General features: G+C 40.3%; 2 protein-coding genes across 10 annotated transcripts in view; both read left to right on the top strand.

The window, feature by feature from the left end:
- Positions 1 to 31,380: 31,380 nt before the first annotated feature.
- sh3bp2 (SH3-domain binding protein 2) lies at positions 31,381 to 59,881 on the top strand. Of its 6 annotated transcripts, none has more exons than XM_034210819.1 (13): positions 31,381 to 31,501; positions 46,909 to 47,048; positions 47,181 to 47,283; positions 47,799 to 47,916; positions 48,534 to 48,601; positions 48,723 to 48,808; positions 48,891 to 48,968; positions 49,586 to 50,297; positions 50,403 to 50,526; positions 51,470 to 51,525; positions 52,149 to 52,224; positions 52,531 to 52,590; positions 57,497 to 59,881. In XM_034210819.1, the coding sequence occupies exons 2-13, from the start codon at positions 46,913 to 46,915 to the stop codon at positions 57,623 to 57,625; spliced, it is 1,746 nt and encodes a 581-aa protein (XP_034066710.1). In that variant the 5' UTR covers positions 31,381 to 31,501; positions 46,909 to 46,912; the 3' UTR covers positions 57,626 to 59,881. The 6 variants fall into 6 exon arrangements, with proteins under 6 accessions (XP_034066710.1, XP_034066711.1, XP_034066709.1 ...); XM_034210820.1 differs by lacking the exon at positions 31,381 to 31,501 and adding an exon at positions 33,517 to 33,637; XM_034210818.1 differs by lacking the exon at positions 31,381 to 31,501 and adding an exon at positions 33,566 to 33,626.
- Positions 59,882 to 67,488: 7,607 nt separating this feature from the next.
- vldlr (very low density lipoprotein receptor) overlaps positions 67,489 to 72,089 on the top strand; it is a 42,599-nt gene continuing 37,998 nt past the window's right edge. For 2 of the 4 annotated variants that reach the window (XM_034210805.1, XM_034210801.1), the window contains exon 1: positions 67,490 to 67,903. In XM_034210805.1, the coding sequence (XP_034066696.1) occupies positions 67,837 to 67,903 (67 nt within the window). In that variant the 5' untranslated portion in view covers positions 67,490 to 67,836. Of the gene's footprint in view, positions 67,904 to 72,089 lie in introns of all 4 variants that reach the window. The other 2 variants (XM_034210802.1, XM_034210803.1) reach the window with 2 other exon arrangements.

Here is a 72,089-nt window from a genome sequence, read left to right as displayed (position 1 = left end):
AAAAGTCAGACATTTATTGCGTAGTGTAACAACCTGAAAAGGAAAAATCAACTTTAATCTGAGCATCAGTTTTAATTCATTGGCCATTCGTTGTAAGGGGGAACCCATGGTTCGGGTGCCACGGTAGAGACCCACGGGTCTGGAAGCTCGACGTCGTACATCATCACGGTGTCATCAAGGGTGTTGTACCCCACCAGTGTCTGTGGGGCCTGGAGGGCGGTTTTGACAACCTTTTGCATGACTAGCTTAACAACAGTGACTAGGCACACTATCAGGATTAGTACAGCTAAGATAAACAGTGAAATGGTAACGGCAAATTTACCCAATCCCGCTCCCCATGACCCAAATATTCCAGATAAATCCCCAAATGCAAACCCATGAGTTTCGTGCAATTCTTTTATTCCCCTAGCAGTATCATGAGCCATATCCATGACCTCAGGTGTAGCATCAGAGATGAAAGAACAACACTCAGATCCAATCACCTTGCACGTGCCCCCCTGTGCTGCTAGCAGAAGATCCAGTGCCATGCGATTCTGTAATGCCACTGTTCTAACTTCCTGCAGTTCTTTGTGTTCAGCCAACATGGCTGTGTTGGATACATTGAGGTGGTTTTCCACTATTTTGGAGAGAGCTATGATTTCCTGCTGGGAAACATAAATGCCGTACCAGGACAGGACAGCGCTAGCCAGCTGCTGACCTGTTGTGATGGTCCTACGATTTCTGTGTAGGGAGGGGAGTATTGCTGCAATCTCATCAGTAATCTATTACTCAAGAAGACTCAGTATCACCTGTGTGCAGCTTACAAAAAAACAATTGTGCTTTATGGTATTTAAATTGGACTCGAGTAGAACCCCTGGATTTGGCTTGCAACACAAAATGATACTGAGTTTCTGTAGGACTTGGAAATGTTATGATTCAAAGTGTGGGCCTGTGAAAGAGAGGCCCTTGGAAAACAACATCTATTTTTTAACTGTGATTACTTATTTTAAAGAAATTGCAACATTATACTTTTAAAGAATTGCTCAATTAATTTAACACATTTATTATGCACACAATAACAACTTCAACAAATATATTGATCCTGGCTTAACCAGCAACCTTTACTCTGTTGTTCATAAGCAGTTTAATAACGAATGTTAAATTATTTTTAAAACTGTAATTGAACTTCAACTTATATTAATTCTCTGATTCCAGTGGCCAGTTGGAACAGACAATCAACACAGTTTCCATTTTGCAACAACAGCGCAAAAGGTTTCAACAACAATTAGTATTATGTCTAAGTCTAGTTCTGTCTTATCTGCTTTGTTTCGGAATGTGTTCAATACATTACGTTTTTATTCATTATTACTATACAATACATAGATTAAGAATAAATGAAACAAATAATACAACATTGACCTAAAAAAACAGATTTTGCAACCCTGATCTCCTCAGGCAGGTCTCTGAGGGTCTCGGGGCGCAGGACGGGCATAGGGTTTATACAAGGTCACAAAGATATCTTAACATACCAGCAATACCATTTAAGAATGGATTCTTAAAGCAATATAATCTTATTTTCTTCTTACACCTAGCGCTCACCCTGAACAGTGGGCTTCTTGTTTACATGTTCCCCTGCACACTCAGAGGCAGGACATAAAAACACTCTTTTGCTATTTATTTTCATTTGGCAGCACATTTATACGACCAGAATTTTACTTTACATCTTTATATTATTTATTTTTCTCAGGTAATTTACTTTTGGTGAGATAACTAAAGTTTAGTTCATTTTACCCTGTCTATGGACTGATTCATTATTAGTTGTTACAATACATACACAAGACGGCGGGACAAACCAATATAGACCCCCCATACAAACAATCAGACAAACAAAACATGAACTCGTAATAAACACCAGCGCGACAGCAAAGCTCTTCAGCTCAATTTAGTCCGGATTTTAGAGATCTTAGAGGGGGTGGGGAATTATCTCCAGTGGGGCGTCTTCTCACGCCTCACCCTTGCATACAAGTGATTTATCGGTGCCTGAAAGCCGTCCAAGAGCGATAACTAGCTTATCCTCTTGCGACAACCACTAGGCTATTTGTTTCTAGTGGCGCTGTGCCCCCCCGATCGGAGCCCACAGACTTTTCCCTGCCCTTTCTCTCCAAACAACAGCTCAGTTGACTGTAGTCCGTACGACCAGCCTATATACACTTGCTATCGAGTTCACCTCAAGGTGAAACACAGCTTGCCTATGCTTGCTTGCCACTACACACCTCTGATCAATTAGCCTATAATTTTATGTATGCACCCCTGACCGCCACTTGCTCCTCAATGTCTAGGGAACTGTGGCGCATCTGGCGATGCACGCACCTCGTGGTGGCCCGTCTAACCGTGAGAAAGCAGTCCTAAACAACGGGTGCTTTTAGACCGTCCCGTTGCAATAGAGACGGCGGTGTTGTGAGTTAAAGCCTATAGGCAATAAGCTGTGACTTTCTCCCTCTCAGCCTGCACTGCTCCAGCCCCACACACGCGGTGAGGTTTTACACACACACACCCGCGGCTGCAGCTGGAGCCGTGTTTTTACAGAGAGGCGATAGCAGTAAATATCTCTGGCTGCTTATTTTCAACTGCTGTGTTTGGCCGCTAAAATCCTCAGAATCCGGCGATTTGTCCAATACAAATATTTTACATTGCTTTCAATTCACACAGAAGCTCCACTTCACTGATGCCTTTCTTTAAGGTATCTCTAAACATGAGCTGTGTATGCTTGTATGGCACTTCCGTCCCGAGCAGCACACACAGAGGAAATCAGCCAGGACTGAGTCCCCAGACACTCCTTCCCTGGGTTTATTATCCCCAAATGTTCATTAACCAAAAACGAAACACAGCTGCTCAGTTTCACAGGTAATTTTAGGATACCGTCAATCACAGATTCTGGTAAGGCAATGTCCAAATGTAGATTTGAAGATCACACTTACCAGAATCTGAAGATTTATTGGCATCCTGCCGACAACGCCAATTTGTAATGGAAACTTCTGTGTAGCTATGCAGTGGGAGTCACCGACTCAGGAAGGAGACACGGTAGGAGCAGTAGCTTTGATGTCAAACACTGATGGTTTATTTGGAGTTACGGCCGGAGGATTCACATCACAAGTCACGGCAGTCACGGTGAGACTGCACGGGTGGGTTGCCACGTCAATTCTGGAGAGCCTGTCTCTTGCTAGCCCATTTAACTGGTTCCACAGAGAGTCATCAACATGTTTTGATAAGATAGCTTTAGATAGTTTGGGCACACTAAGTTACCAGCTTCCGCCACTTATGGCCTTGCATATGTCATGCCCTGGAGTCCTCAGACACCAGAGAAGGAAGTGTCCCAGTGTACCCACAATACAGACCATCTGTGACCCAGTATTGACCGGTCACAGAATGGGAACAATAACATTATTGGCTGAAGCAGCCTGTGTCCTTAAAGGAGGTAAACAGACGTCAAGGTTTGTCCTGTATGTCACATCTTGGCGTCTATGATCATTATTTCCCTAACACCAAATACGCAAGGTTCTTCACAACTTCACAATTCTCCTGCAATAGATCAGTTTACTCAGCTCCAAGTTAAGATACATATTTTCAGTTTATTTTCAGTTTTTTGTTTGGGTTTCCATATATTAACATGTAGATCAGTTTCAGTTACTGTAACTACTGTATAATCACCTCATCTTTCTGTCTTAGAGTGTATTTCTTCCTCTCTTTTAGATCCACTCTGACATTACAGCAGGTCATCTGTGACTGATTACAGCAGTCTGGCACTGACACCAGGCAACTGAGTTTCCTGCCAAACCCAAATGTACAGTCTGTATATAGACCGGTACGGCTGTGTGCATGCAGCGATAACACTTTGCTACTGGCTCTGAGTAAGAGTTGTACAACAGAGCTTCTGGGGTTTTACAACTTTGTAAGGCAGGAATTCATTTAACAGTATAGTAGAGAGGGTTATCTGATGTCCAAGATTCAAAACGAGTATAGTGTAACGTAAGTGCAGAACAGAGGCTGGATTTAACCTGGAAATACCTGCAAACTCAAGAACAACAGGCATTAAGATCAGAATCAGAGGCAGAATAGTTTATCACCAGCTATAAATTGAATTAATGCAGAATATAGGGTGTAGGTGATGTGGAGAAGTTAGTAGTTTTAGAGCAGAGGATATTGACACTTCTCTTCACTCCATAAAACTACTCTCAGTTGTTAATTTAGGATTAAGACCATGTGTGTTATTTTGGCTGTTGGCTGATAGACTTAAGTCACCCATTAGCAAGCAGCATGACACTTTTTAATGCATATTGGTCATTTTCATGGTTTGTTTCTCACTCATTAGCGAGCGACACACACACACGCACACACACACACACACACACACACACACACACACACACACACACACACACACACACACACACACACACACACACACACACACACACACACACACACACACACACACACACACACACACACACACACACACACACACACACACACACACACACACACACACACACACACCATGTATGCATCACTTCAGGGGACATTACATTGACTTACATGCATTTCCTGGAGACTTATCCTAACCTTAACCATAACCAACACATGCCTAACCCTAACCCTTAACCTTAACCTAACCCTAACCCTAAACCTAACCTTCACCCTAAAATTAATGATTAATGATATGGGGACCTCCATTTGTCCCCGTCAGGGAGGCGAGTCCCCACACGTGACTGTGTAAACAGATTTAGGTCCCCACAAGTATAGTAATGCTAGGCCACACACACACACACACACACACACACACACACACACACACACACACACACACACACACACACAGTAACAACTTTTAGTTGTAGTTGCAAGTGATCTGGGGAACAATGCAAACGCTAAATTAGGAGGACCTCAGATCACAGAGAAATGTTGCTTGCACGTCCATTTCGTTAGATTTGTCCCTATAATTACTGTAGCACGTTGGATCCTTTAGGAGTGAATCTTTAGTGATTGTCGACATTTTCAAACATGCGTTGTGTTTATTGTTGGTGTGATTGCACACAATTGCTAGACTAAAATAAAGCGTTTGGTACATCTGCTTTTATGTTGTGAGAAACATCATGGTTTCCTATAATGACTGTTTATTAAGATGATAAGGTAATATTTCACAAGGACAATTTAGTTGGAGCTCAGATTGCACTGTCAGATTTTAGGGGAGAGTTAAAATGAGGTTCTGTGGTTAATGTAAATGTTCAGCAAATATCTAATAATTAGACACATGGAAGACATGCACGAAGCTCAAGAGCTTTCATTTAACCGAAGATAGTAACATTTTATTTTATTTGAATGAATCAAATCCTGTTTTAAATCTTTCAAAGCTCATATAAGCTCTCTCCTGCCGGTCCGCTACAACTCTGACTACTTTTAAGGCTGAAAACTTTTCTTTTTGTCGCTGCTTTTAATTGAACTATTCATATCTTAGACTGCACTGTAACTTTTATCACTGTAACTTTTATCCATGTATTTTTTCTTTTAATGTTTATTTTATTAGCTTTTCTTTTTAATGACTGATTTTAAATGCCATTTTCTTAATGTCTTTCATTTTTTGTAAAGCACTTTGAATTGCCTTGGGTTGAAAAGTTCCATATAAATAAACTTGCCTTGCCTTGTAACTAATTGTCTTTATTCCATGATCTTTCCCTGTTTTTTCATGAGCTTTACAACCTACATTTTCTGCAATTTACTTCCATTTATTTTACTTTTTGTCGCTGCTTTTAATTGAAACTGAGCCGTTGTGTTCATCAGTAAAGTGGAACTTCTGTGTGAACTATTCATATCTTAAACTGCACTGTAACTTTTTATTCATGTATTTGTTCTTTTAATGTTTCTTTAATTATCTTTTACTGTTTTTAAATGCCTTTGTCTGAATGTCTTTCATTTTTGTAAAGCACCTTGAATTGCCTTGTGTTGAAAGGTGCTATATAAATAAACTTGCCTTGCCAACCTAAGGTCTGTTCTGACTTTTGATAACAGTCACAAGTACTAGTGCCTGTTTGGACAGAGCTTCAGCTAAATGGAGCATACTATGTCTCCATCCCTGGTAGCTTTTGGCTTTAAGAAAGCTGACGCAATCAGGACTTTAAATTCAACGTATATATTTTCAGGTTTTTTACACTAGGGTCTGCGTCAGAGATGTGCAGCAGAGCAGCATCAGAATTACAGGTCTGAAATATACGTCGGGCTTCCTGTCTGTGTGAGGAACTCAGGCAGGGTGGTTCCTAACAACCTTCCACAGACATTCCTCTTCTAATTATGCCTGAGGAGAAAGAGTGTGTGTGTAAGTGTGTGTTTGATTGCCGGGGGACTAAAACATTAAAAAGTCTGCCCTCATTTAAAGCTCTATATTTCACTTGACGACTGACGCAGTACACTCTTGTGTCACCATGAAAATCTGTGCACAGAGCTGTGTTTGGTTTGGCCGACTTCTCAGACAAGATGTGATGTCTTCTGTTGATTCTGTAGTCTGAAGATATAATTCATGGGACTCTGGATATAGTGAGGGTGGAGCTGGATTAAGGTTAAATTCAATTATCCACGGACTAAGACGAACACTGGCGTCTTCTTGACCCAATGTTTTTTTATTTAGTTTTCGATTAAATAATAATGTAAAAGATTAATTTAACTTAGCTTACTGTTCATCCTTTCAGAATTAGCTCCTTTTAGCCTCGGATTGGACAAAACCAACACCAAAAGAAATATTTATTTTGACTTTTACTATTATTCAATAACCCCAAAAAGTCCCAAAAAGGCCCATTGGACTCTTGGGTTATTTAAAAAAATAAAACTATTATTTTTCCCAGCGGTAATTGTTCCTAAAACTACAGAATTATGTTTAAGACTGGTGGCAAAGACAACTGCTCATTGGCTTACCATAATAAACTAACCCTAACCAATAGCAATCCTCATTCCCAGAATCACAGTCAACAAATACCTGCCAAATGGGAGCCACAAAGTTAGCACTATACAGTCAATTAATTTGAGTTCAACTATTTTTCTTTTAAATACATTTGGCCTTTACATTTCTCAAATGTCATAGTTGTTCTTGCTTCCAGCACCACCTAACCCCAGCACTAATATGGGGTCGTTTTTGATCACAAACACTAACACTTGTTCTCTTAGCTCATAAAACTACTCTCAGTTGTTAACTGAGGATTAAGACCATGTGTGCTATTTTGGCTGTTGGCTGATAGACTTATGTCACCCACTTTTTAATGCATATTGGTCATTTTCATGGTTTGTTTCTCACTCATTAGTGAGCGCCACAGTCATTCTTTTTTAGACGTTTAGGTTCCGCGTGACAGTTCTGGTTTAATTGGCTGCCGAATTGCAGGGTTAGATCAAAATGGGATGATGCCCAGCAGCTAATCCTGGATATTCAATCAGAGATGCCGTCAAAACAAACGTATTAAACCAGATTACACTGAGGGTAAAAGCAATGATATCACTGGGTGGTTAGAGTGTGAATGCTATCTTATAACTGTTCGGCTTTAAGATGTTAATGCAGGAGCAGAGCAAGGGCTTTATTTAACAAGAAGATAATGTAGAATAATATATATAGACATTTGTATTCATTGGGATAAACCCCTTGAGATGCACCATCTCGTTTTCAAGGGGGTCCCGACAATAGCAACAACTTACAGACATACATAAACAAAAAGACAAAATGCAAAACATGACACACAAGACAAACCACTTACAGTCTGTTAAGTACAATTCAAGCAATGCACACAATCATTACAATTTGAGAGACAGTCGAGCAAATCAGTTTCATAAATATCAGTTAATAACAAGTACAGACCAGTTGAAAGTGAGATAACAATGCATGTTTAAACATACCCAATGATGCAAGAGATCTAATAGCAGCAGGTAAAGTATTCCAGTCTGTTGGGGCTTGGATAATGAACGCTCTTCTGCCAATAAATTTTTTTGCAGAGATGATGTCAGGAACACCTTTATAGTACAGAATTGATATTAAACATCCCCATAATGATTACTACCATTTGTAAATCTTTCATGTCCGTTGATTGAGGTGTTAATTCAACGTATTGGTATATTTTGAGTCGATGATTCATCCTTGTGTTTTTGGCCTGTGCTTTATTGTAAGGTACTCCTAGTATTGGCAGTTGTTAACGGCAAACCCGAAACACAAAGTCAAGAACTCTCAAACACATCCAATAAATATACAATCTAGTAAAAGTTAAGCCTGACAGTTTGTTTTGGTTTTGTGTACAATATATTGTGACATGTGTTGGTACTGTTATCTTGATTTAGCTTTCATTCTGATTATGTACAGCGGGAGTAGAGACCACAATTGAAGATAGAAGCAGAAGGAGTGCACCTCATAATTGGTCCGTTTTTCAATATGTTGTAAGAACCAGGAAAAGCAGATTTGGAAAGAAAATGTGTTTACAGAAGAAGAATCCTGTCAAAATGCCTCTGTAAAAAGTGATTTGTAGATTATCTGATGTTACAACCAAAGAGTTGCTGAGTGGGTGACTATTTTTGTTCTGTGCCCATTAAGAGAAATGACTTCAATTTGGGAGATTATTCAACACTAACTTTAAATCTGAGTTGCTGTTGTTTTAAAAGGTCATGGTGAGGAACAGAAAAGGACAGACGTACTAATGGTGCCTTCTTACTCCAGTGCAACCCAGTCATGTTTGTGTTCTATATTTTGACTTTAGCTAATGGCTACATTGAAGTGGACTAACCCTCTCATCATATAATATATACACATGGTTTTTAAAAAATGTGTTTCCCTTCATATCTTATATTTAGTTCACATTTCTGTTTGACTTATTAAAATATGCATTCCTCTCAGTCATTAGGAGTGTTTTTGTTTAGACCTAATTAGCACACATTAGCTAAGTAAACTATGTTGAACATTACACCTGCCTAGAATAAGCATGGTGGCCTTTTTGCAAAACGCTACTTTAGCTGACAGAGTTGCAGAAACGGCTATAAACTCATAGTCTATTTGACCATTCAAAATCTTTGTCTGGTCCATAAAATGAGTTTCGGATAATCTGATTGCAATATTGCTTGTACACCTGCACATGTATCTGTTCATTATGTAGATAAGATATCTAGAGAGAGATTACATGATGGTGTTGGTCTTGGTGCATTTCTTCTAATCACTAAGATTGACATTAAGGCTTTAGTTTCAGTTTTCTTTTCAAAAACCTCAACTTAGACCTGCATCTACTATTCATTCCAGTGACTTATTTGGCTAAAGGGGAAGACTCGTTTAGTCTTCAGAAGTTTGATCATTGCTCATGCCATGCACCACCTAACGATTCTTCTTCATCAGTATTTCATTGTAGAGTGATCAGGGTTGTGCATGTTTTTCTCCTCTGTGTGTATGAGAGCATGCTTGGATTTTCCGGGGGTGGAACACACAGGTTTGGTTTGCTCATACTGTTCAGTACAGATTACTTTGGTTGGCTGCAATGGGGCCAGAAAGCACATTGACTGGTTGTACTGCCAAGAAAACTTCTTCTGAATGACATTCAGCTCCGTCACCGGGTCAGTGTTTTTCTGGTCATGTTGGCTGCTGTCTTGTTTGGGTTCTTCTTGTCAGTGTTTTGTGGTATTATGCTCACCAATAATATTAAACGAGCAGCCTGGAAGAACAAGCTTGAAAGTTAAGCTCTTACGTTATCACTATAAAACGGCAAAAATATTGGTGCTCCTAAACCCAAACAATCACATGTTTCTGGTTATGTTACTTTGTTTTCTAGTGATGTTTGTGAACCTGCATCCCAGTACTTTGGTTATGAATATATTTTTTCAAGGCAAGAAGATCAAGTTACGTTGTTTGTTATTACATATTCAAAAAGGTCTATATAGCACTTTAAATTGTGGCTAAAGCAGTGCAGTTCCCTACATGCGCCTGTGTAGTCTCTACTCTATTTGCGCCAGGGTGTGGCAGCAGAAAGGCAGCTTCGGGTATTTTTGTCTGTGAAGATGTATGCCTGCGCTCATGTTGTGGTGCAACACTAATCTGACCAGACTCTAACACACTGCAGAAGTGTGTAGAGGAGAATCCATGAGAAAAGGACAAATAAGATGATGATAATAGGTTCATAGTTCATGTTCTTTATGGCCATAGGCATTACATTGAATGACACACATAAACAGCTTTCTTGGCTAGACTTCCTACAATATGACGTAACTGTTCTCTATAAGCACTAAATTGAGGGTTCAAAGGTCAAACAAGACCAAAGAATATAGCCAAAAAAGTGGCTCTGCGAATGTCCTCAAATGTCCACATGTGATGAATGTGCATGTGACCTTGTAACATTGCGTCTGCAGTTTGTTTTGGGCAGTTAACCATAAGGTTCACTCTCTTATAACAATAAGCCAAGCTCATGTCAAACACAGCCTCACTGTGGTGTCTGATACAGTATCATTGTGGCAAACACTACGTTAGCCACAGGTTACTTTCTATTGTTCTCCAAACCTACAATATAAACTATAGCTGCCACTGTGGGAAAACCCCTTCTTTGTGTTCTCGCCAGTTCGGTGCGTTACAGACAACAGACCTGCAGTAATTTGATTGTACAATAGCTTCTGCTTATTGAGGATGAATAGAATTACTGCCATATTTAAAATGTTTGTCTGCTGTATGTCTGCACCAGCCACCAGACAAAATTGGTTTGGTTCCTCACCAATATGCATAAGTTCCTTCCGTTGATTTTCCATATTTAATTTTTACCCCACAAAGGGACACTTCTTGACAACTATAAATGGTTCCAGATACATAGCGAAGGTTAGCATTGCAAAGGATCCCTCGACAAAAAGTAATTGGATTGTTTCCATTGGATTTTGAAATATTGCAGAAAATAAGATATTTGGCAAACACACGTTTATGATACTTACACGTTTTGTTCAGCAGGATAATCTCCACATAATAACATCACTTTTCAGAGTCTGAATGCAATTTCCCAAATAAAAAGTTCTTATTTTAGGCAATAAACAAACTACATCCAGTTGCATGGCTGTGGATCATTACCGCTAAGCTTTACGCTGATGACGTTTAGTACTCTTATCCAGTCACTTGTTATCAACCATCATTTTTAAGTCACATTGCAGCTTCAGACATTCATCAGTGGGGTATTTTCTGACATATTTTACATCATAAAACAACATGTATAATCTCTTAAACTTGTGTTAACCACAAATCTTAATTACATTACATTACATTACATTGCATTTAGCTGACGCTTTTATCCAAAGCGACTTACAATAAGTACATTCGACCAGGAAGACACAACCTTGAAGAAAACAGAATCATATAAGTACATCAGGTTTCATAGAGCCAAACATTTCAAGTGCTACTCAACTGGCTATAGATAAGCCAGTCCTTTATTAGTATAAAAGTGCTTTGTTAATAGTTCTAACGCTCGAAGTGGAGTCGAAAGAGATGAGTTTTCAGTTTGCGCCGGAAGATGTGCAAGCTATCTGCCGTCCTGATGTCAATGGGGAGCTCATTCCACCATCTTGGAGCCAGGACAGCAAACCCACGTGTTTTCGCCGATGGGAACTTGGGTCCCCCTCGCAGCGAGGGCGCAACGAGTCGTTTGGCTGATGCAGAGCGTAGTGCACGCGCTGGGGTGTACGGTTTAACCATGTCCTGGATGTAGGAAGGGCCAGATCCATTCGCAGCATGGTAAGCAAGTACCAGTGTCTTGAAGTGGATTCTAGCAGTTACCGGAAGCCAGTAAAGGGAGCGGAGGAGCGGAGTGGTGTGGGAGAATTTAGGAAGGTTGAAGACCAGACGAGCCGCTGCATTCTGGATGAGCTGCAGAGGTCGGATGGCACATGCAGGTAGACCAGTAATTCTGCCATCTAACCAAAAACACGTTCACAACATTGACTTCAAGACAAGGGAACTAGAAGTGTTAAAATGCCTAATTTCTGGGTTTTAGGACTCATCCCTACACCGCGCTATTGGAGACATTGCCCATACATTTGGGACGAACAGTCATGCACCCCTCCAGAATGAATGTACATTAATAATATTTAATATACAGGTTAATGAAGTGTTCCTTGGGACAAACAGCACTATGTCAGTGATTTTTCAATTGGAAAAAAACAACAACATAATCCAGTGTTTTACTGTAAAATACACACAACCATAAAAGACTTGTCCAAACCAGAAAAAGAAAACACTATCTTTCCAAACTCATGTGTTTCCCTAATTCAAAAGCTATGTATAGAGCCGCTCCTCATTCACTGACTCCCCATTAACATGTGTTTCTCAAACCTCTTCACTTTCTATTCCTAATAGTGACCTTAAACCACTTTAATATGTACAGGACCATTTCCTACCAGCCCCTAACCCCACTAATTCATTCATTTCTAATAAACAGGGTTTATATGGGATATCTGCAGTAAAGCTAACCACAAAGAGGTAGTAAATGTTTTTTCCTCTGGCAAATGTGATGCTGGGAAATATAATGGCAAAAGCATCCCAGCCAATACAGTGTGAGATCAGAGTCCAGAAATCACAAGCGTCTCATTGTGGTATCTAGCAGCTTTCTCATTTTGTTTTCATGGTCAACCACTGAAGAACTTTCAGTGCGTGGCAAGTCCTCACTACAAGTTGAAAAGTATTAATTGCATAGCTGTTTACAAATGGTTAGGTACAATCTAGGAGTCTACACATGTCAAACACACACATATTGTTTTACATTTACATCTAGACCAACTATATATTTTGAACTGCAAATGACCAAAACATGGCCCACACACAACACACACAAACACACACACACACAACACACACACACACACACACACACACACACACACACACACACACACACACACACACACACACACACACACACACACACACACACACACACACACACACACACACACACACACACACACACACACACACACACACACACACACACACACACACACACACACACACACACACACACACACACACACACACACACCACACACACACACACCACACACACACACACACCATCCAATGATTAAGCCTACCAGCCGTATTTAAAACTGTTTAGAAAAGGCTACCAGCAAACCTACGGAGAAAACACATTTCGGCTGCTTGTATCTGCAATCTTGTTTCTTTTTGCTCATGACCCATTCTTCATGACCATAGGTGAACGTAGGAATGACGATAGACCAGTAGATTGAGAGATGTACCTTCTGGTTGAGCACTTTCTCCATCACAAGTGCGGTAAAGCTAATGCAACACTATTCCTGTTGCACCAATTCTCCGGCATAATTCATGTTCTATTGTCCCTTTACTCAAGACCAAGATCCCAAAATACCTGAACTCCCTTACTTGGGGTAAGACACTACTTGAAGTAGACAGACCATTGGTTTACTCCTGAGAACAATAGCCTCAGATTTAATATGGGTATCTTCAAAAAGTAGCTTATTTACGCATTTTGCAGAAAAAGCTAATTCACGCATTCACATGTAATCCATGATCACTGATGTTGACGGAAGTCCTACATTCAGTGTCTTCAGCTATGTTTTGGTCTCTACAATGTCCAGAGGGCAATGTCACTCTTTAGCTGCTTAATGATGTACTATGATCCAAGTAGCTACATGTGTGTCTGCTGTTTGGTGCTGGGCAGATAATGTACATTGGGCACATCAGAGCTTTTTCACTAGAAACAGATGCCTGCTGTGGTTAAAACACGTGCTTAAGTTCACTCAGTATCTTAAGAATCGACTGTCCTAAAGCACACTTTCACCCATTGTTTATCAGGAGAGACAGTTTGGTGTTGAACTTCTCTCTGTCGCTGCAATTTGCCTATAAATCAACGCATTTGTCAGACCTGTTACAGCTGTTAGCCGTGTGGCCACCTCAGCACACAGACAGAAAGGTGGAGAATTCAGAACAAAAGCTCAGCAGCAGCTGTGACCCAGACTTCAGAGACCAAAGTGAGTGGGCTGAGTTTCCCGTTTGTTTACATCTTTCAGTCAATTCCTAGAAGTAGAGGCTCAGAAAAGAGCTGGGCCCTGCCTTTATATCATGACCAAGTGATGTGGTGTTTCATGTCTGAGACAAGGAGAGAAAGATGTACACTTTGAGAGGGGGGGTTTCTTTCTTTATACATCATTTTGAGTCTTACAGGTGTTGCACAGATGTTATAAATAATCCATCCATCCATCTTCTCCCGCTTATCCGTGGTCGGGTCGCGGGGGTAGCAGTTCCAGCAGAGAGCCCCAAACTTTCTTTTCCCTGGCGACATCAACCAGCTCTGACTGGGGGATCCCAAGGCGCTCCCAGGCCAGCGAAGAGATATCATCCCTCCACCTGGTCCTAGGTCTACCCCTTGATCTCTTCCCAGCTGGACGTGCCTGGAACACCTCCCTAGGGAGGCGCCCAGGTGGCATCCTAACTAAGTGCCCGAACCACCTCAACTGGCTCCTTTCGACGCGAAGGAGGAGCGGCTCAACTCCGAGTCCCTCCCTGATGACCGAACTTCTCACCTTATCCCTAAGGGAGACACCAGCCACCCTGCGGAGAAAACCCATCTCGGCCGCTTGTATCCGCGATCTCATTCTTTCGGTCATGACCCATCCTTCATGACCATAGGTGAGGGTAGGAACGAAAATGGCCCGGTAGACAGAGAGCTTTGTAAATAATGCATTATTTAAATTAAATACCAGCGTTTTTGTACAAATTATTACATGTAATTTGTTAGACGCTTTTATCCAAAGCGACTTACATACATTCAGTACCGTGGACAATCCCCACAGGAGCAATTTGGGGTGAAGTGTCTTGCCCAGGGACACAACGAATTGCTGACTGTAGTGGGACTCGAACCTGCTATCCCCTGATTTGAAGTCCAGCACACTAACCACTGAGCCACAGCCTCCCAAATTCATCCAAAATTGTGTCCGGCGGGGAATGAGAAGGAAGTACATTTTTTTGTCTTTCAAATCCACATTACTTTAAAAATGTTTAAATAAGGCTAACCCAAAAATCGCTCCGCCAGAGCATGGGAATGAAGTCCCGGCAAAATCATGGTTTGTTATTCTGCCTTAAAATCAATAGTACAATATCAGCAAATGAACTTAAACCTACAGTGTTTTCATTTTCCTTCCATTCTTGATGCCCTCGTGCTTCTTCCCCCATAAACTTGTGACTGTGTTGAAGATGACTGGCTGTTTTCTTTCTAATATTATCCCTCAGACAAAGTCACACAACTACTTTGACACTGTGCTGAGCTAGTGATTCTATTGTTAACTTTACAAGCTCCTAAACCCTGTGTAACCTTCTCTCTGTCAGCCGCATCTTCATTTACTGCTATTAAACCCCCACGCAGAGAGACATCAGACACATACACGCACATCTTTATAACTGGTACTAAGTGGTTACAGTTTCAATGTGGACAAATGTGTGAACTTGATTAAGGTCTTATAAAGTTTTCCTGAAATAACCGTTATGGCCTGATAGCAAACAAAACATGCTAGGGGAGCTCAGGGGCAAATTGGATGATTTAATGATTTCAACCATGTCAGTGGGCTGCAGCATAAATGATATTTGAAAGTGTAATGCATGAGAATCAGTTGATCGTTACCAATAATGATCCGCATTATAATCTGGACATGCAGAAGAGGTTAAATGCAGAAGAGGTTAAATGCAGAAGAGGTTCAATGCAGAAGAGGTTCAATGCAGAAGAGGTTCAATTCAGAAGAGGTTAAATGCAGAAGAGGTTCAATGCAGAAGAGGTTCAATGCAGAAGAGGTTCAATGCAGAAGAGGCTCAATGCAGAAGAGGCTCAATGCAGAAGAGGCTCAATGCAGAAGAGGTTCAATGCAGAAGAGGCTCAATGCAGAAGTGGTTCAATGCAGAAGAGGTTCAATGCAGAAGAGGTTCAATGCAGAAGAGGTTCAATGCAGAAGAGGTTCAATGCAGAAGTGGTTCAATGCAGAAGAGGTTCAATTCAGAAGAGGTTCAATGCAGAAGAGGTTAAATGCAGAAGAGGTTCAATGCAGAAGTGGTTCAATGCAGAAGAGGTTCAATGCAGAAGAGGTTAAATGCAGAAGAGGTTCAATGCAGAAGAGGTTCAATGCAGAAGAGGTTCAATGCAGAAGAGGTTAAATGCAGAAGAGGTTCAATGCAGAAGTGGTTCAATGCAGAAGAGGTTCAATTCAGAAGAGGTTCAATGCAGAAGAGGTTCAATGCAGAAGAGGTTCAATGCAGAAGAGGTTCAATGCAGAAGAGGTTCAATGCAGAAGAGGTTCAATACAGAAGAGGTTCAATGCAGAAGAGGTTCAATGCAGAAGAGGTTCAATGCAGAAGAGGTTCAATGCAGAAGAGGCTCAATGCAGAAGTGGTTCAATGCAGAAGAGGTTCAATGCTCACAAAACATTGGAAAAGTAATCTCGCTGTCTTCTTTCTGTTCATTACTTTCTCTGTCCTCTACTCATCCCTTATTGTTAACTGTATGCCTCTCCTCACTTGTCGCTCCTGCCAGTGTATTACAAATAATTCAGTAATTGAGTTCATTTCACTTTGCAGATAGACTGGGTTATTAAGCCTACATAGTTTGTGTTGAACAGCACATGAACATAATCCTGTGCTCAGAAGGCTGTACCTGCAGTTCCTCTCTGACTTCTCTGCCTGTCCAGTATCTCCCTTACCAAAGCTGAGCTTGGACTGATATATTTTCATTACATCTGTGTCAGTCCAAATCACACGGGTGTTTGCTGTCCCCCTCTAGTTTGTCCACACAAAAGCATTTTACTCTGGGTTCAGCAGGTGAGAAACTAAAGAGGGGCTTCCACATGTGGCAGTCCAGGGGTTGGTGCTGCCGGATTTGGATCCCCCACTATAACTTTGTCCAGGTTGGTCCCACTCCCACCAAAATCACACTGGTGTTTGCTGTCCCCCTTTAGTAGTTTGTGCACACAAAAGCATTTTACTCTGGGCTCAGCAGGTGAGAAACTAAATAGGGGCTTCCACATGTGGCAGACCAGGCGTTTGTGCGTCATCAGGCCAAATTGAAGCAACCTTTTAGCTTAGCGTTGGTGACGTGAAGTAATGCAATCATGATGTGGTTTGTTTATAGCACAACAATGTATTTTCCCTTGTACAGGATTATTATTCTAATTCTCATGGAAGTGTGTTCTTATTTTCTGCAATATTCCAAAATCCAATGGAAAATCCCATACATGTTTGTTGAAGGACCCCTTCTAACTTCCAGGTCTACACAGTACCTACAAAAACTGGAAATGCAAGATAACTGTTTTCATAACAATTGTTTTCCTCATAGTTTAAAAAATATTATATAATCAATTCGGGTCCTTGGGGTTAGGGTTAGGGTAACCCAGTTGTGTCCCAGTTAGAGTACCCTTTAATTTGGAAGCTGTGTGTCTTGTTGTACACAGTGCAAGGAGAACATTTGACCCAGAAATGTAGTTACTTATGAAGCGTTTGGAAAAGCTCAGTAAGGAGTCAGACCTTGTGTGAGAGAAATCACACGCAAGAAACTTAAATAGATTTGATTGTCCTTGATGTGACTCAGTTGTTATTTTGCCTGTTAGGACAGTTCAGGCAGGTCATGTTTCCCCTCTCAATGTGAAACACACTGTCAGCCATGTTTTAAATCCTGACTCTAATACTAAAAACAATTCTAGTTTAAGTATTTGTTTCACAAAATTACATTTTGTATTTGTTCTGCATTAGATTGTTCCAGATATGCAAGTCAAATGTGTTCGCATACTCCCCAAAAAATGAACAACATTTTTTTTAGATGAACACTCAACTGTTCAACCTGCACGAATGTGTCTAGAGAAACATCATCACTGTCTCAAAGGTTGAAAGTTCACAGCATGTGGTAATAATACAAGGGACTTGAAGTGGTGTGTGTGTGTGTGTGTGTGGGCAGCTGTGTGGTCAATGACACATGACAGCAGTCTGTGTACAAAAATATGCACTGTAAATATCCCATTTATTTTGGCCAATATAAGATGTCTGCCTTTGTATTATGTACCAGCTTGCGAGCATATTAAATGTGTGTGTGTGTGTGTGTGTGTGTGTGTGTGTGTGTGTGTGTGTGTGTGTGTGTGTGTGTGTGTGTGTGTGTGTGTGTGTGTGTGTGTGTGTGTGTGTGTGTGTGTGTGTGTGTGTGTGTGTGTGTGTGTGTGTGTGTGTGTGTGTGTGTACAGGTAGGTTTTCACGGAAGTGTATTTGTGTCGAGACATGATATACTCTGCATGACTATTACTTTGTTTTGTTTCATATTTGGTCGCTAAACTAATTGAATAAGACCAAGCTAAAGGATCAAATATATTTAAACTAAATTAATGCAACACAATTACTCAGACATTTATGAATATATCCATGTGGGTTCACCCGGCAGTATGTTTAAAATATCTTCCCTTAAAATGATATGTGTGGTTTGGTGAAATAACTTTTCATGTCAATCGTTAAAGTTTGCTTTGAAATGGGAAGATACACAGTAACACAGGAATGAATTGAATGATATATCACTTTTAGCGAGAAAAACATTCTTGTGTTTTGAAAGTGTTCAGTGGAAGATCTTTGAGATGATGAAGCTCTTCAGGGCGTTTACTATGTCATTAAGTTGTCTGTGGAAATATCCGCTCATTGTCTGATTTCACTTAATACATTTTGGTCAGTCTCCTTGGTACTTAAGTTAAAGTAGTTAGGGTTACACTACCTTTAAGGATTCCTTCCAAAAATGTCTGAACAACAGAGACACACATTTGGACTCTAAATCATCTGTAAAAAAACTCACAACAAGAAATACCCACCATAAGATCAGCCTTTATGGAGAGGACGCTCTACTTTATGTCCATAATCTCTCTGTGCTCTGGATGGATCCCGTATTTAAGAATCAACAGTTACCCTAGAATGTTACAGTTGGTCTTCAACTTCAAGCTACTTCTCAAAACACCTTCAATATTGGATGAATCTACAAATATCCCTCAAAGGAAGGATGACTTCAACAAAAAGACCACACTACCAATGGTAAATGGTATTCATGGTTGAATGCAAATATTGTAAGTCGCTTTGAATAAAAGTGTCAGTTAAATGAAATGTGATGTAATAATAAATTCCCTGTTCCCTATTCTCCTCTCAGATGTACTGTACCAGTTTCCTGTCTACTGTTGAGCCTGTTCTGGTAAATGACTGTAAAACCACTGATTCAGTTGAGAATGACTCATCTGCACCCCCACTCGCCCCAGACTGGTCTCTGTACTGTCCCTTGGTTTTGGAGGTTTTATACATTTTTGGATTTGTTGTAAATGCATCAATGACATTGAGGAGATTGAGGAACACACATGCATGCTATGTAATTTCCCACTGACCATTATGACTGCGCTGAAATGTGCCTTCGGAAACCAGTCAGCAAATGTCTAACAAAATGACAAAAAATACTTTGATGTGATATGTTAAACTTGCATTGTTGTATAAAACGAACAAACCGCAACAAAAAAAGTTTAATTGGGATTCAATCTGCACCTTAGAAGGCAATTTCAGAAAAATCCGTTTAACTGACCTCAATAAGATTTCCGTGAAAAATATCCATTTTCAAAAATATATGTTTACGAAGATGTATGTAATGTTAATTCAGCCTTCAACTCTCATGCACAGAATCAGTTTAATCACCTCGGAAACACTATGACAGAGCCAAGTTTAAGTAAGTATGTTCATTTCTAAAGCCAAAAGTTAAATGAACCTTCAGTTACACTTTAAATTCATGTGAGCACAAGTGAGCAAACTATAATTATACGAGAACACTAAATACTTCTTGCATTTAAGGAATACATGATCTTAAACCAGTTATAGATTTGTTTACATGTGTATAACTGTGTTTTTTGTGACATGCACTTTTCTATGTCCATGTACTGTATGTGTAGATGGGCAAATCTAAGCATATGTTTTGCTTAAACATGGCCTTCCTGTGCATGTGTGAACATGTCATTACATGTTTACGCACGTGTGTTTCGGCTCTAATTGGAAACAAGTTTGGAGTAAGTTCTTCTACATCAGAACTAACATGGTCGTCTTAAACTCCGTCCCTCTTTGGATCAACCTTCAGTAATTACAGAGCACCAGGCAGAGGGCGCTGGCACTCCCAGTCCACCGGCCCCAGCCAAGAGGCCCTGTTTCTGGGGAGGAAGTGACCTTAAATGGGCATTCCTTTAAATGTGGCCGTATTCCTGCTTCTGTGGTACTCTAAAGCTGCTGAATTACATCAACCTTAATGTGGTCAACACTGAGTGTGATGGTATGTAATCTGTTTTGAAAATATGCTTTTCCGGAAACCAAGAATGCTCGCTGAATGCTGGAGTAAAGGAGAAAGAGGATGGAGGAGGGTTGCCAAGCTCTGCATTTGCAGGATAATGTCATGACCACATCACCCCTATCCTCCATGACCTCCACTGGCTCCCCATCAAACACCACACTGACTTTAAAATATTACTTTTCACTTTCAAAGCCCTCAACAACCTTGCCCCCCCCCCCCTACCTCTGTGACCTCATCCAACGACACAACCCCACCCGTCGCCTCAGGTCTGCTGAAGCTACTGCAGCCCATCAGGACAAAGCTCCGGACCTGGAGGGACAGTACCTTCGCAGCAGCCTCCCCCACCCTCTGGAACTCCCTCTCCAGCCACGTCAGATCCGCCAACACTCTCACATCATTCAAACAATCCCTCAAAACTCACCTTTTCACTCTTGCCTTCAACTCCTAATCAACTAACCCCTTGCCCTTATTCCACCTAGCTTAGCACTTTCTACTTTTGTTGTTATTTTGTTTTACTTGCTTGTAAGCGCTTTGAGCACCAGGAAAAGCGCTTTATAAATGTAATGTATTATTATTATTATGACCTTATTTGGGAATCTATAGACAAATAGTTGAATTCTGTATCTAATTTGGTGCTAATAATCATGGTCCTCAGAGGATGAGTTCCTTTAATCACACATATATATATAGCGACACATGTGCTTCATTTCTGCAATCTATAGTCTCAAGTAAACCTAATTTGCACATTGGTGGACTGTGGGAGGAAATACTTTCTTTGGATGTGAACAGATACATATTTTGACAAAGATTTTTAAAAAAAACTTCTTCAAACTGGCTTTTAATGTGTGATTGTTGTGTTATTGCTTGATTTTCATGTATTTTTACTATTAATTGTTGTCCTTTTCTTTCTCTGTAAAGCGACTTTGAGCACCTGTAAAAGCGCTAACTAAATAAATGTATTATTACATTTGTTTTATTATATTGTTATTGTATTTGTTTGTTTGTCTTTACTTGACCTAACACCCTAGAGACCAGAATAGCATAAATATGACTGCTTGGTATTGACAGTAATTTAACAGAAATGTTTTTTACAGTATGTGGCTGCCCCATTATGCTTTTGGGGGTTTGTCTGTCACAACAGAGATGCTCAACTAACCAATCAGAGCAGACTGGGCTCTGGTTTCAGACAGAGGGTGAAAAGAGACGCTGCAGCACAGGCAGCATGAGAACAATAGAGCTTTTTGAACATTAAAGCGTGGAGACACCAGAGAATAACAGCTCAGGAAAAGCCATGATCTAAGCTAGCAATGGTTTAAGCATTATAATTTATAAGTGAAGACGCACAGTGCACAACACTGAGTTAAAGTTAGATTTGTTTTTCCGTCTAAACTTTCCAAAATCTCAAACTTGGCAGCAGGTCAGGTTAGCTAACACGGCATGACATAAACAAGGTCAACGTTTCCACTCCAAAGTAGAATCAACAGTATGAGAAGAGAGAGAAAAGAGGAGGGAACGATGGTGTTGGAAAAACAAAGGACAATGAAAGAAAGAAAGGAAAACGAGAAAAGAAAAGTCAGCTTTGTGCAGATGATGACGTGTTTTCCATTAATTGGAAACCCTCACCTTTGTTTATGTGGTTATAATCCTCTGAGTGGTGAGCAGAGGTTTGGGTCAGACTCGAGGGAAGATGTTCTGTATAAACATTTTAATGTTATTGCTTGTTATTTTTATAAAATTTCAGGAAATCACATGATTTTAAAGTCATTATTACGTATGTCATCATTATGTTTTCAAATGCAGTTAAGTCTAAGGCTAAAATGACTCTATTTTAAACTCCACAAGTCATTCTGTGGACGTAGGTGTGAATCTGTGTGTTCTGCTAAAAAGCTGTGTAACAAATATTAACAAAAGCTAATGATACTTACAAGGTCTGTCCAGCAAGATATTACAATTGTGGTGCGAGGAAATTCAAAGCACAAAGACAATCTACAGAAGTAGAAAAATAATGTCTTATAAGGCTATACATAAACCCCAACGGTAAGCTTTCAACTTGTCATTTGAAATCCTGACGATAAGCATTTGACTTGAACACATGAGAAATTGAAAAGTGTCCCTGTTTGGCTTGATGACGTAAACATACAGAACTTTGGATATGTTGCATGATTTGAAAAGTCTAATTTATAGTTATCTTTAAGGCTATGTTTCTGTACATTTTCTGTCTCTGATTAATTTCTGCTTTACAGATTTAGGGCTTCATCTACTGTAGGCTAGTGTATTTGGTGGTGATGACATGCAGCACTTACACTGATACCTCAAATTCCTCTTAAGGCCCCAGAGCTCCTTTAATGTTGCCTGCAGGGGTTGAGAATATTTAGCAGAGAAAGAGGCAGCTATAAATACTCTTTAATGTCAGGTCTGAGTCGGGACCTGTGAACAGCCAGAGGAGGGTTTGGGTGGAGGCCCACACATCTGTCAGCTACTGCGTACGTGTGTGGTAGTCTGGCTCTAGGACAAATGTTATTCAGGTTGAGGTAATTAATGTTGTTGTGTAAATCTAATCTGGATCTAAAAGGAAGATTAAAGCTTGAACAAACAAGATCTACCGTTATTAGGCATTCTTTCTCTGTAATTGACAATTAGGCCATTTATCTTATTAACCATTTATGCAGTTTTTTGAGGGATTAGCGTCCTGCTTAGTACCAGACAAAGCCATATTGTTTGGTCACACTGTAAATGTGTTAATAATAAACTCAGCATGTAAACGTTTCATGAGAGGAAACACTGTCTTTTCTTGGTAGTTTTACTGTATTTTCCCATTGTATATGATGCTCTACTGGCTCCACGAAGCTACCAATTTAATTAGTGATGGCTTTTCTAGTTGGGTTTTGTTCCATTTCCTGACAAGTTTTAGCAAGGCTTGTAAAAACCTGTTACAGACATTGCATCTATTCAACAACCAGCTGTTGCTATTTTACTAGATGCTAAAAAAGCACTTGATAGGATAGAGTGGTTTCACTTACTGTCAAAGTTTGGGTTTTTTGAGGTACAAAATAAATTGGTCTAAGTAAGTGAGGTCAGCGCAGTGTATGGTGCCACTGGAAATCTGCAAATAGACCATATCGCTTCAGTTGGTAAACAAAAATTGTATTTTCGGAGCAAAAGGCCATGAGAATAATAAGCATGTTTTCAGACTATTAGGGTTTCTAATTAGTAGGCCATTGACAATTTCAGGACAGACACTTCCCAACATTGTTTTCCTGCCTCATTCTGGATTCATGACGCTCGCTAGCCCCCTGACTGTGTTTTTTACTTATGTCCTGTTATTGACCCCTGCTGGCCTAAACTCTGACTGTCTGTATATGAGGCATTGGTTTTTTCATTCTGAGCCGCAACAGTTATAATAGCTTTGTAACAATACTATATTACTATAACTATAATAACTAAGCTCGCATTTTTTCTTTTGTGTGAATCTTTAAAGGCTAACTTCAGGTTTTTGCACTTTTTAACCGGGATTTAAAGAGTGATCAGTCAATTTTTGAAGATAACATTTGAAGACAGTATGCTAAAGGAAGCCTATCTATAGAATGTTTTGTAGACAGATATCTTTGTGATGCTTTATGGTGCATTCATCACACCGTGCTCAATGTCATTCCTCACTCGTGGTCTGGAGTGAATGAGTGGTGGTGAAATGTTGTGCATTTACAGATTGTATGCACTATCTGTAATTGACAACTAGATGGTGCTATTGTTGAGGTTTGGATTAGAGCTTTTTGTTCTTTGCCCTATTTTGGAAAATCTTCATTGTTTTGGCCTTATACTCAGCCTACCACCAGAGAGCAGCATCTTCCTCTCAAGGAACAGCACATATAGCCCTCAGTAACCCATTCAAACACAACATGCAAGTTGAATGAATATTGGTATACAAAATGTATTGTTTCAAAAAGCATTGTTGTTTCTATCTAAAAGACAAGAGATACTGACATGATCCCAGTGTGACCAAACTCAAAACACAGTTAATAAACTGGGTTTTCTTTGTACTTATGGAAAGTCTTTCTCACTAAGGTTTCCTCTGCAATGTCCCAGTGCATCTTTCTCACACACACACACACACACACACACACACACACACACACACACACACACACACACACACACACACACACACACACACACACACACACACACACACACACACACACACACACACACACACACACACACACACACACACACACACACACACACACACACACACACACACACACACACACACACACACACACACACACACACACACACACACACACACACACACACACACACACACACACACACATCACTTCAGGGGACATTACATTGACTTACATGCATTTCCTGGAGACTTATCCTAACCTTAACCATAACCAACACATGCCTAACCCTAACCCTTAACCTTAACCTAAACCTAACCAAGTCTGCACCCTAAAATGAATGATTCCCCTCATGGGGACCTCCAATTTGTCCCCATAAGGGAAGCCAGTCCCCACACGTGACTATGTAAACAGATGTAGGTCCCCACAAGTATAGTAATGCTAGACCACACACACACACACACGCACACACACAAACACTCCAGCGTCTTATCAGCAACACACAGACAGCATCTAAAGCGGCATATCTCACAGCCTGTCTTGAACACAAACCACAGAGTGTGTTATCCATCTTTTGAACATCTGAGGTATACACAGTTACACAGCGTGTGGATGAGAACAGAACACATAATCATAAAGAAAGGACAGCAACTATTTATGGGCCTAACAGTAAGAATGAATGGATGGATTGCAGCACCTGATCCCTTGCTTTTTTGGAATCAATGGCACAGTGGCTAAAAGTAATCAAATACTACAGTAGTTGTGCATTTTTAACAAATGACATTTAACAATTCCATTGCTATAATGACCAACTTTATAATCCCTGAATGTCAACAAGCGTAGTTCCTTGCACTTCCTATTGACGATGTTGTAAAAGACGAAAAGCTTTGACCCAGCAGGTCAGACTGCAGGATCAGTCAAGTCAGGATACAATGTCATGACTTCATAGTCATCAAATCCGTTGCAGTGACCCTCGAAACAGTACAAAATAATGTGTTGTGTTTACCCAGCATTCAGGGATCAAAAGCATGGGCACCAAGCTCGGGTGAGTTTAACAAACATGACAGTTTTTGCATAATGAGTAAGAAACGGGGTGTTTCATGTTACAGTAAATATTTCCAAGACAAACTAACAGCGGACAGAATGCATTTAGAGAGATACAAAAGAAAAAGGGACTTTCAGAAAACAGAAAGTGAACTGAGGCAGAAAGACAGAGAGATCAAGAGAGCTAGAAGAGCATCAGCTAAACAACAGAAAAGGAAGAAATGAGTCAGAGACCAAGAGACAAAGACGCAGAGTGAGAGTCAGCTCAGATCTGCTGTGGTTCAGCGCGTTTCCTGTCAGTGATAATAATAGCTTTGTGTGTTCCTCTCTGCGAGAAGCGTGGGAGGAGGAGCGGCGATGTAACACGTGGGACGCTCTTACTGTCACTACAAGGGAAACAGCAACATCCCCTTCCACGTAAATAGACACCCTGGCTCAAATTATCTTTATGCAGCTTCTTTGGAATCCACAGAATAAGTAAATTAAAGGAACAAACACACTATATGAGCAAAGTGAAAGGACTGTAGTTAAAGTGACTCTAAGTTGCACCAAACAGTACATGTGCTGTGGGTTTTGAACAAGTGTATTTTCAGGCCTCTCTGAAGGCCACCACGTAGACCATGTGGGCACTGCAGGAGAGAGGAGCTTTGCATCTATTGGCCGAAGAGGCTAGTGTTTTCACTTGTAACATGTTTGCAGTCAGGCTGGTTAGCAAGTCAAAAGTGGAACATCAAGAGTCTCAAGAAAAACAAGTCAACCAAAGAGATAAGACTCAGGTGGCAAATTTCGAAGGACAAACAAGCAACCAACAAATTCTAGTAAAACTCATGACATCAGGTGTTGATGTCAAAACAGCATCATGTAGTTTTAGAGAAAAGCCTCATGGAGAATCCATTGTAAAGGTTTAATTAATTTATGCCAACACTATCAATCAAATTCCTGGGAAAACCAAACAACCATATCAACCTGAAATAGTGGATCTCTGTCTGGTTCAAGGAAATTGTTCCTTGTTCTGTATAAAAATCTACTTCACACTAAATTTGACAACACAATTATTGCACAGGCCTGCGTCCAGATCTCTGAAACATCATCTACAACCCCAATTTATTTACTGATTAAAATATAATAGCTGGCCAAGGTATCACCTACAGAACCCTTATTGGTTGAATGCTCTCAGTTAAGACCTATAGAGAAATTGTTTTTTTTAACTTTTAGCTCTATTTCAAAAAATAGATTCCTCATTGACATATCTATAAATGTAAATAACGATGAATCTTCCCTCGTGAAAAATGTGCTGCAGCTATATAGCTACAAATTAAGAGCGTGGATGAAACTGACTCTGTTGTAGGATGACTTCAATTAACATATTTCAAAATGTACCGCTTCCTAACAACTGCTTCATCAGCTTCCACGTGACTGAAAATGACATTTGGAGAATGCATATGTAACTTTTCTACTAATTGGCTTGGGAAAAATATCCTTAAACTTAGGTACAATCAATATCTAAATACATCCATTAAAGGTCACCTATCATGCTATTTCTAGGCAATAGCATATGTCTCAGATATATACAAATATATAGAAAACATGTCTATGAAGAGTTTTGCTCAAAATACCAAACAGATCACCCATTCTAGCCATGCCTCATATCCCTCCATTTCACTTCCTGTTTCAAAAGTGCTGATTTTGGGTATAAAGCTTAAAAATAAAAATAAATTGATGAAAGAAAGGAGGGGGCTGAGCTCATGCGGGACCTGGCAGCTACTGTATAAACTAAATGCTGCCGTGATGAAACGCCATATCATGGATTATCAAGGATTCTCTCTGAAACAGTCTGGAGCTCAAAGGCTTTCTCTCTTGCCAGTTATACCACAAGGTGAGTTCCTTTTTATTTCCTGCTTCTTCACACACATGCTCTCCAGTACAGGTTAGCTCTGAGTGTTAGCGATGCTAATGTAAACACCGACCATATTACGTCCAAAACAGTCGGGCATTGTTTCTGATAGCAACGTTTCTGATTGGGCCGTGGGTCCACATTTCAGATATTACGTCATATCGGATGCAAATCTGGATCAGCTCCGTTGTTCCCCGTTTTTAGAGATTTGGGTACGGAGGAAAAGAGAGAGGGTTTTATTTTCTGACGCTGCGTGAGTTCCCCGACACACCGGGGACACATAAAGTGCATTTTGCGTGATAGGTCCCCTTTAATGAATGTTGGGCTGGGATATATTTAATTGTAATTACAGCATCACTGCGGTTTTTTATATATATCCACATGCACACATGATTTCCCAGACAGACATCAATGGTCAGAATTTGACCTCTCCCTCACTTTTGCATCAGTTTCAACGCACACAGGAGGTCAACAGTACAGAAGTTATTTTGGTGCAATATGTCTTTTTGTGCACATGGAAACATAAACAACCACACATTTACATATACCATCCAGACTAACTCCCCCCCACCCACAGGAATGACTTTAAGGCAATAATTCAACGCTAAATATAGCTTTAAAAATGACAACCACTTGTGAAACTGATTCAGACGTCATCATTTACATCCGTGTAAAATATTGTAAAACTTCCCTTCAACTTTGACCTATACGTAATAGAGCAACATGATGCTTACTTATTCACTTTCTATCATTACTTGTACTTATTTATATCTACTTAATCCATGTTTAAGACTGGTGGTTCTGAGAAAGTGTGCAGCCAACATAAATAGAAATGTCTTGCTTATTCAAATACAGGTCATGAATAAGAATGATGGACTCCTGACAAGCTGTTATTCTTTCATTTGGGTCATTTGCAGAAAAAGGTGGTCCTGAGGGTTCAGTAGCAGCTACGACAAGGTTGCAGATTTCAACGAACTGAATTCCCCCTCAGCCCTCCCTTATTGAACTTCTCAGAGAACATACAGTAGCATTAATGTAAAACGTAAAAGGCACTCTTGAGAGCCAGTTAGATAAATGTCTATCTTTGATTTTATCTTTAATTGTATTAATCTGTGGGAATCTGTGTTGTCCTGTTTTTTCATTCTGACCTTGTTGCTGTTAAACTACTGAATGTCCACACAGGGATTAATAAAGGTCCATTTTATCTTATCTTATCCCTTCCCTCCCCAGCGGTGTCTTGTCTTTGTGATTAGTCTTGTATGTAAATATGCCTGTCTCCCCTTCTGTTAGTTATATGTGTTCCTGTCTGGTCCAGATGTGTTGAGTATTTCGTCCCAATGCTCCTGCTCTTGTTTCCCCACAACCGGTCTGTACTCGTTCAGTTTTTTGATTTTGTTATTTTGCCTGTTTCCCCTTTGTTTTGTGTTAAACGTTTTGAAAGCTTGATCTTGGTTACCTATTCCTGCCTCTTTCTCTTACTGCATTTGGGTGAAACTTCTGACATGCACCAAGGCACTCCCCTAACAGTCAAATGTCAGACTCTCCATCATTTGTTGAACAATGTGAGAAGTTTCTATACCCACCTTTTCTCCTACCTACAGTACCTCTACACACCACCAACACCCTACATATCCACCACATGTTTGCACTACACCTACTTCTTTCTCTGTCTAACTCCCCTGAGTCGTTTCTTCAGAAGAAAACTGCGATATGCAAATCGTATCTTTGCACCCCCACATTGAAAATAAAAAATAAGCTTATTTTAAGCAACAATATATTTGAATATTGTTTTGGAAAAGAAAGAAACTTTGAACACTGCAGCAGTGGTGGGTCCATTACTGGAAGCATGTGTTGGAAGGCACTGACCTCATTTCAATGGCAGTCAATTTCAACGCTGAAGGGTGGGAAGCTGCAACAATGACTTAGGGACTTCACCTGTGCCTGCAGTAACTGATGTGGCAGATGTGTTCTCGTCAGAACATTTTCTCAAGGTTGGGACACTGATTCATATTATTACGATGGTATCTGAAGAAAAAACCTTTAAAACACAATCAAGAAAGTATGGTTGGCACTCGAAGTAATTTTCTATTTCAAATTCAAAGCCCGACATTTTTCATGTCAGCTACTGAGCAAAATGCCATGTACTGGTCTGAAATGTTTAATCAAATATCACAGTTCCTTATACCTGCATTCTTTCTAATGGCCAACAGGGGCTGATTCCATTGGTTACAGAAAAACATTGATTCAAAGTTAATTTTGTCGGTTTATATTAAATATGGTGTCAATCTCAAGTTTTAATGATCTTCAATAGAGCATGATGTTCGTTTTGTCAATTGTGGTCCTATAAAAAGCAACGTATATTTAGCGTCGTTACCACTGTGTCGTTTTTATAAAATGTGGAGTTGGATGTAAAAAAAAAATCCAAGTTCTCTTGGTACCTGCCCTCTTGAGCTCCATCCTCTCGTTCAATTATGGTCCCTTCTTTAGTCCCAACAAACCAAGATGGCCTCGGCCAACATGTCAAATTGTAGGCCTTAAAACGGTAGTCCAAGAAACTGGATTTTACTATATTTCCTGTAAAAAAAAGTAGGTATGGTCTGCATATTTGGAATTTCCATTTGTAGTAAGAAAAGACAACCCAAGTTTCTTGCTTTCCCAAGTAGAGAGAGATCTGCACCAAAGATGAGGGGAAACTAAATTAAACTGAGAGGTTTGTGGGCAGTGAGGTTCAGTAGACTGGCAGATAATACTGCAGAGCTGCAGCAAATATAATGACTAGTTGTAATTCCAAGTGCTGTGTCTACTCTAGTTGCCCAGGCTGGCTCTGTTATGTAGCTGGGATGTTATTTTTGAAATGTAGGAACGTAAATTAAACGGGTCTAAAACCAAAACATGTTTCAGGGATCATATAAAAGTCCTGATTAGTGGATATTCTTCCATAAAGACAGTAATATGAGCCAACCCGAACATGTTTGTGTTAGATAAGAGCAGGTTAGACTATATATTAGATATTATTTGTACTTTGCTCTTACTTTTGTCCTCTTTTTTTATTGCTGTAACAAAACTGTGGTCACAGTGATGTATGGGTGTGTCTATGGTTTACTTTAAAAGTCTCCATCTTTCTGTTAAACCAAGCAGCTACAGAGGACAGGAGTTTAAACCCAGCACATGTAAACTACCAAGCAAAGGTATTTAAATCTCTCATTTTAGATTTGTTTGTGTTTGTTTATGTGTGAAAAAGAGGAATAGAGGAACATATGCCTTTATAATTAGTAAGAGGGTTTTTTCCCAGCTTCAGTACAGTAGCTTAATGTCTGTTTAAAACTCAGCACCCATGGAGTGTTGAAGAAGACAGATTGTTTATCTTGTGGCAAAGTGATCCACATTTTCCAAACCACCGCCAGCAAAGGCCAGACTACACAGACGAGCTGTGGTGGAGGTTTCATTCACTGTAGCCACACAGAGACAGTGTGATTACTCCCTGTGCACTGACAATGAAAAGCTGCATTAAATACTCTTCCTGTCAAATGACTGATGCTCCAATTCAAAAAGTGACAGCAATTATACCCCATTAACGCTACTGAAGAATACCTTTTAGATAAACAAATACAATTAATGAAATGAAACTGGAGATTTACTAAAAAAATGGCTGATGTTTAAGATGTATGGTCGAAGCAACCAGTTAAAAGTAGTGCTTCCATTTGTATAAGTTCACATATCTCATGTTGATACCACTATTACAACACTATGGATGTATTGTAAAATGATCAGGCTGTACAAATATAATTTTAAATGATTTTAACAATGAAGATATGTGTCATGCTGTCCAGAGTCATGCATGTTTCAAACTTTGCAAACCTGACGCAGAGACTTGCAAAGCTCAGAAAATAATAAAATATCTGGCAAAAAATAAACAGCAGTTGGAGGAGGCGTGGCTATCAGTTTGATTGACAGCAGGTGGCAGACTGAGCACTGGCAGGAGCGTGAAAGGAAAAGTAAACAAACTTTAGCTGTAGCTACTTGCCATCAGGTGTTGTTATAGAGGACTAAGGACCCCAGCAGCGATTTAGCAGGTATGTCTCATTAGATTAGCAGCTAATTAGCATTCTAGCCTGCAAACTGCCTCTAGCTTTGCACTTACCTGGTGGTAGTTCTTCTGTACTTTTGCCCCGTTAATGTGTGTCTGGTCGCTTGTTAAATCGGCTAAAGTGCACGAGACCTGTGCTCATGTTGTAAGTTAGACAAGAAAAGCTCATGTGGTCTGCTCTCTAACATGGGAACACGTTATCCAGCCATGTGGATTGTAGGCCTAAAGATTATCTGTTAAATGTTTGATTCCTAGTAGCGTTATACAACTGTTAATCGCAGACACGCATGCTCTCATACTGTACATACCTGCAAGGGGTGTCCATGCATTTGGGACAGAAATGAGGTCATCACATATTAAAGTTGATGGTTAATGCAATGTGTCCTGGGTATTGAGGAGTTGCTGTGTTGTCTACTGCTTTTTGATTTCTGGCTTCTTCCCGTAATATTTCAGTATGTTTTTACATCCCTTTCAGTGAATATTCCAGCCAACAAAGTGTTGAGCAGAAACCCATTTCAGCACCAGTTGTCATGATACTGGTCTTATCTTGCATCCGGTTTTATTTTGAAATGGTTGTGTATTGTATTATGTTACTTACTGTCTTTGTGTTTCCTGCCTGTTTTATTGTCTTCTTCTTTTCACTTGCGGCTGCTTCCCTTTTGTTTTTGCAGGCTCTTCCTCGCTGTGTCGTGTTTTTGGTAAATATTCTTGTGTGCCAGTCTTCCCTCGGTTTGTCGTCTATGTTCCTGCCTGATTCCTCGCGTTCCTGTCCCTGTTACAAGTGCCTTCTGGTATCCAATCGCTCAGTTTTTCTTGGTTTGGTTTTACCTTGCTGGTCCCCCTGTTTTCCATTTTTCGTTATCAGCGTTGGTAAATTAAAAGTGTTATTGATGCCTGCCTCCCCCTTTTTACTGCATTTGAGTCCAACCTCTTGCAAAACTGTGACACCAGTAGCTTGTGCACCATGTTAAGACATCAATGCTGCAGTGTTCAGCGTTGGTATAAACAAGGACTCAAGATGTGGTGAGATAAGCTTCAAAAAGGCCAGATAAGATAAAGGACACAAAAACACTGCGTTTCCGACAGCATCGTGTGTGGGTGCGCTTTAAGTTGTGCTACTGTATTTATTCTTCCACTTAAAAATCAGCGTTTAAAAGCTGCAGCTGCAGTGGAGTTTATTTGTTCTATTTTTTACTTTTACGCAGGTTTATTTTTAGAAACCTTTTTAAACTATTTGAAACAACTTTTGCAATTACATGAACACAATTTATTTTAAGAAATACATTGCATTCAATACGTTTAGCTAAATATAATCATGACTTTTGTTTTGTTCCAAACAAACCACAGTGCAGCCTATAAAACATTACTTTCTGTTAAGATCTTTTCCTAAATGAAATGACAATAAGCACAGTATACATTACACCATTTTATCCAGGTACACTTTAAAGGCATACATTCATGCTCCCAAGAGGATAAATCCCATTTTGATGAACTCATGACTTTTCCTGTAGTGCAAACTTGACATTTAACCAAGCCACTTAGGATATAACATATACTGTGCATATACAAGCTCTCCAACATTACAATGCATTACCATGTATTCAGACATTCCTTTTTTAGGGTTTTCTCACTCTTGGTTACACAGGCTGCAGATTAACTATTGTGTGGTTGCTGTTCATTACATAATTGCTCATCAGATGTCAGACGGAGTGGTACGTCTAAACTGTAAAGGGGAAGTTAGTCATCATTTTCTTGACTGTAGTCCCACAGCCAGTGAAATGTGATACTCCATGTTGTCACCATTTTGAATGTTCTGGTATGGATTCAAGCAATACAACTACCAAAATGCAGCCAAGTTGTTTAGTTCAGAACTAAGGAGTTCTGCTCAGCCATGTTTTTATGTTGGCTTGCTGGTTAGTATGTCTGCCTGTCTGTTTGTGGGAGCGCTGCAGCCAGCTTCTCTTGTGGTGAAAGGGAGGGTGTCATGACACTCTGTACAGTAGCTCTAGAGCGCCACGCCAGGAAGTGAACTGAGCAAAAGCGAGTTCTGCAGGGCTCACTCACTGATGACACAGACAGTGGAGCTACACAGCTGACACAGCACTCCATGGGTGAGTTTAATGTAAATTAATTGTACTTTCTATTTGAAATGATAGCTGCCAGGTTTGGTTAAGAACTTGCTTTGTGTATCACGCTCTCTACAGAAATGCAAGTTATTCAGAAAACTCTTTCTGGTTTGGATGCTGTTCATATTCTGTTTAAGGAACTGCTATTGTACAAAAATAGTAATAGTCATGACCATCAGGCTGTAATTAAACTATATTTATAATGTTCATTTTCATTTTTTAAGTTATGAAGAACTTCATCTCATGTAACAGTGTCTGTTCAGTTCCTATAACGGTCAACCTCTCACGCCTAGCACAGCAGTGTGAGTTTATATTCATTACAGTGGCAGGTGTATATCACTCAAAATACCTTGCATATTTCTGAAACATAGTGTCTTTGAATTCAGACACAAGTAGACATAATTTCACCCTTTCAATTTTATGAATTTGGCTTTAATTAAAAACAGTTGTTGGCAGATCTCGTTAGCCGTAGATAGCGAATTAACATTATGTCTGTGAATGAGTCAAAGCTCTGCCTTTCACGTCTTAATATACTAGAATCCTAGCAAAGGTGCTTAGGACTAGCATTTCATGGCTAGATTTAGCTATTTTGGACAATAATGTAAGTTAATGTAGGGCAGAGCTAGTTTTTTCCCTTGTATTAAGATATTTAACTTTGTATTTTCCTGTTGATTTCCTGTTCTATAAAAAACATCAGCTACTTGAAAACCAACACAGAGGCTAGCTATTATTTGAGGATGAGAGGCATATCTACGGAAGAGGATTAGGGCCACATGAGGGCCTCAGAACAACAAATGATTACTTTTTTCTCTGAACTAAAAAAATGTTTAGTCTGTTTTTGACTCATTATACAGGGGTTTTAATCAAGTAATTTGTGGGAAGAAGGTTATAAACTTGATTTATTCTATTTATTACAGCTTCACACGACTTTTGGTTTATGTGGAGCCATTTAAACCAATTAGAGCGCAGTTTGTGTTTCAGAGGCGAGGACTCTCTGAAGTGGAAAAAAAAGAGTTGGATGTTTAACCCTGCAACGCTAATATAAAGGAGTGAAGTCATAAAACCCAGTACTGCTTCAAATACAATTCAAATGAGTTTAGAGCATGTACGTTTATTCTTGAGCTTTGGAAACAGTATATGTAACAAAATAATCTAAGTTCAAAAGACAAAATACAATACTTAAATTTGATTTGACAAATTCAAGGGTAGGGTCTTAAAATGTTAAATGACAACTAGTTACAGACTGCACTGCCAGCTCGCCCATATTTCATGGGTGCTAGTGCTGGAGTACTTTGTGACCACAGAGCGTGAACGTTGTGATCAGCTTTTTTTGCGCAGCTCTCCAGTGTGTGTGCGCAGGGCACAGAAGGGGGGGTGGGCTCCCTCCGCAGCCGGTTGGCGTCGTTTTGGTACATTTCATTTTCATTTCAAACCTTTATTTAATCAGAATGGTCCCTTGAGATCATAGATCTCTTTTTCAAGGGAGACCTGCAGCATATAGGTTCCACATGAAACATAAAACAATAAAGGACATCATACATTATATTTACAGGATACATTTACATAGTTATAGACATTTACAAGTGTATCAACAAGCATTTAATTTAGCCTAGCTTTAAAAACATGCAGAGGAATGAGATTGCTCAGTTTCAATTCTTGCTGAAGATTGTTCCAAGCAAGTGGAGCTGTGCAGAAGTCAGAAGGATCGTGACTTCAATTCCGGTACGATTCCGTTGTACAGACCGACGTCCAGCAGCCCCGTCTGTGCACACGGCTCTGTCGTCCGGTGATCTAACCGCCTTCTAGAAAAGCTTCACAAGAACGTCTGTACGCAAATACGCTTTGTGACACAAGTAGCGGTACGCATTTCAGATTTTTGCCGCGCATTGCGTACCAGTTATGTGCACCCCTGCACCCTAATTTTCTGCCCTTGATGTAATACATTTACATTAATAATTGAATAAAGTAAACACCCTTTGCACCCCGGGCCGGCAACATTTTGTATTTGCCCTGTACGATGTGCGCTGTAAGTGATGAAAGCCAAATCCTAATCTCGCCTAGGGCACCAAAATGTCTAGGGCCGGCCCTGTAACAATAGATATTATAGTCACTGAATTGAGATATGTATTGACAGTAAACCTAATGTTTGGGCTCTTAGCTCTAGACTTGGAAGATGACTTACTGTAAGAGTCATCAATAATATGAAAATCCTTTTTTTTGCATCTTGATGTTTCTATGCGTGACTGGAAGACACTTTCTGTAGGACTACATTGTCTACCTTTAAAACAATCATACAACTCTTTCTAATGCTCCATAGTCCTTGCCAAAACCAATGGACTAAATCTGTCAAGTGTTGTATATCTTTCTGACACAGTCTCTTTTGACCCTTTAACTCATATATGAAGATGCAGCTAAGCATCCGTTTCAAGAGAACCTGCTCTTTAGTTGGTTTCAAATTCTAACTTTAGTGTAACACCTCAGAGTTTTAGCTGGGACAGTGGTCAGAGCTCTTGCAATCAAAATAAGACTGTGTGCTGCTGTGTGGTTCTTTGTGGTTCTTTGTTCTTTGTGCAAAGCAGCAAGAAAACTAAAAGTTGCTATTCTGGTTTAAAGAGAATAAACTGTCTAAGGTGCCAGAGCGCCACACACAGTAAGCACAATGGTAAATGCGGTCCTTAGAACAAACAAACTGGACTTGCTGTTGGGTCTTCCTCACACTGGCAGTCTGCTAAGGATCAAGTTTAACATTTGTATTTGGTGTCTCTACTGTGACATGTTTACTTTAACGTTCAAAAAGCTCTTTATTTTTCTCCTACTGCCTGTGCTGCAGCACCAATTTTCACCCTCTGTCTGAAACCAGAGCCCAGTCTGCTCTGATTGGTTAGCTGCACGTCTGTAGTGATTGGACAACCGCTTAGAGATGTCTCTTCCCTTAGCTTATCACGTACAATGTGATGGAGCACTAGCCAATAGAAGCGTGAGTGTTATATAGGGATGTGTCTATGGAGGGAACACAGGGATTTTAGCCTTTGCAGACCATTTACTTGCACAAAAAACTATAAATAACACACTACAGTAAAGGGGAAACCCCAAAAAGCATAATTAACCTGTTCAACCCTGAGCCTGTTTTTCAGGTCTCAGGCTCGAAAATGACATTCCCAGAACAAATGACCATATCTTCCCTTCTAAAAGGGTTAAATTAATAATCTTTGTTCTCAAAGTAATGATAAACCTGTGAGTTGGATGTAGAAAAGTCAGAATCAATATAGATGTTTTTTATTTTAAAGAAAATTCAGATTGAACATAGTAAAAAACTGTAAATTATAGTGTCCGTCCAAAAAATATTTGTTACTTATAGTGAAAACTAACCTTAGATGATGGGTTAGTAGACTAAAAGCTTTAGGAATCCAAAGTACAACATATAATAAGTACCCTGTATCAAGATTGATGCAAAACAAGTGATATTTGACCTTTTTAGACAGATTTAGCACAAAAAAACCTCTTCTGGGGTCATTTGGGTGGATTTCCATATCTCTGGCCCCCCTTGGTCAATTTTGACGAATGAAATCTCTTTATAACCGCTAGAGCCAATAGAATCGAGGGAAAGTTCTACACACACAAACACTTACCAAATAAGGAGTGAGAGTGACGCGTGGCCAACACCGGAAGCTGCATACACTCTGTTGGCTACCATTAGCAGCTAACTCCTTTTCTCCGATTTTTACATACAAATGGAATTATGGATTATAAATAATTTTTTCAAAGCGACAGACACATTATTAACCTATAGATTAACCGATTCAGCTGCGTTTTTTCTCGTTTTAATGCCATTGAACACGTCTTTTGATCAGATTGACAGGCCTCCGTAAAGGTACATGTTGTGATGTCTGTGTTTGCTTCCCCTGTCGCGAGTTCGGATCGCTCAGTGATGATACTATACCTATATAATCTGTGGAGTCTCAGCTTTAATATATTGTATGTGCAGTTACGATAAGTAATACGGGTATCTTTATCTTGAGTTCTGTGCCAAAGTCAGTTTGCATTTTTTCGCTCAGGGGTCATTTAGACGCTTCTTATGAGACCTGTGTTTTGTTTTGGTAAAAATTGTTCATATCTTCAGTTAGCTGAGATTCTTCCCGTTAATCTGGTGCTACACATTAATAGTTTCATAAATGTTAAGAAGCCCTGAGACACAGTCTCGAAAAAAAACGTTGGGGGGCCCCCTGTGGGGGGGATCCAGGGCTTAACAGGTTTTAAAGGGTATATGCAAGTTACTTCAAGGTTTATAGTATAATAAATGCAAAGAGTGTATAGGTATATTAGAACACATTTTTATAGTGCTGAAAGTATACAGGATGAACAGGGTGTACATGCAATGTTATTGATGGATTCAAGATTGTATAATGCAGGCTCATTGGCAGTTCAATCCTTGGTTACTCAAGTTCTTGGGCAAGATACATTTCTCGGAGAAGAATTTACGTTTTTTTCCATATGTGACATTTTTCTATAAATAATACTTCCCTCCCCCTTCTTCAGCATTATTTATTTATTTGCAACAGTTATGATTCAAGTTGTAGTTGTGGCCATGTCATTGTATGTGTGTGTGTGTGTGTGTGGGGGGGGGGGTGTCTGTATTGTTCCAGTCTTACGGGATGGAAAGTCCCCCAGCGTCTCTTGTATTGTGTGTCCAACTGTGTTAAGCGTATGTGTGTGTAGTGGTGTGGGTTGTATCCGGCGGCCAATCAAATAATAGCGCTGAGGAAGCAGGAAGGAACATGTTGCAGCCGATCGACCAATGAGAGGCCGGGGCTGGAGGAGGAAGCCCCTTCAGGAAACCACTGGCAGAGTATCAGGGGTGCAGACCCTTCAGCAGACTTCCTAACAAACACAACTGATTCTATCTTCCCATCTATCAAGTCTTTCTATTGATCTCTTCCTCCATTTTTTTTTTTTTAGTCATCCGTTTGCTTTGGTATCTTCTTCCAAATCTCACCACTTCTGTAATCGTGAATCGGTGTCACTGTCAATCCTGCCTCAATCTGACTGTGCATCGGTTCTCGGTCGCTACACGAGGTTGAAAAGTATGGTGGTATATGTGTCCGTTCTGCCACCTTCATGTCCGCCCATATGTCCGCTCCATCCGTGAGGAAAAAGAAGTCGATCGTGTTGAACTCCAAGCAGAGCGTCAGGATGTGTATTCGGGAACAGAGGGAAGTCATGTAAGTTCAGACTCTTTCCCCACTCTTCGTGAATATAGCATACTTTGGGTTGCATCTTTTGTTGTTCGTCTCGTCTATGATGTCCACTTTTTGATGTTTTGTTGTATTCCCAGAAATGTTGTTCTTGCCTTGGTGACCATTCCAAGATCTGATTGAGCGATTGAAGGGATATTGTCGGTTGGTCTTGTCTGTTTATGTCCTTTTTGCTTTAGACATCTGGCATTTAATGGTTGTTTAATGAACTAAGTCGATCCATATTGGTTATTGTTTGATTTGGTAAAGTTTCTTCCCCGTAACAAGAGGTCAATGAAGCAACTGTCTTCCCGTCTGAACTGTAAAACCTGCAATTTCAATTGTAGAGTCCTAGCATTGGAGTTATTGTTTAATCTATTCACCACCCTTTTTTCTTGATTTGTGAATTATTTGCATACTGTTGACCAAAAATGATTAATTTGATCGCTGCTGTTTCTACCATAGCACCTGTCGCTCTACAGTTTTGAGGTCAGGTTTAGCCGTTTAGTAAGTAGAAAGGTTGTAACTACACTCACTTCACATCTGCAATCATGCCCATTTGACAGCTTTTATAGGACGTGCTAGAAATAGTAATGAGCGAGGTCCATTTCAAGCAGGCTACAGAGCAGTGACACATTGTATACTTTCTACACCCTGTAGTCAAACATGATCACTTAAGATTATCGTAACTACAATAAAAGTCAATGGTCAACTAAAGTAGAGTTTTAATTAATTTGACTTTTGTTTTGTGTTCTTAAAACCTCCCACTGTGCGAAACAGAGGAAAACAGTTTGGTTTTATAGACGCCAGTGATATATCTACTAAAGCAGAGCGGAAAGGCAACACAAACACAGAAAGGGGAGACTGAATGAGGCCTGATTACAGAGATAAAATATGATGTAACTTCTTTGCCTACTACATTGTTACGTAGGATGTGCAGTAAGGCATGTTTTGATTTAAGATGTGTCAGATTGAAGGTGGTTTATTCCTGGATACTTAGTTTTTTTTTATCCAAATGGACTAGTTATCGTAAGACCTAAAAGATACATGTCCAAGGTCTAAGCAGCAGAAAATACTGTATCTTTAATAAAAAGGAAAATCCCAGAGCGGGGAGTTCACAGACTTCTTTACCACTAGAGAGGAAAAGTCATTTTGGGCAGACAATTGATATTTGTGAGACCACCAAAACACTTCTGAAGATGCAATGTTTCAATTTTCTAGATTTGATAATGCCATGTGAAAAATCCCTGCGTTTTAGACAAAGTGCCAATGTCACATATTAATAAATAAATATTTGGTTTAAAGCAAATAGTTAAGTGACAATACTTTTTTTATAGCTGGCTAGATGCAGGCATAAGACACAAATCCCATCTGTCTGATTTTATATATGACAGTAAAGATATGATAGTACCCCAATCACGTTATGTGTCAGTTTTTGCCACGGCCATTCCTCAGCAAGGTTCATTTACAGGAAATGTGCTGTCATTTTTCAACCCTACGTCGGGGGGGGGGAAGTAGGGTGGGCATGAAGTCAGCATTGAATCTCTACGCTTTTGCTCTCTTGCTTCCTTCGTTTTTCTCTTTGCAACTTTGTATAAGTCTATTTTATTATCTGTTTGTTGTTATATTCGTCTTTGTAACCGTTATGTGAGTTTGACAGTTCCTGTTGAAGTGAAATTGCCATATTTGGACACAGGAAGCGATGATGGGTAGGAGAAGCAACAGGTAGAAAAAGAGGACCTGAGATTATTTGCTTTCAAAAAGTGTGTGTGAGTGTAGTACAGTTAACTTTCTGTTTCAGTTCTGTTTTTTTGGAAGGGGTCAAAGAACCCCACCCACTGTCGTTCACTTGAGGTCCCTTAATGAACAGTGCTTTAAACTTTGAAAATAGAAATAATAATAATAATAATAAATAATGAAATCCATTGGGAAATAGAACCAAAGAAAATACTCAAATGTTTTTGCCGATTCGTCAAGTGGAAAAAATTAATTGAGAATATTTATTTGGAGTATGTCAATGATGCAAAAGGCTTTGTTTTTTCCCCCAACTTCAACTCATGAGTGGGTAGCTGCAATGACTGGCTATTATGGTTGTTAACTACAGGAAATGCTATGGCAGCTATACGTCAACCAAGCTAACAAAACAGTTTTCCTTTCAATGTGCGGACAATCTGACAAAGACCATTCATCTGGATAAACAAGCCAAAGGGAAAGAGTAAACCCTCCAAACTTCTGATAAACCTCTCTAAACGCATACCTCTAGCTTTTATTAATGTGTTCACACCTACGAATGAAAGTGAAGCTGAAGCAGCGGAGGAACCGTTGTGGTCGGCAGTCGATGGTGATCAGAAAGAAAACGCAGCTCTGTTCGACAGTTTCTGTTTCCTGAGCAGGACATGAGTTTTACTGCATATGCTTCTGCTCGGACAGCGGTTTACCCATGACCTTTCCATCTGTCGTGTGTGTGTTTGCGAGTGTGTCTCAGGGAGACCGTGGGACAGATGTTCTGAGGTCTGTGACTAAAACACCCTCAATTCGCAGAGCTTTGGTTAGCCACACACACCTGGCAGCTGTTGAAATCTGTAAAATATCATAACAGATGTTGAGATAGCAGGTAGACATTTAAATATATAATGTGTTGTGGCCCAAAAATAATTGAACAAAAGGATAAAAGCGCACTTAGTAGTCAAATACGTTAATTGCCGGATGTTTCTCCCTCTGCCCTACCAACGAATAGTTGAATCTCACTCAATTGTCCCTCCTTTACGGTCAAGATATTAAAAATAACAATAAAGGGGATTTATTCATCTTGTATCATACCTTACTTTACTGCATCGAAGCATATTGGGTATGGAATTATTCTCCTAACTCTAATTCAAAATTAGACTAAACAACTTTTTGCATTGCTCTTGATTCCCCATGCATTAAAAATGGACCCATGGTTTGTTTTGTTTTTGTTTAAAAATGCTTATTTCGGGGAAAGAATTAAAGCTAAAAAAAATATGTGTTCCAATGTCCCGCAGTAGAAAATGCAATTTCTGCATTTTCCTAAGAAATCTAGCAGGCTGAAATATAAGCCACTGTCATGTTGTCTCTATGAAATTCAATGTGATTGTGATTCATCAGGGGATTTCGGCCTCACAGCTGCACATGTTTCAGTTTCAGTTTCTCTGGTCAGAATCCACAGACAGGCGGTTAACAAACACAGACGTCACAGATAACAGATTTGAATATCAGAATGGAAATATTCTCATAATGCCTTTTTATTTTTACTCATCAATGGGAAGTCAGAATACTGAGTCACCTTGGGTTGTTTGTTTGCCCTTTGAAGGGTCTTTCAGGCTCTCAGATAAGGCTCATAAAGCTGGAGAAGTATTGAGCAATTGATGTTAGGATTTCTGTCAAAAGTCCATTCTTTGGTTCAGATGATGACAACATATTTTAGAATTTTCAAAAAACCCTGTCATCACTGATAAGCTAACTAAGATTTAAAGTGTTGCAATTGATTACAACACTATTACCAGTAGTTGATCTAGAATGTGTGTGTGTGTGTGTGTGTGTGTGTGTGTGTGTGTGTGTGTGTGTGTGTGTGTGTGTGTGTGTGTGTGTGTGTGTGTGTGTGTGTGTGTGTGTGTGTGTGTGTGTGTGTGTGTGTGTGAGTGTGTGTGTGTGTGTGTGTGTGTGTGTGTGTGTGTGTGTGTGTGTGTGTGTGTGTGTGTGTGTGTGTGTGTGTGTGTGTGTGTGTGTGTGTGTGTGTGTGTGTGTGTGTGTGTGTGTGTGTGTGTGTGTGTGTGTGTGTGTGTGTGTGTGTGTGTGTGTGTGTGTGTGGGAAATATGTTTGAATGAGTCTGGTATGTGAGCAGCTCCAGTGCTTCCCTTCCTGAAAAACAGCTGCTATGATTAGCATCTCCGGCTCACAAACATGAGCAGAGTTCAGGATGGAGAGCCTGTTGGGGTGAGAGGGTTCAAAACCTCAAAACACTATTATGTTTCCTTTAAGTAAACCTGTGTAAAGTGAAACATGGCAGCTTCTCATGTTGGTGGCTTCATGTTGCAGTGAGAGGAAATAGTTTGGGTTAAGTGACAGAGAAGAATTGTATTTCACTTGTTCAGTCGAGGCACTGAGCTAAACCATAATCTGAGACAATGATTGATTTGGGCAAACAGAGTGAATCTACTGGATTTCAATAATTGTTTTGAAAGAAAGGATTCCCTTTATGTCCTCTGTTTGCTTTCATATGCTGCCATATATATATATATATATATATATATGATAAACAAAATAAATGTGTGTGTGTGTGTGTGTGTGTGTGTGTGTGTGTGTGTGTGTGTGTGTGTGTGTGTGTGTGTGTGTGTGTGTGTGTGTGTGTGTGTGTGTGTGTGTGTGTGTGTGTGTGTGTGTGTGTGTGTGTGTGTGTGTGTGTGTGTGTGTGTGTGTGTGTGTGTGTGTGTGTGTGTGTGTGTGTGTGTGTGTGTGTGTGTGTGTGTGTGTGTGTGTGTGTGTGTGTGTGTGTGTGTGTGTGTGTGTGTGTGTGTGTGTGTGTGTAGGGTGGGGGTGTGTGTGTAAAAATGCATCACATTATTAGACACTAACAAAATATTGTATCTTCAGAGTTGTAGCTTAAACATATTATGAATTATACAGTATAACAATATTCTTGTAAATGAATACTAACATTTAAGTTATTTTAGTAATAATTAATTTTCAAAAACATTACTGGTTTCATCTCCAACATGTTGCATCATTCTTTGGAAATTCCGAATTGTCTTTTAAAGTCTCTTTGAAAACATACAAAACTAAGAGAAGTCGCATCTGTGTCAGTGTCTGTTGAAGCTGAAGCACTTAAAGGCCTTGAAGTGTATTTGAAATGCAACAGTCCAAAAACATAACTGCAGAAAGCATTAGGAATTTAAAAGTAAACGTCATGTATAAAAAAAAAACGGTTGAAGTGTGAATGAAATGAACGAAACTGAGGTACTGTATTTGTTGAAGTTTAATAGTCACTGGAAATGTGGGCGTTGTGAAAGGTTAAAGTGGTTGTTGGTATGATGTCAAATATCACCAATGTAATATCTGTAATGTAGACTTTTAGGTCACTTCCTAAAGGAAACAGGAAAGTGCACAGTGCAATCATGTTGCTTTAGTTTCGTCCGCTGGCGGTGTGTCTGCTCTGTTGAACTTCAGGAGACCCTCGTGTGGATGATAAGCAGCTCGGGAGCTTTGACCCAGCTCAGATAGAGATGAGCTGTGTTACTGTAACTGCAGAATGAACCGTTTATCTGTGAGTTGGCTGCTTATCAGTAAACATTACAGTCGGATAACTAACCACATGATATCGTTTGAGGGTTCTCTTGAAGTCTTCACATAGACAGCAGGGCACTCACGGGTCAGAACAAACGGCAGCTCCTTCCTGGAGATTTACTGTACTGCGTCTCAGGCAGGTTTTTAGGCTCCACTTTTCTTTATCAGCTTTGCTTTTTCACTCCCGCCATCCGTCCACACTCCCATGATTTTTACTTTTTTCTTTTGTGCACTTTTTTGCCAACAGAAGGTACAACTCAAAATTATAGCATTTGGTTGGTTGTCTGGCCGGGCTCTGTTGTGATTGGTCAACCGCTAAAAGATGTCCCGACCCTTAGCCTATCACGTACAATGTGTTGGAGCACTAGTGTTACACAATTAGGTCACTATGTTACGGAAGTAAACAAAGGAGTCAAAGGAGTGTTCTATATAACACACCGAAGAAAAGGGAAAACCCCCAAAAAGCATAATAGGGCCTCTTAAATCTCACACAACAACTTCCAGTGCTTTTTTGATCTGCAGCAGAGCATGACGACTTGAATAACTTTAAGGACGGACTGTCCAGAAGCAGGCCTTTCATCTGTTCATAAAGTGTGTTTTATGAGTTGTACACACTTTAGAAAGCCTTGTTTGTTTGGAAAACAATGAGGCCTTAACCATGCCAGAAAGTGTCTTTGACGTGCTGATTCCTGTGAGTGTTAACATGTCCAAAGTCCACCTGCCAGTCAATGCATGTCAAGCTCCCTTAAACGTAAAACAGGTGGGTTTCAGTACACTGAGTCGACATTCCTGCAGGGTTTTTATCTCAGCAGAAGGGAGGGGATTTTTGGCAAGAAGTAGTAGATATGGAGTTTTTCTTTCCTGGGCTTTAGACACACACACACACACACACACACACACACACACACACACACACCAGACTCTCTGTTTCTCCCTGAGGTCAGTAGATGCTGTTGATAGACTGGAAGTTACACATAAACACATTGGAGGATGAAGAACCTATGTATGTTTATTTTCACTACCGCCCTCTCTGTCACACACATACACACACACACACACACACATACACACACACACACACACACAGAGACAGATACGAACACGCACAGACACACTCCTTGAACCCTGCCAAAATGACTCAGGACAGGAAATAAATGTGTGTTCATGTAGACATGTCTGTGTACAGTATGTGTGTGTGTGTAAGGGAGGGAGAAAGAGAGATATAAATCAACATAGACAGCCAGAGCGAAGGAAAGATCAGAAACTGAGAGAGATCAGAGAGTGAGAGAGATCAGAGAGTGAAATGAAACGAGTGTGATCAGAGGAGGCAGAAACAGCACACGCAGATCCCTCTCAGTTCTGATCTGATGAGACGCCACAGTGAACCCACGGAGGACGGAGAGAGAGGAGTGTGAGTCTGTCTGCTGGACGTCTCTGTCATGGACCTGCTGCCGACGTTAGCGTCCTCAGTGTTAGCCTCCACAGCCAGCCTGCTGAGGGACAGTGCTGCGGCTCAGAGCATCAGCAGGAGGCTCAACAGGAGGTAGGCAACACCCGGGGAGGTCAGACTTGATCATGGTGTAGGAGGATGACTTTTGAAAGGAAAACTACTCTTTAGATTGACATATAAAGGAAGATTTGACCACTTTTAAGATCAGTTAATGAATTCAGGAATGTGTTTTTCCCTACCTAAATATGATTGGACAGCTGGTAGCACTAGCTGAATCTGTCTACTAACTTTCCACATAATAACAATGACACCTTTCACTGGCCTATGTAAGTAAGGATAACCTGCTATAACTTATACCCTTTCTTCCAAATCATTAGTGTGTACAGTGCAGGGTCATTTAAACTTAGAAAAACATGTTATTGAGGAGGTTAATTTCACACAGCAGTATGCCTCTTTGTTTTGTATCTGGTGTTTCTGGTTCGATGTCATTAACATGCCAGACATAGGGTTAGTAAAAAAGACGTTCACTTGATCTAGTAGTATATCTGTGACATCTGAGCTGCTTGGAAGATGCACGCTTGCATATAACAAGTGGATTTCTTCACCGTGGTGCCATTCATTGGTGTTTTGACTACGTATTGGTGTCTCCAGTTTAGATTTTTGGCTGTTGCAATCTTGGCTTTTTGGAATCAGAAGTGACTCGAGAGGAACCAAATGCTGTACAAGACGTTTAAGGGAAACAATTGTACAATAAATGTTTTTATGAACTGAAAACACACTAGAAAGTGTAATGTTCTTAGACAAAAACATGGAGTACAACAAAACACAACACTGTGGTGCGACCTGTCAATCACAAGGTGGACATGCCCTAAATCATACCCTGCTTTATAGTCTATTTGACTCTTAATGGGACCATTATTTACTAAATGAACCTCATACTGTATTGAAGTAACACTTAACAACCAATTGAGACCATAAAGTAATGAGAAAAATGTTTACTGAGGTAATAAAACAAGTGAGAAGTGGCCTTGCAGTTCACCCCTACAGGTTAGCTGGTGTGGTAATAGAGGGACAGAGAAATATCACATTTTTCTTATTTTATCAAACAAAAGGTTTGAACAAGAAACTTTGTTTGTAGGTTTTCTTTTTGTTTCTGCTGGATTCATTCCCAGATTTCCATGTTTTTCTTGGACTCCTGAGGTGTCTCCACAGGTCGATCTGTCCCACCATTATCCAATAATAACAACAGCACTCTTATCCTCTTATCTCTTTCCTCTCCGGTAGAACCATGTCGTCTCCAGAGATGTGCTGGCCGGTGCCGATGCGGGCCATCGGGGCTCAGAACCTCCTCACCATGCCGGGAGGAGTTTCCACCTCGGGTTACCTCCACAAGAAGGGAGGCAGCCAGTTCAGCCTCATGAAGTGTGAGTTCATAATGAAAGGATTACGTGTGGGTGGACAGAACATGTGAAACAACAAAGAATGATTTCATAGTTCAGTTCAGTTTCATTACACATGTGGTAGATTGTTCTGAATAGCTGTTTTCTGTCTCTCAGGGCCTCTGAGGTACATCATCATCCACAAAGGCTGTATGTACTACTTTAAGAGCAGTACCTCCGCCGCACCACAGGGGGCGTTTTCTCTCAACGGCTACAACAGGTGAGGGAAAATCCTTCAACTGCTCAAAGTCCTCTATCAGAAATGTTGTTTTTTAGCATACTTCAAGACTAACTGCTTGCTAACCCCCTCACCCACACCTAACTTGACTTAATGTAAAGTCCATACACACAAACACAGAGTGTCACAAGCTTGTTAGGGTTTTTAAATGTTAATGTACCTAGGTGCCTTTGTGGTGGGCAACACTTGAGAGTTTTTTAAGATTGATTGGCATCTTGTGCATCTGCAGATTTTAAGTCTGCATGCGTTAAAGAGGAAACAAAACACATGAAATGAAATAATGACTCAACAAGTGCATGGCTCTGTGACGAGATTTCTAGCTTTCAGAACTCATTCTCACTCACAAAAGTAACCTCAGTAGTAAATCTTCTCAAACAAACATAGCAAATGACATGTTTTGTTGTCCGTCTATTATCCCAATTGTTTTAATGGTGATAATTTAATTATTCTCATTAAATGCACAATTCTGAACACAACACATGTATTCTCTCCCACAGAGTGATGAGAGCAGCGGAGGAGACGACGTCCAGTAACGTGTTTCCTTTTAAGATCGTCCACTTCAGTAAGAAACACAGGACGTGGTTTTTCTCTGCAGCCAGCGAGGAGGAGAGGAGGGTGAGAACACACACACACACACACACACACACACACACACACATACATACATACATACACACACACACATACACACACACACACACACACACACACACACATACATACATACATACACACACACACATACATACACACACACATACACACACACACATATACATACATACATACATACACACACACATACATACACACACACACACACACACAGTACAATGCACTTGTACTCACATGCGTTGTGTAGGTGTTTTTGTGTGTGTGTGTGTGTGTGTGTGTGTGTGTGTGTGTGTGTGTGTGTGTGTGTGTGTGTGTGTGTGTGTGTGTGTGTGTGTGTGTGTGTGTGTGTGTGTGTGTGTGTGTGTGTGTGTGTGTGTGTGTGTGTGTGTGTGTGTGTGTGTGTGTGTGTGTGTGTGTGTGTGTGTGTGTGTGTGTGTGTGTGTGTGTGTGTGTGTGTGTGTGTGTGTGTGTGTGTGTGTGTGTGTGTGTGTGTACACACCAATTATATACAATACCACAATTGTAACACACACAAAGTCACAAACTCTCTTCTCATGAGCTGTACTATAATTCTTCATACTAGAGTTCTTTAAACTATATATTTTTTTCTTTTAAAGAAATGGATGCGGCTCCTGAGAAAGGAGATAGATCACTATAACGACAGAAAAGACTCTCACACTTCAAGGTAACCTTTGCAAATCTAACATTTCACGACAGGAAGTGTTGAGCCTTAGGCCAATAATAATCCACCATAACCCTTTTTCTGTTTTCATGTATTCATAATAACATTTTATTTGTTGCCATAGTGACACAGATTCAGATGCAGACAGTTTCTACGGGACGATTGAGAAGACCATGACTATTAGACACGATGTGGACAACGCAGAAGACAGTAAGTCCACCGTTATGAATACAGACACACACATTATACCGGTGTGTTATTACACTGTTAGATATTTTGTTTCTGTGTGCAGATTATGTTGAGGATGATGATGACGACGATGAGGAAGACTATCTGAGGCCAGACGCTGACTATTCGCCAACGTCGACAGGTGACGCAACTGACCCCACACACACACACGCACACACGCACACACACTCTACTTATCATAGAAACTAGGAGTTCCTGGAAATGACAGCGACAGATAAAGAGAAATCATTTGGTTAAAGGAAGCTGTTGACAATAAAGGGAACTGCAATCAAAAGAGCACTTAAACACATTAAAACACACTTGTTAGATTTATTTCATATCTTATTGAAGCTCATATTTTTTTATTTCAATTGTATTTTTGTTTTTAAACATCCAGGAATTTATTTTGGTTTATGTAAATATTGAGACTTTGGACTTTTGTCGGTTTAACGTGTCAGTATTTAGTGAGCCTGGCACACAACATGATGTTACTTTAAAGGGACATATTTGACATTTTCCGATTCATACCTTGTATTTTGGTGTGTACTACAACATATTTACATGCCTTTATTTCCTAAAAAACACATTCATTATTTTATACATACATGTGTGACTTTACATCGCGCACCAGAGAACCTTAGTCCAATCTGATTGGCTAGCTATACAAATAGGCTGCATCTATTGAATCTTACTTAATGTGACAAATGAATAACCTAGAAACCACTTAGAATTTTACCTTTTCTTCTTTTACCTCTCCAGGTCGACCTGCTGGGCCGCCCCCCTCTTACCCCCCTCCCCCAGTGCCAGGTTTTAGTCCCCGTCAAGACTCCATTCCAGTTTTCCACAAAGGCCTGCCTCCTCCCGTCCCGCCCGTACACAGAAACCCCAGCAGCCCGCTCCCCAAAAAACCCCCGCCCTCTGCCCCCCCTCCCTCCATACTGAAGGGCCCCAACAGAGGACCGCCCCCTCCTCTCCCCTACGCCCCCCACCTGGAAAAGTCCTCCACCGCCCCTCCTCCTCCGCCCCCCAACGCAAAGAGAACCAGTCAGGGCAGGGCGGCTTCTGTGAGTCAGTCCGGGACCGACATGAGAGACAGGAGGTCGATGCCGGGGGTAACCATCCAAACCCCCGCCACTCTACCCATCTGCAACCAATTAGACTCTTTGATGGGCCTTAATGGTCCCGCCCACCGCACCCTTAATGTAGGAGGGAGCCAATCAATGGGCGTCAACCACCGCAAGAAGCCGAGCCCACCTCCTCAGTCCAATATAGGCCTCAGACCTGCGATGCTGGACTCTCCGTCCCTCAGCAAGACCTTCCCCAGTCACCCACCTCCGCCTAATCACCGTCCCACCTCTCCTCTACTTAAAACTGGACAATTGACTAAGCCGGTGATACCCAAGCCCCCTCCGCCAACACTTAAACCCTCACTGCCTGCAGCCAAGAACAAGCAGCAGGGGACCAAAATTCAGTGAGTCGGACTCTCAAGCACAAAACATTCAACACAGAATCTCTGAAATGAACAAATAAATTCATCTGGTTCAGGGTAACTCACTAAGATGTCCTTTCCCCCCAGAAGAGCATCTCCAGACGGCCAGAGCTTCCGGTCTCCAGGCGATGAGGCGCCCTCAGAGTTCAGGAGGAAACTAGACTCGAGCAAACACAGCGGAGGATGTGAATCTGACGATGACTACGAAAACGTAAGGATAGTTCACAATACAGGACTCAAGCCTTGATTCTGCTCTAACAAATCACCATCAAACACTACCTTTGAATCGTTAAAAGTTTACACATAGATAGAACAAGCTATTCATCTTAGACACATCACAAATACCTACCAGGCTAATGTACCTGTCGGGAGCTACAGTACATTCAATGAGAAAAGCTGTATTTAATTGCACAACATGAATACTGAAATTGCATAGAAAACTGAATTTGATAAGGATCATTCGAACGATCAAATACAGTCAACACACTATATCTCCACATTCACTTCTTGAAATTCCAATTCAGAGAAAACAAATATTAAACGTTTTCTTGTGTCTGCCAGTTTGGTTTCTCACCACAACAAACTATCAAAAAGTGCATGTACCAGAGTTCTTTGAATCTGCACTCCATTGCTCTTCCTCAATTCTCTGTGTCTAGTAATTTCATTGAATGGCAAGAACTGAAACTGAACTGTGAAAACTCAATGTGAAAGTGTATAATTGTGTGTACGTAACAATCAAACACCGTTTTAGTTTCATAATATTACACTCAGTTTCAAACAAGAAAAACTGTTCAGAATCTTTGTATGCAATGATTCAAGTTGAGCAATTCAACTTCAAATGAGGAAACAGGCTTTAAAGAGTAGAGATGATGTTGAAGCACCCTGAGGAAACAGGCTTTAAAGAGTAGAGATGATGTCCTCAACAAGGATGACTACACACATGGTATCAGCTCATTTCCTGTCACACTTATCTTGCGTATTTCTTCAATGGAAAATGTAGTTTGGTGACTAAATATTGTCATTTGGGATTCCACAAAAACAAATCATTAGACACATGTGCATTTCTCAATCTCAAGCTCTTAATTACTCCTATTTGAGCCAATATCAGTTATAAACACATAACAGTGTGTTTAACTATGTGTGTGTCTCTACAGGTGCAGATGCCAGACTCTGTGTTCATTGATACGACAGAAACCAGCGTCATTGAAAAGTAAGACGCTTTTTTAATATAAATATATAATATATACATATATACATATATATATATATGTAATATGAAATGTCCTTATTGCAAGCCAGAGCTTTTGCAGAACATGTATGCCTCCTGGTGCTTTATCTTATGCACTTATTTAATTGACATAGTATTTGGTTATGTAGTAGTTGCTACAAATGTTGTTGTTGAATCCTTCTTATTTGGGGCACCAGTTCCCTGCAGTTCACGCTAATGAATTTGCAAAAAGAGGCTCAATATGTAGCTTATATCTGTGATGACGTGTCTTTACGGACAAACAGACTCAAAATCCGTTTCTACCCCTGGGCCGTCACGCTGCTTAACGACCACACATAATGCAATAACCGTAACCATTCTCACACATACACACACTTTTAATGCACTTTATATACTATTTTTAAATCAATATTTGTAACTATTTAATCCCCTGTATGATTGTTTATGTTGTCTGTCCTATTGCCGTGTTTTTTAGTGTTATGTATGTGTTTGTATTTTTTGCACACCGGGACAGAGTTGCACTCTGAATCTCGTTATACTCTGTGTATAATGACAATAAAAGGCTTTAACTTTAACTTTACAACCTGTAATGTGTGTGCCTGCAGTTTGTTCAGAGAGAGCGCTGTCCACCCCCAGGACGGACTGTACTGCATCAGAAACTCAGGAACAAAAATATCAAAGGTAAAATATCAAAAGTACCTGTTGTACTTCATGGATCAAATCATACAAAATGTTTCCTGTCCTCCACTGCAGAAACTAGAGTCGATACATATTTGAAACTTACTTCTGATCTTATAAAATGTGTGTTCAAGCAAACATTACATTACACTACAGTAAGGACTTTTTTGTTATAAAATATCAGCAGTAGTGTGGATACAGATAGCTATGTATATTAGATACCAGAAATGTTACACTATATCAAAATAATATCAATATATTTCCCAGTCCTTATAAATAATAATTGAATAATTGTGCTGTGTTGTCCAGGTGCTGGTGGTGTGGGATATCAGTACAGGCAAAGCCAGGAACTACAGGCTGTTTCAAGAGGTAAGAGGCCTGCTGCTCTATTTCATATATATTCAACATCAACTGTTTCCATAAAATGTGAAATGTTAAACTGAAGCACTCTGTTGTGCACCAGTTAACCCTAAATGAAATACAGAGTTGAACCCTGGTCAAATATATGTTAAAAGGTCTTGAAACGTCTGTCTTCTGTGATTGTAATATTCTGTTAAGTTTCCAAAATATTCCCTTTATGTTTGTGTTAAATATTTGTCTATGTTGATGCAAGAAAAATACTTAATCTGATAATTCAAGAGTAGGTTTAGATAAGTTGTTTTGTCACAGCAGCATGAAAGCAAGGCATTGTGCAAGGAATACAAATAAAATAGAACATTTACATAAATATATAAATATCAACGTTGAAATATATATATTTCTCATTTAATCGTTTATTTAGCAGGGACAATGCACATTAAAGGTGGGGTAGGTAAGTTTCAGAAACCGGCTCGAGATACACTTTTTGTTATATTCCATGGAATGATCTTAACATCCCGATAGCAATGAATATCTTAAGTGCTTTGACAATAAATCCATAAAAAAATGTCATCTGTGGAAGCCGTGGCGCTTTAAAAAGTACAACTAAACGGCTAAACGGATTGGATTGCCGCCCTGTCTGTCAGCCTTCCATCTCGTGCACGCACAAATGTATCTCGTGCCCTCATTGGGCGTGCCGTCATTGGGCGTGCATTGCAGCAGTACTTCAATGACTCGCCAGCAACAGGCGGCCACTTTCACCAGTCTGCTGACGTCATGTGCGCGTTCATGTGTGTTGGAGGAGGTGCTCTAAGGAAGTCTGAAGGAAGGGGCGGATTATTTTCGGCTGTGCACTTTCAAATTTTAGTGCACTCGAGCCGGTTTCTGAAACTTACCTACCCCACCTTTAATGAACACTTAAAACAAAAAAAAATGCAAATGTGTAAATATGCCAGATTTTAGCTTGGAGCTAATTTCTATCTGCAGTCCCTCACATAAAACATTTAAGAACATGACAATTATAAACATAGCAAAGACAAATACATGATGTGCAAAAGAGCAAGAGCAGCACACACAAGTATTTACCATATGGCAGTACAATATAGCAGCAACGACATATAAAGTGCAAGAGGAGATACCCCTGTGTTAAAGTGCGAAAGGAGATACCCCTGTGTTAAAGTGCGAGAGGAGATACCCCTGTGTTAAAGTGCGAGAGGAGATACCCCTGTGTTAAAGTGCGAAAGGAGATACCCCTGTGTTAAAGTGCGAGAGGAGATAACCCTGTGTTAAAGTGCGAGTGGAGATACCCCTGTGTTAAAGTGCGAGAGGAGATACCCCTGTGTTAAAGTGCGAGAGGAGATACCCCTGTGTTAAAGTGCGAGAGGAGATACCCCTGTGTTAAAGTGCGAGTGGAGATACCCCTGTGTTAAAGTGTGAGAGGAGATACCCCTGTGTTAAAGTGTGAGAGGAGATACCCCTGTGTTAAAGTGCGAGTGGAGATACCCCTGTGTTAAAGTGTGAGAGGAGATACCCCTGTGTTAAAGTGTGAGAGGAGATACCCCTGTGTTAAAGTGCGAGAGGAGATACCCCTGTGTTAAAGTGCGAGAGGAGATACCCCTGTGTTAAAGTGCGAGTGGAGATACCCCTGTGTTAAAGTGCAAGAGGAGATACCCCTGTGTTAAAGTGCAAGAGGAGATACCCCTGTGTTAAAGTGCGAGTGGAGATACCCCTGTGTTAAAGTGCGAGTGGAGATACCCCTGTGTTAAAGTGCAAGAGGAGATACCCCTGTGTTAAAGTGCGAGAGGAGATACCCCTGTGTTAAAGTGCGAGAGGAGATACCCCTGTGTTAAAGTGCGAGTGGAGATACCCCTGTGTTAAAGTGCAAGAGGACATACCCCTGTGTTAAAGTGCGAGAGGAGATACCCCTGTGTTAAAGTGCGAGAGGAGATACCCCTGTGTTAAAGTGTGAGTGGAGATACCCCTGTGTTAAAGTGCGAGAGGAGATACCCCTGTGTTAAAGTGCGAGAGGAGATACCCATGTGTTAAAGTGTGAGTGGAGATACCCCTGTGTTAAAGTGCAAAAGGAGATACTGTACCCCTGTGTTAAAGTGCGAGTGGAGATACCCCTGTGTTAAAGTGTGAGTGGAGATACCCCTGTGTTAAAGTGCGAGTGGAGATACCCCTGTGTTAAAGTGCGAGAGGAGATACCCCTGTGTTAAAGTGCGAGAGGAGATACCCCTGTGTTAAAGTGTGAGTGGAGATACCCCTGTGTTAAAGTGCGAGAGGAGATACCCCTGTGTTAAAGTGCAAGAGGAGATACCCCTGTGTTAAAGTGCGAGAGGAGATACCCCTTTGTTAAAGTGCGAGAGGAGATACCCCTGTGTTAAAGTGTGATCGGAGATACCCCTGTGTTAAAGTGCAAGAGGAGATACCCCTGTGTGAAAGTGCAAGAGGAGATACCCCTGTGTTAAAGTGCAAGAGGACATAACCCTGTGTTAAAGTGCAAAAGGAGATACTGTACCCCTGTGTTAAAGTGTGAGTGGAGATACCCCTGTGTTAAAGTGCGAGTGGAGATACCCCTGTGTTAAAGTGCGAGAGGAGATACCCCTGTGTTAAAGTGCGAGTGGAGATACCCCTGTGTTAAAGTGCGAGTGGAGATACCCCTGTGTTAAAGTGCGAGTGGAGATACCCCTGTGTTAAAGTGCGAGTGGAGATACCCCTGTGTTAAAGTGCGAGTGGAGATACCCCTGTGTTAAAGTGCAAGAGGAGATACCCCTGTGTTAAAGTGCAAGAGGAGATACCCCTGTGTTAAAGTGCGAGTGGAGATACCCCTGTGTTAAAGTGCGAGTGGAGATACCCCTGTGTTAAAGTGCGAGTGGAGATACCCCTGTGTTAAAGTGCAAGAGGAGATACCCCTGTGTTAAAGTGCGAGAGGAGATACCCCTGTGTTAAAGTGCGAGAGGAGATACCCCTGTGTTAAAGTGCGAGTGGAGATACCCCTGTGTTAAAGTGCGAGAGGAGATACCCCTGTGTTAAAGTGCGAGAGGAGATACCCCTGTGTTAAAGTGCGAGAGGAGATACCCCTGTGTTAAAGTGTGAGTGGAGATACCCCTGTGTTAAAGTGCGAGAGGAGATACCCCTGTGTTAAAGTGCGAGAGGAGATACCCCTGTGTTAAAGTGTGAGTGGAGATACCCCTGTGTTAAAGTGCAAAAGGAGATACTGTACCCCTGTGTTAAAGTGCGAGTGGAGATACCCCTGTGTTAAAGTGCGAGAGGAGATACCCCTGTGTTAAAGTGTAAGAGGAGATACCCCTGTGTTAAAGTGCAAGAGGAGATACCCCTGTGTTAAAGTGCGAGAGGAGATACCCCTGTGTTAAAGTGTGAGAGGAGATACCCCTGTGTTAAAGTGCGAGTGGAGATACCCCTGTGTTAAAGTGCGAGTGGAGATACCCCTGTGTTAAAGTGCGAGAGGAGATACCCCTGTGTTAAAGTGTGAGAGGAGATACCCCTGTGTTAAAGTGCAAGAGGAGATACCCCTGTGTTAAAGTGCGAGAGGAGATACCCCTGTTTTAAAGTGCGAGAGGAGATACCCCTGTGTTAAAGTGCGAGAGGAGATACCCCTGTGTTAAAGTGCGAGAGGAGATACCCCTGTGTTAAAGTGCGAGAGGAGATACCCCTGTGTTAAAGTGCGAGAGGAGATACCCCTGTGTTAAAGTGTGAGTGGAGATACCCCTGTGTTAAAGTGTGAGAGGAGATACCCCTGTGTTAAAGTGCGAGAGGAGATACCCCTTTAAAATGCAAGAGGAGATACCCCTGTGTTAAAGTGCGAGAGGAGATACCCCTTTAAAATGCAAGAGGAGATACCCCTGTGTTAAAGTGTGAGAGGAGATACCCCTGTGTTAAAGTGCAAGAGGAGATACCCCTGTGTTAAAGTGCGAGAGGAGATACCCCTGTGCTAAAGTGCGAGAGGAGATACCCCTGTGTTAAAGTGCGAGATGAGTCCATGTAAACATTTATAAAAAAAACACATACTTTCAAAAGACTTAAAATTGTCAAAACTCAAGTAATTGTGTTTCTCAAGGATGGGACAGTGGTGGTATGAATGTGGCTTTCTGTCAAACACCTTGATAGCTCTCTTGTACAGCTGTTCTATGAGTTTCAGGTTTGTGGCACAAGCAAATGACCAGTTTGTAAAACAGTATTCAATGTGGGATAGAATCATACCATAGAATATCTTTATTGAATGCACAATATAAATATAATGAATGTGTTAGATTTACACTATTATAGACCAACCTAATACAACAAATGTAAACATTGGATACCTTATATAATATGAGTAATTAAGGTTTAAAGGTCACCTATTGTGCAAAATCCACTTGTTCATGTCTCTTCTACATCAACATGTGTCCCCTCTGTGTAAACTTTAAGAGACTCTGAAAGTTTTAGGAAAAAATATTCTTTCTCTTTTTGTCCTGATCCATTTATTTAAAAGCCTGTCTGAAAATGAGCTGATCAGATTTTGGACACTTTATGATGTCATAACGATTTTTTAGCTTGTGTAGCCAATCAGCAACCAAGGTTGTCACCTTATCACCTGAATCTCCTCCTAGAGCACCATTGAGTTCTTTGTAACCAAATCTCTCTCAGAGGGGCGTGGGGAGGGGCTCCTTATTTTCATCTAAAGTAACAGACAGAGAATCAGCACTTTGGAAACAGGGCTGAAACAGAGGGGATTATGGGTAATGCTGCAATGAACTGTTTGGTGTTTCAGCCAATCAGAGACATGTTCTGTATATAACTGAGACCTATCATATATTGATGAAAAACAGTATAATAGGGGACCTTTAAATAATGCAGAATATTAATGTGACATTCATAGTATTAAGTCTCCTGTTCACTGTGGGTGTTTTTCCAGGAGGACAGCGTGTACCTGGACGCTGAAGCCCCCTTCCCTACTCTGTCAGCGGTGATCAAACACTACTACAGCCACCCCCTGCCTCACCACGGTTCCCTGTGCCTGCAGAAGCCCTTCACAAAGACCTGATCCACTCTGATCCACCAGAGGAGGCTCCGCAAGGGAAATCCATCTCTGACAATGGAGATAAACTCGCTCTCACAGATGGAATAAGTGTCACAGATCATACCTCTCACTGTTCAGTGGAAAAGACTGGGTGTCGCAGCAGAAGACTCCATGCAGCTTCACATTGAGAACAAAACGGACTGCACGGACAGCAAGGATTGTGAATGTCAGTTTTAATAACAACTACCTTTAGCAATCAACAGCCAACGGAACATTATTTAATGTACTTTAACATAAACTAGACTCTTAGCTGAGCACAGCTAACCATCCTACAGTAACCCTCTTTTGTGCACTGAAAACAAGACTTACTGTCAATTATGTTGTAGAGGAATCTTTTACATTTTATACATCAATAACTCACCTGGATTTGTATCTCGCAAGCCTTTTTAATTAGAGTCAAAAACCAGATAAAAATGTTGGATGGAATTAAATGGCAGCATTGTCTAATTACAGAAAGAATCATCCAACAATTAAAACCATACATTTACAAACTCTCCATTAATTTGCTTATTTTTAACATTTTTGCTACATCCTTTATATTTAAAACACTTCGGACTTGAATGGGCGAGTCTTAAGCATGCCAAACCAAGAGCCTATTTCAAGAAAAGTGTCTCAAATAGGAACTAAAGAAAGTTTCTTTTCTGAAAATGTATTTGGGAAGTAGTGCGAATACATGAAACTTGGAGAATACTGCAAGAATTGTAGAGTTTGTAAATGGATGTTTTGATTGACATGTTTTGATATCTTGTTCACAGGGAGGTAATCAGTGAACAACTCATCATGTTTGTGGCTGAAGTATACCTTTTTAAAAGAAGGATTTGAGTTATGCTGAAGATACATGAACCTAAACAGTTGATGTGAACAATCCAGGAGCCAGTGTGGCCCGGCAGACGGGTGTTATGTGTTTTGTCCACAGAGGGGCGCTGTGACACCAAGTGACAACTATTCAATCCATTCTGGTTCATGTGGGAATCCGCCAACACTTGCAGAACAACAAGTCAAGTCCTTGCTTGTGTGACCTATTTTAGCTGCCAGAAGAAGTGCCAGAGCTCATACCACTGCAAAGGTGTTAATGTTTGTCAGAACTGAGTGTGACACAGTGAGACCATCCATACAGGAAGAGGTCGAGTCATGTACTTTTGTTTTATTTTTAAGGACAATTATATCAAATCAACATTGCAGCATAGAAAAACATATATATTTATATAATCTATAATTCGGTTTTTCTATGTCAGATATGTTTCTTATCGAGAACAAATTAGAAGCTCTGGATTATGTTTGAACAGGACTGACTTCCAGGCAGTATCTTTGTCATAAAGCTCAACTTGTGTTAATGTCTGTGGAGGATTGTGGGGGAAACTGACCTCTGATCACCCCTCTGAAGCTGTATTGTAGTCATTTGTGACTTGTAACAGACATTTCCTCTAATGTCTTTAGAGGACATACATGTTGGCATAAGAGTACCAAATATTCATTGATTTTCCGAATCTTATCCCTTTAAATGCCATGTTGTTGCTACTTTTCACAGTATCTCAATGATTAGCCATGATTTTCAAGCATTTTTTATGCAAAAAAACATGAAGATATCATGTATGACATTGGGGCAGTCTGAGAGGAATGTTTCAATCTGTTGGAAAAAAGTCGAAATTACAGTTTTGACCAATGCTTAATGTCAAACCTGATATAATAGGATTCAAATCACTTTCTGGACCAAATTACTCAAGACGTGTCATCCCAAATAGACAAAGAACCCTCCTGTTTCAAAGGCATGAATAGAAGGGCACCAATGTCTTCATATTTCACAAATCTGACACCTCTTGTCCAGACTTTACGCCTCTTATCAATCAGGTATTAATATAAACAAGCTCCAGATGTGGAGCTAAATAACTGTAATTGTTTTTAAACCTCCCAAGGAGTGGTAACGGCTTAAAGTGTTGTGCTTTTCCTTGCAATTTCTTGGAAACATCTCACTGATTAACAAGAAATAGGACCAGACGAGTGGTGCTAAACGTCAGTGAACATTAGGAATTGTTTCTCAAATGCAAAAATGTTCACATTCTGTATTAAGCATGTGAGAACAGCACTGACTTTAATGCTGTAAATCAATCTATATTTATATGTAAATGCTGTATGTACTGTAAAAACATGTGTGTACAAATGTAAAAAGATTATTTTATACAGAAATATATGTATGAGAATGTATAAAGGATTACTCAAAGCCTTCTTTCATTACTGTTTTTGTTTTACTTTGAGGTTGCAGCTTTGTGAGTAGTGAGTATTGTAAAGAGAAAGTCACAGGTTTAAGGAATCATCCATGGCTCTCTTATCCCTTTCTCTTTATACATCCATGGGGTTAATAATATTGCCCATGGATGCATGAAAGGCGACCTTTCACTACCTGACAGCCACAGAAATATATCGCTTTTAAATATTTTAGTACCAATCATGTAAAAGATGTCCACACTGTAAATCATTTTTTACGAGAGGAACCATTCTGGTGAGGTATTAAAGTTCCCTATCATACTGTTTTTCATCAATATATTATAGGTCTCAGATATATACAGAACATGTCTCTGAAGTGTTTGGCTCCAAACACCAAACAGATCATTGCAGCATCCCATAATCCCCTCTGTTTCAGCCAGTGGCGGACTGGCCATCGGGACGTTCGGGACGAAGTGGGCTGGTCAGATAAGTCACTGGCACAACCCCTCCACCCCCCGTTGACAATTTACTAGCGAAGTGAGCTGGTCGAGATGCTCAGGCTGCTTTCTTTAGCCCCTCTGTTTCAGCCCTGTTTCCAAAGTGCTGATTCTCTGTCTGTTACTTCAGATGAAAATAAGGAGCCCCTCCCCACGCCCCTCTGAGAGACATTTGGTTAAAAAGAACTCAATGCTGCTCTAGGAGGAGATGCAGGTGATAAGGTGGGGGAGGGGGGGGGTACCTTGGTTGGTGATTGGCTAATGGTTACACAAGACAAAAAATCGTTATGACATCATAAAGTGGCCTAAATCTGATCAGCTCATTTTCAGACAGGTTTTTATAGAAATGGATCAGGACAAAAAGAGAGAGAATCTTTGTTCCTGAAACTTTCAGAGTCTCTTTCCACAGAGGGGACACATGTTGATGTAGAAGAGACATGAAGAAGAGGGGACACATGTTGATGTAGAAGAGACATGAAGAAGAGGGACACATGTTGATGTAGAAGAGACATGAAGAAGAGGGGACACATGTTGATGTAGAAGAGACATGAAGAAGAGGGGACACATGTTGGTTGTAGAAGAGACATGAAGAAGAGGGGACACATGTTGATGTAGAAGAGACATGAAGAAGAGGGGACACCTGTTGATGTAGAAGAGACATGAAGAAGAGGGGACACATGTTGATGTAGAAGAGACATGAAGAAGAGGGGACACATGTTGGTGTAGAAGAGACATGAAGAAGAGGGGACACATGTTGATGTAGAAGAGACATGAAGAAGAGGGGACACCTGTTGATGTAGAAGAGACATGAAGAAGAGGGGACACATGTTGATGTAGAAGAGACATGAAAAAGAGGGGACACATGTTGAGAAGAGACATGAAGAAGAGGGGACACATGTTGATGTAGAAGAGACATGAAAAAGAGGGGACACATGTTGAGAAGAGACATGAAGAAGAGGGGACACATGTTGATGTAGAAGAGACATGAAGAAGAGGGGACACATGTTGATGTAGAAGAGACATGAAGAAGTGGATTTGGCATAATAGGTGACCTTTAAGCCACGGCAGATCTCCCTTTCCTTTCTGTGCCACCTTCACTAAGGCTGAACATGAGGAAGCATAAATTCTAGAGAAAGTAGACGAGCAGCTCTCCTCCACAGAGAGATAAAGAGCTCCCCCTTTGGCTACACACATCTTCAGAAATCTGGCCCAGATCTGGCCATGATTAAGTATCAGCGTTCAGCCGGTGGTGAGAGTCCCCGCTGCTTCCTGGTGAGATGAGGATAAAGCTGTTTGCTCTGAGGAAGTGTTTGTATCTGTGGGCTGTGTACAGTCCTCTGCTTCATAAGTGACGCTTCTCTGCTGGATTTCAACACACAGAGAGACACATTTGATCCATGATGAGATAAAACCCAGCTGGGGCCTTGTTTTATGAACCATCTGTAGCTGAGTTCCTTCCCCCGTTTTTGTTCTAACTGAATCTCTGTTTCGCTTGTTTTTATATAACCAACTGTATAGCTGCTGTTTCATTGAACTGCTGGAAGCTTACTTAACATTTCTCTCTCTGCAGGCCAGCTGTGAGAGACTCTGCATGGACCAGCATGACACAATAAATACGGCCAAGCCATTTGTGTGAAGCTTTAACTCTAATATATAGCCTTAGCAAAAGCAGAATCATCTTTGTGACTGTATACGCATATTATAAGAACATTAAATAGCTTGTTACATGGAAACCATCTTCTTCTTATCCCTGCCATTGGATAAACAACATTTGCAGGTTAAGGGGAAAATCAGCATTATAGGGCTCCCTCGACAGAAACAATGTTTTTTCCATTGGATTTCAAAATATTGCAGAGAAAAAGATCTTTGGCAAACACGTTTATGATCATACACAATTTGTTCAACTGAATTTGTCAGGATTTTGGTGTTGTCCTTGTGCTTTTGAAAGTCCCTCCCCAGCTGTGTCTTGTTTGTGTGATTACTCTTTTGTGTATAGCAGGCCTGTCTTCCATTGTATTCTTTGTCACTTTGTTGTCAATTTTTCCGCGATATGGTTCGTTCTGTTGCAGTTCCTCGTTTCCTGTCCCCGCTCATTCTGGATTGTCCTTGTATAAAGTATAAGCCTCTCGCCCATGAGCACATGCACATTTATTTTGCATTGTGCTACTGTACAGTGGGTAGTAGAAAGAAAATAGTTCCCACATTGAAATCGTCTCTGTAAGCTCTGTGATTTCTTGTGTAACCTGTCATGATTTCGGCTGCTTTGAGAACCAAAAGCCCAGTGCCATGAAGTTCCATTTTTTTTGGAGAGAAGGCATAAATCTCAATATGTACACTTGGCATCTCACACCAGACTATCTAGATTGATAAATGGCACTACAGGCTAGAAGAACTATGACTAGTTTTGATTTTGGAGTGTGTTTAACGTGCATGTGGGGAATGTGGCTTAAATGGAGCCATCTGGTGCTGTAAATGTGCATTGTGGGTTGTGTGCAGGATGACGCCATGCAGTGACATGTGTCTGCCATGTTCAATTAGAGATCATTGACAGCGCACACATAAATTAGCCTTTCAAATTCAACCTCTCAGTTTGCAGCGCCGCAGACTGGTTAGTGGTGTGCGGAGGGGGTTTTATTTGAAAGCATTTTTTTAAATGGGTATCTCAGTGGGCTAACAGGATACTTCTATCGTTAATTGTTTAACCCTGAAGTCAAGCGTCAAGGGGAAAAACACATCTGAAAGTGTTAGGAAAATAGTTAGAGTTAAGTCACATCCAAGGATATGGTTCAACTCACACACATGAGGTATGCTGCTCAAAGAAGCAGGGAGTAACATCAAGCTTATATAGTCCAAAGTGAGGAGGTAACAAACAAAGTCGTAAATCGGTTTGGCGTCAGCAGGTGTCTGGACATCTCTGGAGAGGATTCTCATCACGCCGATGTTGCTCTTTGCCCCTCGAAGAGGTGAGGAGAAGTATGTGTCCTCTCATCTGTATCAACAACATGAATTATGCCCTGCCTCCTCCTATCTAAAAAGCAGGCAGCTGCAAGGTCATACACAGTGCAAGGTCACACGCAGTGCAAGGTCACACACAGTGCAAGGTCACACGCAGTGCAAGGTCACACGCAGTGCAAGGTCACACACAGTGCAAGGTCACACGCAGTGCAAGGTCACACACAGTGCAAGGTCATACACAGTGGCATGTCTATCAGAAAAGAAAACCCATAAGCATGGGAAATCAGCTTGTATTTTTCCCAACAGAACGTCTAATATACTAAAAAAAAATCAAACTAGAGGAATGAGAAAATACATGTGGAAATATAAAGACAAATAACAAAATATAAGACGTATTTTCGTTTATTTCCATATTTCTTTATATATTTGCATTTACATTACAACATATTTTCTTATATCTTTCTTTTATGTATTTTTCTATTTTTATTTATATTATATATCTGTGAAAAAAAACGTTCCAATCTTCTTTATTTTGTATTCCCTACCTATTTAGGGTTAAAAAAAAGATCTTGTTATTTAGACTTTTTTCATTTAATTTGATTTTGAAATGTTACAGTATGTCCACTGGAGAGGACGTCCGGACCATTTTAGTTTGAAAAGACAGCCAAAATGAACAGATAGACTATGTAACATATTATGTTTATAGAGTGATATTAATACAATAATACATTCACCTTTATTTAAAACATAAATAAGTAATTGATCCGAACATTGCTGTTTATTTGGTCACTAAAAAACTAGTTTGGTTTTTGGTGAATCTTTCCAGATCTTCAAAGACTTTGTAGTCAACGTAGTGGGAAAAGTACCTCATTGACTCCAGTCGGCACAGGCTGTAGGGTCATCTTGACTAGTTTTATGGATGTGGTCTCCATTTGACCTGCTCATAGAAACAAAGCTTGCATTCCTGAGGCAACTCTCATTTTTCATGGCTCCACTTAAAATCAAAACAACAATAAGACATACGTGCTACTCTTGGCCCACAGAGGGCCATGTCTTTCCAGCTCATCCCTATCTGTCTCTATGTATCTATCTGTGCGCTCATGGAGCATCCTGCATCTTTCCCCCCCTTCTTCTTGACCCTCTTCTATCCCAGGTGTGAAATCCTCATCTCTCTCATCATCTGAGAGCTCAACATCTGAATCTCCCTGAACTATCTGGTACAGGAAATGTCTGCTTCAGTTCCGTCTCCTGCAACAATATTGAGTCATAAAGTCCATGAAGATGGTCCTGACGTCCACTAGGATGGACATTTATAAAAGGGCTGTTATTTGAAAACTTGAATTATTTAATTGCTTTCAGAACTAATTATATAGTTCCTCACATGTTAATAAACAAGAACACATATGATTTTCATGGTAAAAATAACAATTATTCAACAATATGTGACTTCTTCTGCTTCTATAAAATGTTGTTTTTGGTATGCCAGCCATTTTGGATGAAAAGAAAGAGGAACTTCCCAGCATGCAATTTTAACCAATGACATATCACTGGAAAGACCAGGATGTCCTCTGTGCAGCACATCAGGGATTGATAGAGTACCTCAAAAGAGTAAAAGGAGATGCATGTTAACAAAATGTCCACTACAGTGGACATTTGTCAATGGGCTGGGTTCCCAGGAGGATGTATTCATTTGTATCCCTTTATGTTTGTCTTGTTCTTTTCCCTATGTTTTTTTTTGGGTCAATCTTTCATAATTGTATTATTCTACGGATGAATTGAATGTGTAACAACCTGGTAACAACCTTTATATATACAGTCTATGGTAACAACCCTGCCCCTTATAACAAATCATCATGTTTTGCCATGGGAAAACAGAAAACCCTACTTGTTGTCTTTTCAAATCTGTAAATCATTCTTTAGTTTTGAAATCATGGATTGTAATCCTTTAAGTCATCTGCACTGTTCAGGTTCCTGCTGGATAGCCTGCAAATAATGATTGTCCACAGTTGTATTTCATGAGAGGCTGGATTCCAACCATTAGATCTGCTATCTGTGTGCGTTGTGAGGAAGACACAGAGTCAGAATGATGGATTGTGTGGGAGCCTTTTTTTAGGGGATTTGATAAATCTGGGACAGAAGGAGCCTTGGGGTGCATCAGCAGCCATCAGCCATCAGTGAAGATGATGTTCAGTCCTCTGATAAGAACTGAGGAGAGCCTCTGAGACCTGGCAGCAAACAGCAATCTGAAGCAGCCAAAGGCTTGCTGACCAAAATATGGAGATATTGCATCAGACAGACGGGGGGGGGGGGGGGGGGGGATGTAAGAGATTAATTTAGTTGCACGATTCTGCTTTTACAAAATGATCCGCAATAAAACTTTACATATGGTGTGATTGATCCGCTGGGTACTTTCCTTCTTTAGTTGCCATTTCACTTTCAGTCATTGTGTCATTTTGACTGATGAGCTTCAGGTAAGTGTGCCTTTTCCCAGCTGGATAAAAAAGATTATACCTGATGGAGAAATGTAGGTATCCTTTCCAGTGGCGTTTTTATATTTTAAAAAGTGGTGGGGCACAAACAACTTAGATGTGTATATATAAGCTTCTGGTGCTTTTTTAAACACGTAAACAAATAGCTGTAGGCTATCCATGGTTCCGATAGAGAGAGAGGGGGGGGGGGGATATAAGGAAAACACAGTCACTCATCACCGAGGTCACAATATCAATCGATCCAGCAGAGCAATATTATTAATACAGCTCTATACACACTGTGAAGAAGACCACTGAGACAAATGTAACATTTGTGATATTAGGCTATATAAATAAACATTGATTGATTGATTGAGCAATAGCCTATAGGCAAAACACAGAAGATCAACAAAAGATATGACATAAAATAAACTTAACAAGCTGAAGTAGATCGTCAACTTCATTCATTTTCTTTCCGCTTTACTGATTTTAATCGCTATACGCTGCTCTCTCTCGTCTCCTCTTCACAACACTTTTCGTGGCACACGTACTTACAGCCAATCAGCTCTGAACTATGAGATGACGTTTTGGTGGGGTTGCCAGCACTTTGCCCCACTGGTGATTATTTTGTTGCCGCACACATTGAATAGAAAAAGACTCTGAGCATGTGCAGTGTAGAGCACCCATTCACTTTGACAGCAGAGAGAGGGGCTTGCCCCACATCGCTCAACACGGCTCAATAGGCACACTGTGGACTCTAATTGGAAGAACACAGACTAAAACAGCAATGTACAGACGAATCAGACGACTAAACATCTTAAAATATATTTTAAAATATCTATTTTTTGCATATTTTTGGAATTATTATTTTCATTACTCTCTGCTGACACTAGGTGGGGCTGTGCCTGTACCTGCCCCTAATGACAAGTCGCCACTGATCCTTTCTGGAATATGTTTAAAGATATCTCTGTGATACACACCTTTCTGTTTTCTCTCTCCACTGACCTGCCATCCTTGAAACGTCCACTAGATGTCCTCTAACCCTAACCCTCCAGGCACCTGACCCCCCCCTCACCTATACAGTACACCTGTTTACACTTTCCTCATCACACCTGCAGTTTATCACGTTTCAGAAAATAACTGGATGTATTAATACAAAACAACTCCTGTCTCTAATGGAGTGTAAGAATGCAATAACACTAAAGTACACTGTATTGCTGCTATTTTGTTAAAGTGTATTGATTTTCAATTTGAGCCAACCACCATAAAACAAATGAGTGTGTCTGCAAAATATAATTATTATTCATTATTATTAGTATTCATTATAATAACATACTAAATATTATTATTGTATTTTGTTTATTTGTTGTCTTTTTAAATGTAGACTGCATGCAACTGATGATATTATGTAAATAATAATAATACTAAGAATATGTATTTAGACTACTGTTCATACAAGTATTATTCATAGTATTGATGTCCTTATTATCAGTATTATTATTGTTTTTGTTGCTGTTATTATTATGATTGTTATTATTATTAGCCTACCTACATCCATCTGATTATTATACATAACATATTTATTGGCTAAATGTTATTATTTCATGCGGATAGTGAAGGGTTAACATTGTTCCAAGACGCAGCCTATACTGAAGGAGGGAATCAAAATCCTGCTCAGTGTAGTACCACTAACAGAAACGGTTACCGGGGCTGCTCGTTACCGTCCACTTTAAGAAATGGATTTCAGCCGGAGCCCGAACGGCCCCCGCTGCGCGTGGTTGTAGGACGAGATCAAAAGGCGCGTGGTGTGCGCCTCGAACGCATCCGTTTACTTCAGTTGTGAGCAGCGCGTGCTGCTGATCGGTCGGTGGTGTCAGCTCGAGCGGCCGTCTGTTCTGCTCTCTGTGACTGTGTAGGAGCGCTCGTGTGTGTATGTGTAGTTTGCGCGTGGACAGGCAGAATCAAAGACGAAGCAGGCCAGCGCGAGCCAGCAAGAAGGATCGAGGCAGCCCGCGAGCGCTCAGCTAGCAACGGTTACGGTACACTGCGAGAAATGGTCACTTATACACCGGGAGTCCTTCTGCTGCTAACATGTCTCCAGCACTGCATGAACGTCCATGGTAAGTCGAGTCCTCGGTGGGTTTTAAGTGGGGTTTTGTTGGGAATAAGGCGCACTGTATCCTGTGAGGTTAGCTAACATTACCGAGCTGAACACCTGTCTTGAAGAAATGACCGTGCTACACCTTGGGCTAGTCCACCTTGCTGCTTATTCTTACCAAATAAACCATTTAAAATTATGTTCATTTGGGGTCAAAACAATGTATTTTCTGCTTGCTGTGTGCTTTAAATGCACTTAAAGGGGATGTGTTCTTCCAATTAGTTATTCATTAGCTTGGCGTGTGTTATTGCAAGTGTGTATGGAATCTGGGGGAAATACGCACTATCCCGTGTGGTTAGCTAACATTACCGAGCTTTAGCTACACCTGTCTTGTCTTCTGCTTGAAGGAATTACCGTGCTACACCTTGGGATAGTCCATATTGTCCTTAGCTAATAACCCCTTTTTTTAAATAGCGTAAATGTGCGTCGACCGTGAGGCATTTACGGCTCTTTGTGCTGGACATGTATAATTCAAGACTGTATTTGCATTTACATCTAGCTTGAGTGTATTGGCTCAATATCTTTGGTAATGAAAGGGAAAGGAGGAAGGAGGGGCCCGGGTGGTTTGTGTTGCCTGCTGTACAGCAACTGCTTGTCGCTTCTCATTTAGGGCCAATTAGCCCTGCGGTCAATTAACGTCCCCTTTAACACACGCAGCCCTCACGAATAAACCCCTGCTTCTTGACTGTGTTGGCGTCTGTGCGTGTCCTGATTTCTCTTTCACTTCCACTGTGGGATTCTCTTTTACCGTCACCACCCCCAGCGAGATGGATAATTTATTTATTTATTCCTGAAGTGGAATCCGACACAGAGAGCGGTGGCAGGGGGAAGAAAGGGGATTACAGTGAATTGAAATAGAGCGATAAAACGACAAGAGAAGACGCAGCTGAGCGCACCGAGGCTGAGGAGTGACTGGCCAATTATCGAGCACATGTGATTTCAATCAGGGTCTAATTATGAGCAGAGGTGCCACGCTTAAGTTGTCATTACATACTGGTGGAAAGTGTACAGCATTAGCTGAAACTACTGATATCACATACGATTTGATATGTATAAATGTTTTCAGGAAATGTAAGTTTGAGTTTCTCTTTGTCGTTGGATTTGAGGCCATTGGTTGTAGAACAAGAACATTGAATTCACAGACTGTCATACTGTATGCACTATAGCTATAGCCTAGTTTTGGCCATCTTAAGTGTCCTCCAACAGTGCAACATACAATATGCTTAAGACATCAAACAAATAAAAATGGTGCAGTAAACCATATACATGTAAAGTAGAATAATAATAACAATGTAACATTTTAAATACAGTGGAATAAAAGTAATGTTGAATATTAATAAACATGTAAACAGATGGATGTATTCTAAACAAGGCAAGCAACCTAAAGAAACTTGGGTTGTGAGATTTTATTTTTTACCAAGCCTTTTTTAAATGATGATAACCTTTGTGTGATAATCTGGAGCAGATGTTTTTATTTTATTTATCAGTTACCTAAAGCTATTATAAATTGTTTATTTTGAATTGCCTGACCTGACTGCAAAATGAACCAGTTATTTCAGCAATGATTAACATAACTTGGACACTTTTTGCTTAGTGAAAAAGACATGGTTTGTCTTTACAGTCAATTTAATAGGTGTTTATTTGGCAAATATTATCATGACTGTTACTCCTTTGTCATTTGCTCCCACCATATGGGTTGCTATTAAGATAAACGCAATCTAATGAGTTTGTTATAACTGTAACTAATGTCCTTGATTGTTCAGTGACTCAGTATCCGAGTTGTTGGACATACATTTTCAAATATGTGATGTATGGCAGTACTGGGTCAGGACTAAAGTAATTGCTGATCTTGTAAAAGGCTTTTTCTGGCCCGAGGTACAGTACATAGAATCCATTGCATACATGACGTAATTGTATTAATGCAGTGTCTAATCACTTAAGCAGTAGTTTGCACGCATTGGCTAAATTATAAAACAGCTCATAAATGCAGAGCTGCTTTTATCTGGCACAGGTTTCAGTCTCCAGAAAGCCCGACATAACTTCTTTTTTTAAAGAAATGGAATCAAAACTAGTGCATGTAATGTGCACACACTCACTGTAGTGTTGTCCCACTACATATTTCTAATGTTCAGCTGCACTTGAGATGAGAATGTGAGGCTATTTGAACAATAGGGCTTATGAGATAGCGACAGCACGGCAGCTTCACTGGCCTGATTTAAAATGGATGTTATTTTTCCTCCACGGTTACTGTGATACCATGCTAGACCCAGATCCTCAGCTTTATGAGGGGGGTGGGGGTGCGCTTGTTTCTTGAAGTGGTGGACAGAGGGAGGGGGGAGTACACTGCAACCATTTCTGTTACTGGGGGAAATGCATTACCGTGACCTCCAGTGTGACGGCGTTTATACAGCGCACAATGATCTACTATTTTGGGAGGTAGGCGGCTCGTTGCGGCTCCACGCCTGTTGAGTCTGTTATCCCACAATAATCACCATGGGTATAATCTGCCTTTAAGCCCTCGCCTTCAGTTAATAGCTGTATCAAGATAATTGGCTCTTCAAGTTAAAATACACCTTTTAGTTCATATATATATTTAAATGTATTATTTCGCATTTTTTAACCGATGTTTATTCGGTGTATATATATTTTATTATATTCTAAATGGAATGGGTTGTCAGAAACCCAATCCTCCTCCGGTGTAAAGTATTTAGATGTTATCAACGCAGTGACTTGGGTGGTGCACTTAGTTCTACTTTCAGGAAACCATCAATCTTATTTCAAGATTCTTTGATCGTCTTTTGAGTCAAAATGATAAATAAAAAGCAGTTTTGGGAAAATTCAAATCACAATGGGGGTAAAAAGTGTTATATCACAACACTTCTTCTGAGAGTAGGGTTTGCTGTTTGACCAACTGGAGAAAAATAAGCCAAACATGTATTAAAAACCTTTTTTCCCTTCATTAATAGAAACTTACTCTACAGTTTAGCCAACGGAGAAATATTGCTTTTTTCTGACTCTCTCAAATCTAAGGTTATTTGTTCTTTGTCGTCATGAACTATTCTTGCAGTGATGGATGCAAACGCAAACGGATTAGGCACACAAAGGATTTTGAGGGGATTGAAGCGGTTGTGTGTTCAAGACAAAGTGGGGAAAGCGTTCAATTCTTTTTATTATGTGTTAGTGTTCAGACTTTAAATGTCAGCTGAAATTGAGTCTGACGCTGCAGGGAAAAGGGAGCATACTCTCGTACAGGTTTAAATGACTTCAGGCTCCTATTGAAGTCTGTTATTGTACTGATTGGATCAAAGTGCAGGGTGTGCAGTTTCCAGACAGCAAGTCAATGCTTCTGTAGAGACACCAGGATGGCACAGAAACTAAACGCAGTGGTGTAGCAGCCCATTTGAACACGGGACCTATCATATTGGATTGACTCTGCAGTAGACCCTTTTGCAAAGTGTGCAGGTTATATCCGATGTATGTTTGGTACAGGGCGTCCCCAAGGAGGATGTTGGTTAGCGGAGGTGATGGGTGCCCTCAAAGTGCCGACGTTGCATTTCACATTAATTGGTAATGCAGGAGAGTCTTGAATTGGTTGTGATTTTCAATCTACATTATGATTGTAACTTTGGCACAGTTTCAATTCAATTCAAAACCTTTATTTATACAGATAAAACCCATTGAGATCATAGACCTCTTTTACAATGGTGACCTGCTTCAATTAGTTCCAAACATTAATACAAACATGACAGAAAACAAAGGACATTATATGATACTACAGTTTGTATACTAGTAGCATTTACAGACACCAATATGTTCTGATTGTATAGCGTCTATCCTAGCTTTAAAAACATGAAATGTTTATTCAGTTATTATTAGTTATTCAGAATGAATGTTAAATGTGACTCATAATACCGTCTAATGACTTTCAAGCTTCCTTTTGTAAACCAATGGTGGCCATGATTTCAGAAAACTGCTAATCTGTACTCGAGGAGCTTAATCTTGTTTTCATACTGGCTTTTTTGGAAATGTCAGTAACCGAACATATCATTAGTCATTTTAAATCTACACCTTTTTTTCTTTAGTTTGCCAACTATCAGTAAACTCTGCTTATTCCACTAGTTTAAAAAACATTATTTTAACTGTTTGTT

The sequence above is a fragment of the Gymnodraco acuticeps genome, unplaced genomic scaffold, assembly GCF_902827175.1.
Source record: "Gymnodraco acuticeps unplaced genomic scaffold, fGymAcu1.1, whole genome shotgun sequence".
Lineage (NCBI taxonomy): Eukaryota > Metazoa > Chordata > Actinopteri > Perciformes > Bathydraconidae > Gymnodraco > Gymnodraco acuticeps.
This window is presented reverse-complemented; position numbering and strand designations above follow the sequence as displayed.

Coding starts and splice junctions, on each gene's coding strand:
- sh3bp2 (XM_034210815.1), top strand. CDS start 38,757: ATGTCCGCCCATATGTCCGCTCCATCCGTGAGGAAAAAGAAGTCGATC. Junction 47,917..48,533: donor CCAGCGAGGAGGAGAGGAGG/GTGAGAACACAC, acceptor TTTCTTTTAAAG/AAATGGATGCGGCTCCTGAG. Junction 51,526..52,148: donor GAAACCAGCGTCATTGAAAA/GTAAGACGCTTT, acceptor GTGTGCCTGCAG/TTTGTTCAGAGAGAGCGCTG.